Below are 72,089 nucleotides of genomic sequence, written 5' to 3'. Positions count from 1 at the left end.
TTTCATTGTGTGATGACATTGTTTAATAGGTTTAATGTATCATATATGTTAAATGTTGAGTGGGTGGGGAGGGGGTGAAGGAGGGAGGGAAGGGGGGGGAGGGGAGAAAATGATACTGTGTATATTCAAGAGGGAAATGTTTGTGTGTATATTGGTCAGTATGGTTCATAGCGTGAAAAATAAAAACAATAAAAAGAATTATGACTGTGGCTATTAGTTAAACAGTTGCAAGACTGGCAACTCAATGTTCGGGGCTTCCATTGTTTCACACATGATAGAGTGAGAGGGATGAAGAGGGAAGAGTGGAATTTCTTGTCAGGAAAAATATCACAGCTGTGCTCAAACAGGACAGACCCATATACTGAGGCTATATAGGTGGAGCTGTGGAACGGGAAAGGTATGAACATACTAATGTGTTGTATTATAGATCACCCAATAGTCAACGAGAATTGGAGGAACAAATCTGTAGAGAGATGGAAGATAGCTGCAGGTAACATAAGATTGTGATGGTAGAAGATTTTAACTTTCCACATATTGACTGGAATTCTCATTCTGTAAAACAGCTGGATGGCTTGGAGTTCATCATATGTGTTTAGGAAAATTTTCTAATCAATATATTGACCTAACAACTAGAGAGAATGCAATATTGGATCTCCTATTAAGGAATGAGATGGAACAGATGACAGTATTATGTGTAGGGGAACATTTTGAAGTCCAGTGATCAAAATGCTATTAGTTTCAAGTTAATTATAGATAAAGATAGGTCTGGTCCTCAGGTTGAGATTCTAAATTGAAGAAAGGTCAATTTTGAGGAGATGAGAAAGGATCTAGAAAGTGTGGATTGGGCTAAGTAGTTTCCTGGCAAGGAAGTGTTTGGCAATTGATAGTCTTCCAATACAGACTTTGTATGTTCTTGTCAGGACTAAACGCAAAGTTAACAAACCAAGGATTAGTGCTGGGACCAATACCAATGAACTGTCAATGCTTCAGGCTGGGGACTCTTTTTTGAGAGTCAAGGTGTAAAGGTGACAGTAGAAACATAAAGGAAGTAGGAAGGGTTGAGGAGGGGCTATATAATAAGATATTTAAATGAATGGGAGAGACAGGTAGGGAAGAGACATCTGATGGAGGAAGGGTGTTGAATTAAAACTACTGAAACTTCCAGTTGCAAGCCATTCCTCTTTCCATTCCCATACAGATGTGTTTGTCTTCAACCCCATCCATTGCAGGATGTGACCTAACACAAAGATGAAGAATGGCATACCATATTCTACTATGGTAGCCGACACTACAGTGTGAACATTGATTTTTTTTCCCCCCAGGTAATTTCCCCCATCCTGATCTTGTTCTACTGTATCTATCATTCTTTTACCTTTCCCATTTTCTTATCTTTTTTTCAGTACAGGCTTTTTATTCAAGAAGTGGTTTCCTTCCCTCCCTGTTGGTTTATTCCACTCATTCTTTGCAGCCTTATCCATAAGTCAACTTTTCTTTGCTAACTTATTTGTTTAATATTCATTATTTTCTTTTTTTCCTTTGATTTTCTTTTGCCATCTAGAACAGTAATAAAAACCAAATTAATAACAACTTACGGACTTCAATATATTCAATATTAAAACTAATGAAATTCCCATTGACAAAGAGGCAAGTAAAAGGCTTTACCTGTTTTTTGGATTTTTACTCACCAATTACCCACTTGGTGATATTAATATCTTAAATGCACTAATGCAACACATCTGATATTTCAAATTAAATAATTATTCAAGAAAATTAATTCTGTGCACCATGGATATTAACTTCATTGTTTTGGTGTTTTGGTATTTTATTCCTTTAATACACTATTCCCCATCCCTCCACTTCCCACTAGCTCCGATGGGAATGGAGTGTATGAATTCAAGGATTTCCCAGCTGCATTGATAAATGCATAGATACAAGGTTTCAGTTTATAACAGAAAATGTATTGTGAGTGGAGAAGATATTAAACCAGAGACTCCTTTTTCTAAAGTTGTGAATATGCACATTTTAAATCAAAATTTCCCTTGGTGGTAATTCCAGGACTAACCTTCTGAGGAATGGTAAGCTCATTCAGGGATTTATCCAACCAGGATGAACAATGAAATCTGGAACCTGCTGAGAGGCACATCACAGGCATTCAAGCCTAGAGCTCCAGAACACTACACAAGGAGCAGATACAACCTACAGAAAGCCATGTCCTTGGTGAAGTGGAGATTCTGGATGAGAATGGAAACAACAAAGGATACCTGACAGCTTTGGAAGGGCCCATATGACATAATCTGCTACAAAACCAAATCTGGTGCAATAGAAAACATCAAAGCTTCGCTCCCAGATTAACTCAATGTCTTTTACGCCCAATTTGACCAACAGAACAAGAAAGAACCACGGCACACCCCCGACATCCCTTGATGATCTTCTACTATCAATATCCAAAAATGACATGCAGGCTACCTTCAGGAGAGTGAATCCAAGAAAACATCCCGTCCAGATGGAGTACCTGGCTGAGTACTAAAACCTGTGTTGACTAACTTGCCAATGTTTTCATGGATATCTTCAACATCTCATTTGAACAGGACATGGTACCACATATTTCAAAAAGGCCACAATCATACAAGTGCCCAAGAAGAATGTGGTTACCATCTTAAATGACTACCCACCAGTGGCACTTACATCCACAGTGATGTGTTTTAATAAGCTGATATTGAAGCATATCAGCTCCTGTCTGAACAGTGGCATGGATCCATTCCAATTTGTCTACCACAGCAACAGGTCTACAGCAGATGCCATCTGACAGTCTCTATACAAAATTCTGGAACAACAGGACATCAGGATGTTCTTTATCGACTACAGTTTGACATTCAGCCCCATCATACCCTCAAAACTGATCAGCAAACTTCGAGACCCGCTGGGACTCGACACCCCACTGCGTAATTGGTTCCTTGATTTCCACCAGACTTCAAACCAAGCAGGTTGGTAACAATATCTGCTTCACAATCTCCAGCAGGAGTACCGAAGGATTGTGTTCTTACACACCCTGCTCAACTTCCTTTACACTGATAATTGGGTATCTTTGTACAATAACTCCATCTACAAATTGCCGACAATAGCATGGTAGTGGGTTGTATAAAATGTGGTGAGAAATCAGCAGATAGGAGAGAGATTGAAACCTTGGCTAAATGGTGTACTAACAACAGCCTTGCACTCAATGTCACCAAAACCAAAGAGGTGATTGTGGATTTCAGGAGGGAAAGCCAGAGGTGTATGATCCAGTTATTGTTGAGGCATAAGAGGTGGAGAAGGTGAACAAATTTAAATTCCTGGTAAGTCACTAACTCAAAGGACCTTTTCTGGACCCAACATATGAGGAAAGCACCTTGACCTTGTGGAGGTTTGGTATGACACCTTGACAAACTTCCACAAATATATAGTGGAAAGTGTGCTGATTGGCTGCATCATGTCCTGCTATGGGGGAACTAATACCTGAGTGGATACAGCCCAGTACATCACAGGCAAAACTCTCCCCACTATCAAGAAAATCTAAATCAGTGATTCTCAACCTTTTTCTTTCCACTCACATACCACTTTAAGTATTCCCTATGCCACAGGGGCTCTCTGCTTAGTAAGGGATTGCTTAAGATGATATGTGGGTGGAAAGAAAAAGTTTGAAAACCACTGTTTTAATGGTTCCTAATTGACTTGTTATATGCACATCTTCATAACTCCAAAGGAACTAAGCCAATGACAAATTTTCTCAAGCAAAATATTTCAGTAAATTGGGTCTAGAGCAGTGATTCTCAACCTTTCCTTCCCACTCTTACACGACCTTAAGCAATCCCTTACTAATCACAGAGCACTGATCACATAGGATTTACTTGAAGTGGTATGTGAGTGGAAAGAAAAAGGTTGAGAACCACTGATCTACATGGAACATTGCTGTGGGACAGCAGTAATGGTCATCAAGGATCCACGCCATCCTGAACAGATTCTGTTCTCACTGCTTCCATCAGGAAAGGGGTATAGGTGCTGCAAGACTCTTATCACCAGGTTCAGGAACAGTTGCTACCCCTCCACTATCAGACTCCTAAACAGCAAAGACTCATTTAAGAATTCTTACTTTGCAGATTATTTATTACAGAATATTTATTTATTTTCTGAATTGCAGTATTTTTCCACTTTGTTTATATTTTTATTTTGTATATGCATCTTTTCTGAAGTACAGTTTTTATGCATTACTGATATGCAAAAGTTCGGCCAGGACCGCAAGAAAAGGAATTTCAGGGTTGAATATGATGTTGTGTATTTACTCTGACAATAGATCTGAATTTTGAACTTTGATTAGCTTGCTTTGAAATTTAGTGTTTTACGTATTTTCTTGGCTTTGAAAGTATTAATTACTTTAAAAAAATGATGACAATTACTTTGACTAATTAACAATAATATAATTATACAAAAGGCAAAGGAGGAAAAACCCAGCACCCAACCCCAACCAACCAATTTTCCCCTGCAACCGCTGCAATCGTGTCTGCCTGTCCCGCATCGGACTTGTCAGCCACAAACGAGCCTGCAGCTGACGTGGACTTTTTACCCCCTCCATAAATCTTCGTCCGCGAAGCCAAGCCAAAGAAAGAATTATACCAGGGTCCTATGGTCTCAATTCAATTCACTTCTAAAACTTCGCTCCTTTCTTATTACCAGAGGCACTGCTGTACATAATTCAGTAAACAAAACAAAAATAATGTTTTTATTAGATCACTATTAACTGCATTAATATAAATACTAATGGCTTCAATTTATTGATTGATTTATTTCACACTTCAGTCCCAGTCCTATATGAATGCGCCATTCATTTGGAAAATTTCCATTCATTTGTCTGTTTGGGGAATGGATAGTTATCAGTTTAATTTCATGCTTTACTGAACAACATTAATAATACTGATTAATTCAGGCATTTCCACTTCCATATTCTGACTATTAAAACTTCATGAGATGGAGACCAATTTGATTGAATTTTCACAAGTAACAAAATATATTGATGACAGCAGTGTGCTTGATTTGTCTACACAGACTTTAGTAAATAACTGAAATTACAAGTATTCCACGAATTCAAACAACAGGTTTCCAGTATCATGTGCTTCAGCTTTGATTGATATACTTATGGAAGATTCAAATTTTCCAGCATCTACAAGGCACATAGCAGGAACATTACTGAATGTTTTCTATTTGCCTGCTATGAGTACAGCATCATCAATAATTGAGAAGTGCAAAAACAACCAAAATAAGGTCAACTTGACTGGTGTCCTACCTACTATTAACCAGCATGCTGCAGTGTGAATCATTTATAAAATACACTGCATCACATGAGAGAATAACCCATATCTGCATTCTCTAGCACTTGAAAGTACAAGAACAATGTGCACAAAGAAACCCCACTAACTCCAAATTCCCTTCTCTGACACACACCATCCCAATTTGGAAATTTGTAGTTTTTTCATGACTGTTTGGAAAAATCTTATAAATACCTTTCTTCTTCAATATTTTTATTGGTTTCATCAAATAAATGTTACCTAGGTACATGACAAAATATCAAAAAATCATACAGTATATAGTAATAAAAATGCTATTAAAACTTAGCATTGAAAAGAAGTTTTAAAAAAACACTATACTAATTACCTAATTATCAATCCCCTCCCTTTGGAGCCTACTGGCTTAACACAAACAGTCCACTACTACTGTAATAATAAAAAAAAGGTAAACAATGGGGTCAAAAACTAGAAACTAATTAATCTTACAAATTTGAAAATAATTAAGAAAGGAACCTCCTAAAGAAACAAAGTTAAGATTCATTTCATTGGTGGAACATCTCATTTTTTCCAAAGTCAAACATGCCATCATATCAGACATCCATTGAGTGGGAGGGACAGCATCTTTCCTTCTCATTAATATGGCCGTTCTAGTGATAAGGGAGGCAATGGCAACTACATGGGATTGTGAGGCATTGGCCCAATTATTCAAAAGAGAGCAAGAAAAGAATTTGCAGTCAAAGTAATATTAAGAACTAAGGAATGAAATACCCCTTCCCAAAAATTGAGAAGAGGAGGACATAACCAGAACATATGCTACAATGTATCTTCTTCAGTTGTACATTTATAGTTATCACATTTAGAAGGAAAATTAGAATAGAATTTAGCCAATTGAAGTTTGGAATAGTGGGCCTAATATACTACATTAAATTGTAATGGCTGCTGGAATCTGCTGCTCAGAGATTGGCTTTCCAGCTTTAATTTACTCTCTAAAAAATTGTAGGAATAGTCAAACTATCCAGGAATTGTTGTATAGAATTTTGGGTCTTTGATCGAATCAGAGCTGTACAACTTAGAGTAAAACTGAAAGAAAGTATTAATTATTTTAACATGATCAGTAGTAATCTTACCATCATCTCTACGAATCTCAGTAATAAGCCAGTTAGCTGTATAATTTTTAATTTGGCTCGCTAAAAGTTTTCTTACCTTTCTCCATACACATAAACTTAGATTTACTCTTTAAAGTTGTGTCTGTATAGAGTAAGTAAGAAGCGAGTCTTGTTTAGTTTTAAGTTCAACCCTTCTTTTAAAAAACTCAGGTTTTGGAGTTAAGGTATATGTTGGCCAAATCATCTCTCAAAATTAGCTTTCTTTTTAACGTTAGCCATAAATGAAATTATTTGACCTCTAATATAAACTTTAAAAGTATCCCAAATAACTAAAATGGAAACCTCCAGAGAGGAGTTTTTACTAAAAAAAAGGCAATTTGATCTTGCATAAATTTCAAAAAATCAGGTTCCAATAATAAAGTGGTACACTGTCACTGTTTAGTAAATCTAGGTAAATCCAAGATATGAATAAGACAAAATCACTGGAGAGTGGTCAGAAATTGGTATGCTTTCATAAGAAGAAATTAATTGCTCGTCTATAAGAAAATAATCAATACATGAATATGTACGGCGGACCTTTATCAGCTGGATGAAGAAATCTCCATATGTCAATAACCCCAGATTGTTACATGAAAGAATGTGTGAGTACAGCTGATATATTTAAATTAGCAATTTTATAAGTTGAGCAGTCATGTACTGGGTTAAGCCTATAGTTTAAGTTGCCGCCTACTATCAAAGAATACAGTAAAATTCAGTAAAAGAGAAAAGAGGCATTCAAAAAAGTTTGTGTCATCAATATTAGGACCATAAATGTTAACAAAGATGTAAAGTTTATTATATAGATTACCAAATAATATAAAAAAATGACCATTAGTGTCGGCGATAACCTCGTGTTTAATAAACAACACCGATTGATTGATCAAGATTGAGTGGAATTGCTGTCCCTTCCCAAAGTTCAAAAATCACAAGTTATCAGATAGATGAAAATGTTTTTCTTGTAAGAGAATAATCTCAGTTTGAAACTTCCTAATTTGAGAAAAGATCTTTCGGCACTTTACCGGATGGTTCAACCCTGCAATATTCCACGACGAGATCTTAATAACTTTGATCATCTAAGAAATTAGAATTCAATAACACAAAATTTTTTAAAGTGATGGCATGCCTAATAATAAGTACCCAATATAGTCTCTCAAAAAAATCCAATACTAAACTAACAACCCCCGCCACCTCCCTGTGAATCCGCAATTCTCACGGCAGCAGTTCACGGACAAAACAATATTCCCCAAAACTTGATGCTGGCAGTTATCCCAGAATTATACATAAAAAATAAGGTAGCTCACACAGCTGTAAAACTACTGTGTCTACTTAAAGGAAAATATTCCCATGCATTCAGTAATTAATTATTAACTGAAAACATTAGTTACCACATAAGGGAAAAGAAGAATGAGAGGTATAAATAGTTAAAAAAGGAAGATAAGGAGAGTAAATTGCATTAAAATGAATATACTTCCTCGTATCCAATATCTTTTCCAATCTATTCCTTGTTCAAAACCAAATAATTTTTTTAAGGAATTAAATACGGCGATACTATTGTTCTTATGGAAAAGTAAATTATCGAGAATTTCTTTACAGAAATTGACATGGAGATATGAGTTGGGAGGACTTCAATCAATGACCAAAATTTCAGAATTATTATGAAGCAGCGCAATTAAAATTCATTAATAGGATGTTTGATATCGGCCAACCTCCAATATGGGCTAACGTTGAATTAGCTCAGATTTTTGAACATAATGTACATCAATTTATATATAAGTGGAATTCTTATCTTTTACAAAAGTATAAATTGCTAGTATTGAGACATTAATGGAGATTTGTTATAAAAGGGATCAAATTATAGGAACTAAAGGTAAAATTTCAGCTAAGACATCATTATATCAGAATAAAATAATTCCTTTTTCATTTAATAACCCCTATTTGAAAGCTTGGGAACTGAAGGATATTAAATTGGTGGAGGATTGTTTTGAAACTGGTAAGTTTCTTTCTTTAACAAGACTTAGAGAAAAATTTGGGATATTATCAAGTTCTTAATTTGCTTACCATCAAGTTCAGGCATTATTGATGGAAATTTTTGGATAGGATTTGATATTACCTGGACAATCTAAATTCGAGATTTTAATTGTTGATAGTGGGAAGAAAGGGTTTATTTCTAAAATGTACACTTTGTTACACGAGAAGCCGGTTAAGGTTGATTTATATAAAATGAAGGATAAGTGGAAGAAGGATTTATCTATTATGTTATCTCAGGAGGAATGGATGACTATGTGTGGATTTAATGTTATGAAATTAATTAATATGAGATATAGTTTAGTTAATTATAACTTTTTACATCAGTTGTATTTAACTCCTGTGAAGTTGAAAAAATAGGGTTTTAGTTCTTCAGATTTGTGTTTTCGTTGTGGAATACAGACAGGTACTTTCTTACATTGACTTGTGAAAAAGTTAAACTCTTTTGGGAAAAAAATTATCAAGTTTTTGGAAGATTTGTTCAAGATTGAATTACAACTTGATCCGTTATTGTGTTTATTGGGTTATACTACAACATTAACAACCGGTTTACGATTGGATAAATTTCAAATTGCATTTATATGTCTGGTGTTAGCTGTAGCTAGAAAATGTATTGCTGTTACATGGAAGAATAATGTTGAATTGAATATAAAAAGATGGCATAATGAACTAAAACACATAACTAAAATTATGTCTTTATTTAGAAAGCATAAGTTATGGAATAATTGTTCTTTTTTTGTTCAAATGTGGACTCCATATTTGAAATGTATGGGTTTGGATATATTGTAATTTTTTTAAGATGTAAAGGGTTGGCACACTACACAGCAACCAATAATTACCTGAAATATGTATTTTGCTCCAATGTGGGGTAGGAGTGGGAGGGGGGGTTAGTAAGGGTATAGTTTTTAATAAGTTTTTTTTGTATGTATTTTAAAAATTTATAACGTTTTTAAAAAAAGGAAGAATTTAAAGGACATATATACTTTATAAAAAAAATAAAGAAATTTACCTGTGAAATTAAAGAAAAACACTCGTCTTATAAAACATTGGTTTAAATTCAACTCAAAGAAAGCAACAAAAAGTAAACCCCAGTACTCACATCAAAAATAGAAAAAAATGGATAGAAAAAGAGTCAGTAAGTACATATTTTACTCCTCCACTGAAACTGGAAGATTGTCTTTCAGAAAATCAGCTGTAGCCTTAAGAGAAAGTAACCACTTCTTGGTATTGTCCTGTAAAGTGATTTTCCATCTCGCTGGGAAGCGCAACAATGGTTTTAAGCTGGTAATGATAGAGCTGGGACATGACTTCTTCATATGTAGATCGTTCTTCATGACTCTAGGCAGGGAGTCGTCCATGATCCTAATGCTCTGAGTACTATATTTTAAAGCCATCTGTGTTGGAACTCTCTTAGAAGCTGATCTTTGATCTGGAAATGGTGTAGGCAGAGAATGATCAATCGAGGCATTATACCAGGAGCAGGTTTAGAAATGAACAATCAGTTGTGCTCTGTCGACTTCAGGGAGTGTTGGCAACAGATCTTATCCAAAAGAGACCGACAAAACTGTTGATAACTTCCTCACTAGACTAAAAATTGTTGCTGTAAAATGCAGATTTAAGGATACAGAGGAAAGATTAGTTGATTTACTAATATGGGGAGTACCCATCCCAGTGCAAAAGTCTCTTATAGGGAAGGATAGCTTGAAGCTGGCTGAAGCTATAGACACAGCCAAAGCCTTCATAGCCACGAGGATGCAAATGAAATCCCTATCCATGCAGACCCACCCACAACAAAGAGAAGGAAGGGTTGATGCCATAAAGAACACAATCAGGAAAGTGCAAACCCCCCCCCAAGACCTGAAGGAGGTTCAGCAGAAAACACCCTTTCGATGACCAAAACAAAAGCAAAGCACTGGACGAAGTTGTACATGACTGGTAAGAAAAAACAGTAATACCAGTGAAGAAAAAAAGACAAGAAGATCTACCATATAAAAGGAAACAACAATGAGGACTTCAACACCCAGATACTAGACATAGAATCTATACACCTTCATGAGATGTCTGGTGAGATGAAAGAAGGAAGCGAGTTGCACACAAGGATCCAAATACAGAGAACAATCCAGAACAAGCCTACGATATTAACCTAAAGGTGAAGCTGGATACTGGATCTCAAAGCAGCATCCTTCCTCTCAGACTCTATCGCCAGATGTTCCCAGAGAACATAATAAAAGGGTATCCAAAAGGTGCATTGGAAACAGCAAATGTCACATTAACAGCCTATGGTGGACCCATGATCAAGCAGCTAGGGAGAGCTAAGATCAATGGCTACCACAGGGGATAGAATATCCTCTGTACGTTCTATGTGAGTGATGCAGATGGACCAGCAATTCTAGGTCTGGATAGTTACCAGGAGTTGCAATTGATCTCAGTCAGTTATGAGATCCAGATGAAGAAGATATCCAAAAGGATCAACAGAGACACTCCATTGGAGAACAGATCTCCAGTCACAAACAAGGTTGAGCTTATGAGAATGTACCCGGAATGCTTTGATGATTCAGTTGGATGCTTTGGTGACTTTGAATATCACATCGCCATAGATCCAAACTGCATGCTCCTAGGAAAGTACAAAAGCTTAAGAAGGAGCTGGAGCAAGAACTAAAGAACATGGAAAGGATGCAGTCATAGCCAAAGTGACTGAGCCGATTAAAAACACCGACATTAGAAGACATCACAGCGGAGTTAATAGGATCCAAAATATTTAGCATGCTAGATGCTAAGAATGGATGCAGGAATGTGAAATTGGAGGAGGAATCAAAACTACTAACAATATTCAATACTGAATTTGGTCGTTACAAATTCCTACGACTACCTTTAGGCCTAAAGGTGAGTCAGTACATGTTCCAACAGAAGATCGATGAGACCTACAGAGGGTGTAAAAGTGCTGTTGGCATTGCAGACAACATCCAGGTTTTTGGCAGAGATGAAAAAGCTCATGATCTTCATCTACACGAGGCCATGGAGAGAACAAGAGGAGCTGGAATTAAACTTAATGCAGACAAATGCATTTAAAAAGAGAAGGAATGTCAATTCTTCAGAATGGTGTACACTCCTGATGGGGTAAAGCCAAGTCCAGAGCAGGTTAAAGCCATTGCCAAAATGGTGCACCCAAAGGATAAAAAGGAACTCAGAAGTTTCCTTGGGTTGGTCCAATACATGAGTTCCTTCATACCACATATGTCAGACTACACAGCAAACATTAGAGAGTTGCTGAAGAAAGGCATGGAATTTCAGTGGTCACATCACATCAGAGAAATTTTAACCAGCTCAAAGATATAACATGCAGAGAAGTGGAGTTGAGATACTATGATAGAGAAAAAGCCCTCACTCTGCAAGTAGGTACATCTAACAGAGGCCATGGTGTAGCATTAGTACAAGAAGGAAAACCAATAGCTTTTGCCTCAAAAGCCCTAGCAACAGCAGAGACCAGATAAACCAATATTGAGAGAGAGCTGTTGGCGGTCGAATATGGATGTGAAAAGTTTCACAAGTTCCTGTATGGAAGAACGTTTATAGTGGAAAGTGATTATCGCTCACTGGAACATATCCAGAGAAAGAACATAAACAAGGCACCAGCTAGACTGCAGCGATTACTTCTACGATTACAATGCTACAACTTCAACTTAAAATACATATCAGGCAAAGAGATGGTGTTTGCTGATACCTTGTCACTACTTTCCCTGAATAAAAAAATATGAAGTGGAAGACATGGGAATCAAGATACATCATCTCATCAGTGTGACCAATAATAACATAAGCCAGATCAGAGAAGAAACCAATAAAGATGATGTGTTGCAAATGCTTTCTCAACAAGTAATACAAGGATGGCCAGAGAGGATAAAGCAGATACAGCTTTCAATACATCAATATTGGTCTATCAGAGATGACATATCGTTGGAGAATGGTGTTCTGGGGGGCGTGGCAAGATGGCGTAGGGAGCGGACGTGCATTCCCGGTCTCCCCCAGGCAGTTATATAAATACCCGTTTTAAGAATATTTCTTTTCTGTTAAAAGTCTTTGTTTTGTTTATCAATTGTTTTTAGTTTAAAATGGCAACAAAGATTAAGGAAAATAGAGTTCAAATACAGAACAAAACTACACTCTCCGACTTTGGAAGAAACTCGGCCTACTTGCCCAGACAGAACCACGGAGTCAAGGCTGGAATTTTCTTAAGACGGAGCTCATTAATTGGACTGTCGGATAAGCTGGCCTTGAACACCCCTCTGAAAGATGTTTAAAATGGCAACAAAGATTAAGGAAAATAGAGTTCAAATACAGAACAAAACTACACTCTCCGACTTTGGAAGAAACTCGGCCTACTTGCCCAGACAGAACCATGGAGTCAAGGCTGGAATTTTCTTAAGAACGGAGCTCATTAATTGGACTGTCGGATAAGCTGGTCTTGGACACCCCTCTGAAAGATGGTGATGAATATTGATTTGAAATGTTTTTTGAAGATAAATTGCAGTAATTGGCATTGGTTGCCCGTGAGTTTTAAAAATCCAGATAACATTAAAGTTTATTAGTGATTTTTTTTGGAATGGAATATCGGAAGGATGAATTTATTATCTATAAATACAGAAAAAAATTACATTCTTTGACTTTGGAAGAAATTTGACCTATTTGCCCAGACAGAGCCGGAGTTGGTACTGGAATTTTCTCAAGAACAGAACTTATTAAAGTTGATTTTGGACTCCTTTCTGAAAGATGGCGACGAATGTTGATTTGAAATATTTGAAATATTTTCTGAAGATAAACATATATATGGAACTCCTTGACCTGCAATAAGGTTTATCAGTGATTTTTTTTTGGATGGAATATTGGAAGAGTGAATTTATTATCTGTGAGTATGCATACATTGCAAACAGATTTTAATAGTTTTGAAAAGGTTTTTTTTAAACTAAACAACAAGATCAGTTTAATATTGAGAAAATTGGAAAAAACGGAAACTTTATTATTAAATTTGGAAATTCAGTAGAAAGAAACTATGAACAAGATTGATGATTTATAAAATTAAAGTCGAAGGAGCAATGTCCAAGAAGAGTTAAAAATTTTGAATAAGTTTTTCTTGAAAATAAACAATAATTTCAACTTAACATTGAGAAGATTGACAAAGTGGAAAATTTGGTATTAAATTGGGAAACACAGAAGAAAGAACATGAATAACATTGATGCTTTAGAAGATCAAGACCGAAGGAATTATGTTCAAGAAAATTTTAAAAGATTTGAAAAAAACTTTTTTTGAAAGTAAGCTACAAATTCAACTTGAGACTGAGAAGAATGGAAGATTCGGTGTTGAACTGGGATGTTCAGAGGTGTTTTAATTCAGTGGATGAAATTCAGGAAGACTTGAAAAAAAAATTTTTTTTAAAAACTTTTATTGATTGTAAACAATGTTTAACTCAGTGTTGGGAGGGTGGAAAGGGTGCAAAATTTAATATCAAGTTTGGATTTTCAAAAAAAAAGAGTTTATGAATAAGATTGGTTAAATTGATGGACCGGGGTTTTATGGATATAAGAAATGATGATTTTTCGGTTTATACGTGTATTTTGTCTGCCTGGGGGGGGGGAGGGAGTGGTACTTCTGCTCCCGAAAGTCATATGCCACTTGTGGTTTATACCACACCCATTTGGGTTTTTGGGAATTAACCACCACAAGGTGGTTTCCTAAGGGGTTAGGGGAGGTGGGGGGGGGGGTGAAAATTTGAAAATTATTTAGTATCTATTATGTAATATTATACTAAGTCAATTTGAAATGAATGTATGGAGATACTATAAATAAATTTCGAAAAAGAGAATGGTGTTCTGCTGGCTGGATCAAGACTGATTATACCTGAAACAATGAAGAAAGAGATTCTCCAGAAAATACATGAAGGTCACATGGGAATGGAGAAACATAAACTCAGAGTGAAGTCAGCTGGAGTGGTATATACAAAGATATCGAAAATATGGTGGCTACATATCAAATATGGCAAAAGTACAAAAACATACAACAAAAAGAGGAAATGATTTCCACAGAAGTACCTGCCAGGCCATGACACACAGTGGAAACAGACCTGTTCACCGAGAATCAAGAGTGGTATTTAATAGTAGCCTGATACTACTCTAAGTTTCCATTCTTCAAAAGGGTGAAAGACCTGAGAGCTTCAACTATCACCTCAGAAATGTATTTCAAGTATTTCTTTACTGAACAAGGAATACCCGAACAAGTAATATGTGACAATGGAACACAGTTCATATCACAAGAATTCAGAAACCTGGCTGCAGAGTATGGTTTTGTTATCACTACACCATCCCCATACTACCTCAAAGGTCATGGGTTCATTGAAAGACAAGTGCAAATTGTGAAACGCATACTAATTAAGTGTTGCAAAACAAAAGAAGACCCAGACCTAGCTCTTCTATCATGACAAGCAACATCTTTAAGGGCTGACATGAAGTCCCTGGCAGAACTTGTAAATGGCAGGATATATAAAACAACTCTGTCAAGCAAAATACACCCTCTAGATGACCAGGATAAAACCTGAAGAAGACTGGCTGACACGCAAGAAGAAAGATGCCAGCATTATAACAAATATGCACAAACATTGCCAGAACTCTTCAGAGGGCAGCATGTGCATATTCAAGAACCAATGTTGAAAACAAAGACCCCAGCAAAGGTCATCAGAGAAGCTGAGACACCAAGATCATACATTGTTGAGACAGACTCTGGCAATCAGCTGAGGAGGAACAGAATTCACATCCGGCCGACACAAAATGTGATGAAGCAGAAAGCTTTAATAGCAGCACAGCCTGTAACACCAATATCAAGTGAGGTATCAAGTGAAGAGACCACAACCACTAATATCGAATTATTAACACGGCAGTTATCAGGTGGAGCACAAGCAACATTATCTACACGTGTACCAGCAACACAGAGCCCAATGATCGCAGTCAAATCCACAAGATGGTGAAGGAACATACTGCTGCCAGTGCGATATCGATAAAAACTATTTAAAAATAGCTGTGTAAATAAACTACTTTACAAGTTCAGTTACTTTAATTGCACTGGAAAGAAAGAGATAAAGAACGCTAATTTTTTCTTTGAGAAGGAGGGACGTTATATAGTCAGGATAATGTGAATTATTTTGTAACTGCGCAAGAATAAACCCTTCTCACTGTATTAACGGTAGTGCACCACTGTGGGGCGTATGTATATGTGAGTGTGTGAACTGTTTCCCAAGATGGTGGAAGGCATCAGTAAGTAAAGTCTCTTTTGTTATTTGAATTTTCATCTCTAAGTTATTTAAGATACCACCCAAGTAACACAGAGACATAACACCGTTTATCTAAATAGTTGTATATCCGATCTCTTGGTACACCTTCCAATAACTTACCCACTGCTGACATCAGGCTCATCTGAATTATTTTTCATGTCTTTTTTAAATGACGTAACATGAGCTACTCTCCAATCCTCCACCACCCTTGCTTAAGAACATGTTAAATACTGTATATCAGCTAGGGCCCCTGCAATTATTCTGAGACTTGGCATAGATGCAAATAGACTAACATATTGAGAAAATTAAATTCCATTCCTAATCTTTTGGCACCCATTTGAACTTAATTCTGGTTGGTTGCGTTTTCCAGACCTCTGGTATCTGGAACTGAAGAGAGGCCAGTGCAATCAGACCCAACAAGTGGTTCCAGTAAATGCTGTTTTCCCCTCTTTGGCCCTCCCACCATTTTGTTAGGGCACCTTCCTTCATTTTACTCATACCTTGATGAAGGGCTCAAGCCCGGTATTAGTTGTGTATCTTATATAAAGCACACTGTTTGATCTGCTAAGTTTCTCTAGCATTGTATTTTCACTTCACCCATAGGTCTGCAGTCCTTTGCATTTTTCTACTGTTTTTCACAGTATTGACTATCTGGAAGAGTGAAACTACTCCCACCAAACCCTCAATAACATTTTCAGCTATAATCAGTTGACTTCTCCTGTCACTAAACTGCGTTGTCTCCAAGTCTCACCTTCATCCTGCAAATTCCAGGATAACCATTCTTACTCATGAATCCACCATGTTTTTTTGTTCCCCGTTACAGTGGTAACCACGTGCAGCCTTCATTGCAGTTGGCTTTGCCACAAGGCAATCAAGCATCCTGTTCATCTGGTGAGGTATGAGGCAGGAAATGTAAAATAATAATGTTTCCATTATCATAAAATTTGGCAAGATTATGATGAGGTGACTGAAAGACATTGATTTACTGCCACCAGTTGTTGGCTAAATGTAACTACTTCATAGGGTTCACTGCAATGATAGTGGGACCTTTAAATTAGTAAAACCATCTTATGATGATTGTCAGGACCATAAAAAGTACATTTCAACTTAGCCACAAAAGAACATATTTGAGTATGTGACCTGCAGCTTGGTCAAAGAGTGAAGTGTTATTATTGATTGTAGAGTAATCTGAGGTATCTGAGGAGTGAATTTCTGATCTTTATGCCTTAGCAGTTAAAAGCACAACCATCAGTGATGGAGTAAATGAAATAAAAGATGTTCTGGAAGTCTAAAAATCCATGTATCATGGTCATGCTGAAGGCATTTACAGCAATATTAAAGTGTGAAAATGTAGATGGATTTGAAAACATGGGTGAAAATATCCTCCAGTGATGTCATCTTGCTCCAATTTCAAACATAAAACAGTGCAGCTCAAGAATAGAGCTATCAACCAATGATGTTTGTGGCAAGTTAAACTAACCCAATCTGTCTGCACATGACCTGCCAATTCATGTATTTGTCTAATATTCTCTTAAACATAGAACCATACAACATTACAGCACAGAAATGGACTCTTTGGCCCTTCTAGTCTGTAGTAAACTATTATTCTGCCGAGTTCCACTGACCTGCACACAGCCCATAGCCATCCATTCCCCTCCCATCCACGTACCTGTCCAAATTCTTCATAAATGTTAAAATTGAGCCCTCATTCACCATTTCAGCTGGCAGCATGTTCCACACTTCCACTAATATCTGTGTGAAGAAGTTCCCCCTAAACTTTTCCCCTTTCACCCTTAATCCATGTCCTCTGGTTTATATCTCACCTACCCTTCGTGGAAAAAGGCCTCATAATTTTAAATACCTCTATCAAATCTCCCCTCATCCTTCTATGCTCCAGGGAATAACATTCTAACCTGTTTAATCTTTCCTTGTAACTCAGTTCCTGAAGTCCAGGCAACATCCTAGCAAATCTTCTCTGCCCTCTTATTGATATCTTTCCTGTAGTGAGGTGACCAAAATTGCACACAAGATTTCAAATCTGAACTCACCTATGTCTTATACAACTTTACCATAACATCCCAACTCCTATACTCAATACTTTGATTAATGAAGGTCAATATGCCAAAAGCTACCATCAATGACCCTATCTAGATGTAGTAACGTGGAGATTCTAATTTGACAGGGGAATGCGTGTAAATTCATCTCTAAGATGTATTTATCTCTAAGATGTATTACATATTCCAAAGTGATGGTCCAAAGCCAGGCTTATACAGGACGAGGGAGGGATTGGAGTTAGACTTGGGCACAACAATCAATGAAGAGTGGTGGCAAGACCTGTGTCTGGACAGTGTGACCAGAGTCATCAATGCCAGACACAGAATGGTGCAATTCAATTTCTTGAACCAGTTGTATCTTACACCACAAAAATTACATAAATCAAACTGTGGTGTGGAGTTTGGAACCTCTGTCAACTCCACCTGGTTGTGTACAAGGATGAGAGCCTTCTGGGGGACATTCTGAAAAAAATTACAAAAGTGGATTTTCCTCAGGATCGGGAGCTGTACCTTCTAGGAGATATTGGAGATGTATTAGACTGTCCAAATACCAAATTCAGTTTGTGAAGGTCGCCTTGTCGATAGCCAGGAAGTATATAGCGGTTACGTAGAAGTCTGACTCCCAATCAAATACCACACGATGGAATATGGAAATGCAGAGTTGCATTCTGTTGGAGAAAATCACATACAATCTAAGGAGGAAACATGACACATTCATTAGTGTGGCAACCTTACTTGAAATACATTGGCACACAGATTTGACTAGCTCCCCCCCACCACAAAATATAGGTACTGTAACAATCCATCCCAGCAAGGAAATGAGTGGATTAAGGAAGTAGGATATGAAGCAGATGATGTGCTTCTTTAGTTTTATTTTTTTGTTCTTTCTTTTTATTCTTTACCCTTTGTTATTTAGTCAACCTTGTTGTATTTTTTCTTTTTTCCCTTGATTTCTGCAGGGGTTGCGGACCCCACTAATATTTGTATCATATAATATTTGTATCACTAATATTTGACCAAGCTCCAGGTCACATACTCAAATATTTGTATCTGTATAATTTACATGACTGCATATAAAGGAGTGGGGAGGGTGAATAAATACAGACTCTGTATGAATGTTGAAGGGATTGTATTGGTTGATTGAATTTTTGTGAGTCTATGAAAATCAAAAATAAAATATTTTTTAAAAATGCCAAAAGCTCTCTTTACAACTCTAGCTAAGTAATGACATCACTTTCAGGGAATTATGTATCTGTATTTCCAGATCCCTCTGTCCTACTGCACTACTCAGTGCAGAATATATACTGTATATATAATTTCTTGGTTTATCCTTCCAAAATGCAACATTTCACACGTGACTGCAATAAATTCCATCTGCCATTTTTCAGCCCATTTTTCCAGCTGGTCCAGATCCCTCTGCAAGCTTTGAAAACCTTCTTCACTGTCCACAACACCTCCAATCATTGTGTCATCTGCAAACTGGCTGATCCACATTATCATCCAGATCAATGATATAGATGACAAACAACACTGGTCCCAGTACCCGATCTCTGAGGCTGAACACTAGTCACAGGCCTACATTCTGAGAAGCAATCATCCACTACCATTCTCTGGCCTCACCTGCATAGCCTTTAGGCATCTTCAGGTGCATTCTCCACCAAGAATGTGCTGCAGAAGCGGATTCAGACCTGTGGAATGGAGTTTAAGGTGGCAGTGTTGAAAGTGCACCGCTGGCTATCTGAAAGGGACAGCTAAATGGGAGGTGCCTCAGACCGCACTGCAGCTCCTGTCCCTTTGGGCTGTCAGGGTTGGGGCAGCAGGATGTCAGAGTAGGGGCGGCCAGTGCATGCTGTCCCCGCACTGATCCCACTGCCCCATTCTCTCCCCACAGCCCTGTGTCGATCCCCACATTGATCCCACTGCCCCATGTTCTCCCCACAGCCCTGAATCAGTCCCCACACTGATCCCACTGGCCCACTCTCTTCCCACAGCCCTGTGTTGGTCCCCACACTGATCCCACTGCTCTGCTCTCTCCCCCTAGCCCCGTGTCGATCCCCACACCGATCCCACTGCTCTGCCCGCGCCGGCCACCCCAGCATCTCGCGCCTGCCACCCCACTGCTGACAGTCCGCTCTAGCCACCCCACTGTGTGGAGACTGATACAGGGTTGTAGGGAGAGCATGGGGCAGTGAGATCAGAGTGGGAACCGAGAAGAGCAGTGGGATAAGTAAATTGGTTTAGGGCTGGGCAGTGGGACCAGTGTGGGAATTGACACAGAGCTGTGGGGAGAGCGGGGAAGTGGGATCATTATGGGGACAGCCTGCGGAGGCCACCCCAACCCCAAGATCCCTTGCTGGCCGCCCCAACCCCTACAGCCTGCTGACCATCCACGCTGGCTGCCCCTGCCCTGACGTCCAGCGCCAGGGGGCAGGGGCAGCGGGGAGGGGGGGGGGCTGTCAGGCACTCGCCAGCTGATTGTCATCCCCTTAGCAGCCGCTTTCAGGCAGCTGCATTCAGGTGCCGGGGGGGGGAGGGGGGAAACCACTGTGCTGTGGTGATTATCCCTCCCAGAGGAGGGTTACAAAGTTCGCCTCGCATGCGTCTCCTGCGCTTTCAAGTGGCCTCCCGACAGTCACGTATAGGCATAATATGTGGCTTTACATCAGGGGATTTTGGCCACCTGAAATCCAGTTTACTACCTCACCATGAATACCGAGCATCTTAACCTTCCTGACTAACCTCCCATGTGGGACCCTTTCAAAGGCTTTACTAAAGTCCATGTAGACAACACCCACAGCCTTTCCTTCATCAACTTTCCTGGTAACCTCGAAAAATTCACCTCTATCAGCATCTCAAGAAAAAGTCTTAACTTTTACTACATTGATAGCCAGACGAGCTATTTAATTGAAAGGGAAAGGAGATTCATCCTCTACTCATATGCAGTGGTTATATGATGTAATATCTTTCTTAATGTTTAGAGAAAATAAGATATAATATTAAAGATAGAAAGTTTCAATTTATGAATTTATGGGGCCCATTCTTAGAATTCTTTTTATGAATGAAAGAGTCAATAAGTTCTGGTAATTCTTTGTCTGTTCTTCGGGGGTCACCAGTGATTCCACATCATTAATGATTTATTTTTTTCTTTTCAAAAAAAAGTAACCTTGATTAGAGGGAGGTGATGAGATTAGTTTAGTTTTAGTCCTTTAGGTTTTTTTCTCTTTTTTTAATAATTATTTTAATATAACAGTCTAATAATAAGTCTGACATGGTTGCATTCATTATGTTTATTACTAGATTGAGTTATTACAACTAATTAATTTTGATATGCACATTTTATTACTCATTTTTTCCTCTCCCTTTGGTATGTATTTGCTTGTATACAATTGATTTATTATGTAATCATCATTTATTAAATATGCATATTATATTAAAGTCATTAAAAATATATTAGAAAGAAAAGAAAAATTCTATAAGATTAGTTAAACATGACCTACCTTGCGCAAAGCAATGTTAACTATCCCTCATCAGTCCCTGGCTATTCAAATACTTGTATATCCAATCTCTTCCAATAATTTACCTCCGACTGACGCCAGGTTCACTGGCCCATATTTTCCATGATTACTTTTGGAGCCTTTTTTAAATAACAGAACAACATGAATTACTCTCCAATCCTCTGCCACCACATCTGTGGCCAAGGACATTTTAAATATTTCCACCAGAGCCCCTGCAATTTCTACTCTAGCATCCCTCAAGGTCCAAGAGAAAATCTTGTCAGGCCCCGAGGATTTATCCACTCTTATTTGCTTTAAGACAGCAAGCACTTCCTCCTCTTTAATCTGTTTAGATTCCATGACCTCACTCCTTGCTTCCCTTGACTCTTGTGCCAGTTTCCTGAGTAAAAACTGATGCAAAATCCCATTTAAGATCTCCCTATCTCTTCAGGCTCCATACAAAGCCAACCACTCTGATCTACAAGGGGTCCAATTTTGTCCCTTGCAATCCTTTTGCTCTTAATAAACCTGTAGAAAGCATGAGGATTTTAGTTCACATTGTCCGCCAAAGCAACCTTGTGACTTCTTTTAAATTTTAAATTTAAATGTAGACATACATCAAGGTAACAGGCCTTTTTGCCTCCAAGTCCATGCTGCCCCATTACATCCAAATGACCTACAACCCCTGATACATTTTTGAATGGTGGAAGGAAACCAGTGACCCCGGGGAAAACCCACGCAGACACAGGGAGAATATACAAAATCATTCCAAACAGAATTGGATTCAAACTCCAGTCCCGATCGCTGCCGCTGTAACGGCATTACATTAATGGCTACACTAACGGTGCTACCCTGATCTCTTTCTTGCACTTTTTCTTTCATTATTTATACTCCTCAAGAACCTCATTTGCTCTGTGTTGCCTATACATCTCTCTTCTTTCAAACTAGATCCCTAATCAAGGTTTCCCCTGCAGTTAATTTACCCTGATAGGAACATACAAACTCTGTGCTCTTGAAATTTCACCTTTGAAGGTCTTCCACTTACCTCGCACATCTTTGCCTGAAAACAACTTATCCCAATCCATGCTTTGTAGATCCTTTCTCAGTTCCTCAAAATTGGCCTTTAAAATCTCAACCCAAGAACCAGATCTATCCTTATCCATAATTAACTTGAAACTAATGGTATTATGATTACTTGACCCAAAATGTTCCCCTGCACATACTTCTGTCACCTGTCCTGTCTCATTCTCTAATAGGAGATCCAGTATTGCACTCTCTAGTTGGTACCTCTATATATTGATTAGAAAACTTTCCTGAATACACATGAAAAACTCCAAGCCATCCAGCCCTTTTACAGTAGTCTCAGTCAACATTTGGAAAGTTAAAATGTCCTATTATCACAACCTTAGGTTTCCTAAAGCTGTCTGCTATCTCTCTACAGATTTGCTCCTCCAATTTTCGCTCATTATTCCAGTCCCCCAAACCCAGCAGTGCATTCCAGGCACCTATCATTCCCCTTTAAACTTTCCACTCTCACCTTAAAGCTACAGCAACTAGTATTTGACATTACCACCATGGGAAAAAGACTATTGACTATATATCTACACCTCTTATAATTTTATAGGTTTCTTTCAGGTCTCTTCTCCAGCTGTAATTCTCCAGAGAAAACAATTCAAGTTCGTCCAATCTCTCCTTATTAATTCAGTCAAATCCAGGCAACATACCAGTGAAATTAATTTTCACTCTCCAAAGTCTCCAAATACTTCCTGCAATATGTGGACTGGAATTGTGCAGAACAGCAGGTCTGCTTGCAATACTAGAACTGCCCACCCTCTAGTTTATGTAACTGCAGATGCAGCCATATGATTAGTTCTAAAATGTCCTGTGAACGTCAAATGCCCTTTTAAAATGGACCAGCAAGCCACTAAGTACTAGCTATTAGATTTGGTGAATAAAGCCATTTTGAAATTCTATTGATAAAATGCTAAACTGTAAATAATTTGTAAATAATCAATTGCTTCAAAACTGGAATATAATTGCACCGAATACAGGAAGAAGATTGAAATATAGTGGCATGGTGCCATGATAACAATATGGATGATGATCATTGACTTTAGGAGAGGAGGCAAAGTCCACATCCTTGTCTATATTAATGGTGCTGAAATTGAAAAATAGATAGCTTCAAGATCTTGTGGATAAATACCTCTCTAACCCGACAAAGGGCAAACACTTTGATGCGACAGTCAAGAAAGCACACCAATGACTAAGGATGTTCGTCTCATTCCCCTTGTCCCTCAGTAACTTTTTCAGGTACACCATTGAAAGTATACTTGCTGGGTGGTAATGGGAGCTGCTTGGCTCAGGATCGGAAGAAGCGACAGGAGGTAATGAATGCAGCTCAGAACATAATGCAAATTTCTCTCATCTCCCATTTACTAGAAAGGGCATCATATCGAACACATTGCACACACAGACAGGTTTGTTGAGCTTGCGATTTAAGTAATTTTATGTGATGTTTGAGTCTAAAGGGTAAATTGTGTTTAGTCTAAAGTGTCTTGTGTTTTATTCTATTGATGCACCAGTCTCCAATAGTGTATTCTCATTTTTTTTTACTGTTGTTCATAATAAATTGCTGCATCTTTAAGAAACGATGGTAAGCTTTGAATTTGTATCGATTCCCTTCAGCTCAGATAAAAGTCTTGGCCTCATTTTTATCATGGTTGTCTAGGGAGCTCAAACACCCGCCCAGATAGTTTGGGTTTGTAGGGCACAGTGTTGAGTCGGCCACACCAGTGTGTTTAGGCAGCTTGTCCCACCCCCCCCCCCCACCCACCCCCCCCCCCCACCCCCACCCCCACCCCCCCCCCCCCACCCCACCCCCCCCCCCCCCACCCCACCCCCCCCCACCCCACCCCCCCCCACCCCCCACACGTGTTTTTCCAATCCATTACTATTCTGCGAGATGTCTCTCTTGCAGTCTTTTGTGCATTTTTGATTAATTGATGTAAAGTTCTTTGGAGAAACATTCCGTAGTGTTTAAAACATTCAATTCGATTCTTTCAAATATGTAATGTTTGAGTCTAAAATCTAAATTGTGTTTAGTCTAAAGTGTCTTGTGTTTTATTCTAATGATGCACCAGTTTCCAAGAGTGTATTCAATTTTTCTTTTTCAAGCTCCCAAACATTATATTTTGCTGTACTAAACGCGAACTGTCTGCCAACATGCTCAGAGACTTGATGAAGGGCTAACGCCTGAAATGTTGGTTATGTATCTACAACACACACCGTTTGACCTGCTGAGTTTCTCCAGCATTGTGTTTTTAACTTCAATCACGGCGTCTACAGACTTTGAAATATCGGGAAAAATTAACATAATTACTGCCCGTGTGGTCGTTCACACTAGGCGCCTTTTTCAGACTGCGAGTACCTGTGCGCAACAGTCCCGGTGGTTGGACGTGCAGTCGAGTCAACGAATTCTTCTGGTACGACATTCCCTGCAGCTTCCTCCCACAAATTCAGGGGTCCCGCAGGATAAATCGCGGTGCAGGAATTGACTCAAAATTCCTGCACGTTCCTTTTTGGGGCAAAACTCCTTGGTTGTGCCGTTTACGTGCCTGCAGTCTAACAAAAAATGAGAAACGGGAAGGACAACAGACAACATGGAGAGATTTCGCTTTTTAAAACAAACTTTATTCACAATAAAACTATACATAAAGGAAAACAGTGCAAAGTCTTTTCGTATCCTTAGTGCTGTGCATTAACTGTCACTTTCATCCTCTAATTGCTATGTGGCGCCATTACCACTAACCTCCTGCCCCAGCCTGTCACCCTTTCGGATCGGAACTTTTTATCTGCTGGGTCCCCGAGTTCCCCGTCGTTGCTCACCGACGCCCGTCTCGACCGTTGCCGTGTGCCTGCCGCACTATTTTCAACGGTCCCCCTTCAGTTTTGGGGCTGGCCTTCATGGGGCCAGTGAGCACCCGGAGGAAATCAGCAGGCGGAAGAGATCGTTTCACCCGGCGGAAGTGATTGTTTCACCCGGCGGAAGTGATTGTTTCACCCCGGGCAACCGGCTTCACCCCAGGCAGCGTGCTGAGGGATGGCGACCGTGGTGGAGGATGTGCTGGCGGACGCGGAGCGGGCCGAGGCCGAGCGCCTCAAGAGCATCAGCGTGGAGAAGGAGCTGGAGCTCGAGTTCGATCTGGGGAACCTGGCCGCGTTCGACGGCAACGCGCCGAACGCCCGCGACTTCCGACGGAGCCCCGAGCAGTTCCTGCGCTCCCTGGCGCGCGACAACACGCAGCTGCTGGTCAACGCCGTGTGGAAGGTGCCCTCCGAGCGGGTGCAGGAGGTGATCGTGGCCAAGTTGCCCGAGGGCGTCACCCGCATCCCGCGGGAGAAAGCGGTGCCCAAGCGCCGTCCGCCAACCCGCTGGGAGGAATTCGCCAAGCTCAAGGGCATCCGGAAGAAAAAGAAAACCAACCTGGTGTGGGACAGGGAGAAGAGAGAGTGGCGGCGGCGCTGGGGCTACAAGCGAGCCAACGATGAAACCAAAGAGTGGGTTCTTGAGGTGCCCGAGACGGCAGATCCCAACGAGGACCAGTTTGCAAAGCGAGTCGCCGCGAAGAGAGAGAGGGTGGCCAAGAACGAACTGAATCGGCTGCGCAATATCGCCAGAGCCCAGAAGATGAAGGTTCCAGCCTTGGGAATAACCCCGAGCCCTCGGCCCAGTCGGCGTGAACTGAGCAAAGCCATTCACGTGGCGAAGGCCTCGACAGCTTCAGTCGGGAAATTCCAAGGTAAGCTCCCCAAGGAAAAGGAGTTGAGGAATACGGCCAAGAAGAGGAAATTCCAGCCCGTCATTGGAGATTTTTCTGCCGAGAGGAAGAATCAGCTGGAACTTTTAAAAATTATGGCCAGCAAGAAACCAAAACTAAACCTCACAAAAGCTGTTAACAGGCAGCTTCGTGAAGATGAACAGGATCAGGCAGCCGAGCGAAAGAAAATTGGGGCAAAGGGCAGAAAAGGACATAAAAAGCTTAATAGAAAGGATAAAAAAGGCCAGTATCGAAAATCTGCCAATAAAAGAGGAAAGGGTAAATGAATGTACTTTGATTTTTTTAAAATAATTTTGTTGGTAAATACTTAGGCCCAAGATCGTGTTATATGGCGAGCTCTCCACTGGCCACCGTGACAGAGGTGCACCAAAGAAAAGGTACAAGGACTGCCTAAAGAAATCTCTTGGTGCCTGCCACATTGACCACCGCCAGTGGGTTGATATCGCCTCAAACCGTGCATCTTGGCGCCTCACAGTTTGGCAGGCAGCAACCTCCTTTGAAGAAGAACGCAGAGCCCACCTCACTGACAAAAGGCAAAGGAGGAAAAACCCAACCCCAACCAACCAATTTTCCGCTGCAACCGTGTCTGCCTGTCCCGCATCGGACTTGTCAGCCACAAACGAGCCTGCAGCTGACGTGGACATTTACCCCCTCCATAAATCTTCGTCCGCCAAGCCAAAGAAAAGAAAATTAGCATTGTCAACTTTTTTTGGTATTTAAAATAAATTGAACTACATTGTATTTAATGTGGTACGTGTGCATCTGTATTAATGTGGAGAGGTCGAATTCAGTCACAAGTCGGCCACAATCTTAACTGTATAGTGAGCCATTCAGCAACGATGTTCATTTTAGGCATTACCATTATCACCCTAATTTCAACTGCACATTTAAGACATGGGGGATATTTTTTTAGCCTTTTTTGGGTGGAAAATTAGGTCTTGTATGCCATCAAATATGGCGGGGTGGGGGGGGGGTAATTAGAAATATAAGCATACCTTTTCAATTTCTTTATAGATAATTATCAATTTTACTAGTTCCACTAATGTGGATTTCCAGGGAACATGCATAAAACAATTGACCAAGGTTAGCAGATAGCAATTATATGATGAAAAAAAAATCTGATTTTTTTTTTGGTTAATCTGCGTTATTCATCAAGATATTTCTGCAATTAATGATTAGCATGCTTTTATACTTAAAGTTGTTACTCTCTCCCTTGTGGGAAATTCAAACACTATTCCTGTGAACTACAGTAGAGTTGAATTTACAAAAAAAGATTTTACTATTCATTGCCAGATAAAAGTAATACTGGAATGTAAAGATAACCACTGGCTTCTGTACATCAAATTGTCACCTGAAATCCCTCACCTCCTATGGGTATAAAGAGCTGCTTTCCTCCCCAACCCACAAACAGCAAAATGGCAGATGAAACTTAATGTTGTAAATTGGATTAGCAAGTTTGCAGATGACACAAAGATTATAGAGGTGTAGACAGTGAGGAAGGCTTGCAGATATGTCTGGATCAGCTGGAAAAATGTGCTCCAAAGTGGCAGATGGATTTTAATGCAGACGAGTGTTAGCTGTTGCACTTTAGGAGGAAAAACCAATGTTGTACTTGCTCAGTAAATGGAAGGGCACTGCGGCGCACTGTATAGATAGGGTAAGCAATTTTCCACTGAGTATGGGTGAGACAAGAACTAGAGGATGTGTGTTTGAGTGAAAAGTGAAATTCTGGAAGTAAGGATTTGCCTAGTTTAGATTAATCAATTGTAATTAATCTCCTTTGTGAAAGATTGCAGACATAATTGTAAACACTTAAGAAATGTGTATTAAGCAAACCCCTTTAGCCTCGAGTTCCTCAGATTAGGTGACTTGCAGGAATAAAACTCAATGAAATGTACAAACTAAATCAGATTTATTGTCAAGAGTATATACATGACATCACATACAACGCTGAGATTCTTTTTACTGTGGGCAAGGCAGAATTACCGGTTATTGGTAGAGGGGGGAAAAAAATTACACAATGTACACATGGAAACAAATAAAGAAATGTAAGCAAATTGTGCAATACCGAGAAGAAAAATAATAATAAAGTGCAAAAGTAAGAGTCCTTAAATGAGTCCATGATTAAGTTAAGTTATCTCTTGGGTAGTATGAATGGAAAAAATGTGAGACCATTCTATCGGGTTGCAATGTCAGTTCTATGTATCTCTTGAGAATTGATTGAAAGAGTTGTAAAAGTGCACAATTAAAGCTGATAGCCTCAGTATGCTAGTGCCAGAGTCAGAAAAAAAGAGATAAGAAAAGAAACCACTCGACCACTGACTGAGATCAGAGAAGATATTTTAAAAAAAGGATATAAGCAGAAAGAGTCTGACCAATTAGCAGACTCGCTTCTTGAGGGACCAGCACCCTATATTAACTGAGTCAGAACTAATAAAGTTGTGATAATGCTGTGAAATTTGTTTTAAGGTTGAAAGGTACAAAACTTTAACAAAATTATTTGGGGAAAGTTTATTCAGAGTGACAGTGTGGAATGACCTGCCAGTTGAAGAGTTGGATGCCATTTATGAAAATTTGTAGAGGTACATGGATGGGAGGGATTTGAAGGGCGATGGTTTGGGAAAAAAGTTTTGTATAGTTTGGCACATTAGATGACCTTCAGGTAAGACAGGTCCCCAATTTCAGCCTGGATTTTATGGTTTTATCATAATATTGGGTGTATAAGACAACCCCCGAAAAATATGTGCATTTGACTGAGCTGGTGTGTTGACTGAGCTGTTGGGCGTGGCAAGAAGTTGGGTGCTACGGAGCCTCCAGCAGAATGAAGTAAGTTAAAAGTAAGTGAAGAGTCCAAGGAATCTACTAACTGCTGCAAGGACATTTAACATAACTGATGAGAGTGGAGAAAAAAATAAAGATGTTTTAAGAAAATTACCAGACAGACAGTAGATGCAAGGATCGGAGTTTGTTGGTTTGGGATATGTTTCGCAGCCATTTAACTGATGATATTAAAAATAGATTAACACTAAATAATCCTATGATTGCTATTATAACAGGTGGTTTGACTTCACTATTGCAACTACTAGATGCCTTTCTTTCTAATACCTGTATACTAGTATCATAAAAGTTTGTTGTAGAGAGGTGCATGAATGGATTATGGAAACAATCAAGTGGTATTTTGAGTAGAATGGGATGGGCTGAAGTGGGGGGCCTCTGACCGGAGTGTATTAGCATATAATAATATAGCATAAAAATATCCCCCATGTCTTAAATGTGCAGTTGAAATTAGGGTGATAATGGTAATGCCTATATATTGTACCTACAGGGCTATTTCTATTTTTTTTAAATGATAAATTTCTGCTGAAACACTGCACAAAAATTTTATCGACAGTCATTTTGGTGTCAGCCCTCATGATAGTGTCACCCGGTGTGGTAGTGATGCCAGTGGACACAGCCCAGAACTCAAGGATCCACGCCACCCAGGAAATGCTCCGTTCTTGCTGTTGCCATCGGGAAAGACTTACAGATGCCACGTCTCATACCACCGGGAACAGCTTCCACTATCAGACCCATTTTGCTAATTAAATAATACAGAATATTGCAGTCAGTTTGCTTATATTCCTTTATTGTTTACATTTCTCTCTTTTGCATTGGCATTTTCCTGGTTTACAGTTACTGATGAGTAGAATTCTGCCTGGCCTTTGTGATGCCCTGTCTGGACTCTGACAATAAATCTGAACTTTGTGATTTTCTCTCTGATAAAAAGACAAAATTTAGACATAAATGGGTAACAAGACCTTTCGTCGCCACGATTCCGTGCGACCCAGTTAACCTACACGGGGAAAACGTACCAACTCCTGACGGACAGGTGCGGGATTCGAACCCATAGCCTTATCGCTCGCTGGCACTGCAGTCTGCTTGGGGGTTAATGGACACTTCATAAACTTGCCTGGGACGGTTACAAGGGGTTAAATAGACGTGTCCACAACCCGTGATCGCTTCGCCATGGCCACTCAGGGGAGAGTTGTTCACTTGTTGCAGCAGCTGCAAAGGGCGTCGTAAGTAACGAGCAGCGGAGCTGCAGCCGCCGGGGTGACTCAGCTGCCTGGCCGGCGCCGGCAGAACACAATTTGGCCGCCGAGAAAGGGGCATCGATCTGGCTGGGTCCGGGTCCGGGCCCGAGCACAGCCGCAGCTTCTGGATTGTGCGCGGTTTCGCCAGCAATCGCGGGCCGACGGTCTTGTCAATTTTCCGGAACACCTGCAGTCGAAAGTGAAGTGCAGACATTCCGGGCCCAACTCGGGTCAAAGTGGATGTTGACCTTCATTTCCTGAGTACAGGAGATGCGTATTTTTTTATTGCTGCCTTTTCTGTCCCGGCGATCCGCTGCCTGCTCTCCCCCCGCAGCCCGCTGTCCCGGCAGTCCGAAACACCCCACACTCTCATCCCAACTAATACCCAACCCAGACTAACAGGTCCACCACTCAGATACTAACCCACTGAATGGCACGCAGACGAAACAAAGTGCGCTCTGGGGCGAGAGGCACTTGAACGGCCTTGTGTTTCACAAAGGCCAATAAAGACTGAGCACTGCCGACAAAGAAACAACACTATCTGAGTCATTCGTTAGCCCCAATCCAACCCGCAGCCCTCGAATAACAACATGAATTCCCCCAACAAAACCTAATTTCGACCCGAAAACCTTACCACGAAACCTTACCCAAAGCCCCCCCAACTAACCCCAACCTCTAAGCCCCCCAACTAACCCTAAGCCCCACCAACTAACCCTAACCCCACCCAACCCCTAAGCCCCCCCAACTAACCCTAACCCCACCCAACCCCTAAGCCCCCCCCAACTAACACTAACCCCACCTAAGCCCCCCAACTAACCCTAACCCCACCCAAGCCCCCCAACTAACCCCAACCTCTAAGCCCCCCAACAAACCCTAACCCCACCTAAGCCACCCCAACTAACCCTAAGCCCCACCAACTAACCCTAACCCCACCCAACCCCTAAGCCCCCCCAACTAACCCTAACCCCACCCAACCCCTAAGCCCCCCCAACTAACCCTAACCCCACCTAAGCCCCCCAACTAACCCTAACCCCACCCAAGCCCCCCAACTAACCCCAACCTCTAAGCCCCCCAACAAACCCTAACCCCACCTAAGCCACCCCAACTAACCCTAACCCCACCCAACCCCTAAGCCCCCCCAACAAACTTAAATCCAAACTCCCCAACCAACCTCCACCTCATCCTAACCCTAACACCCCCCTAACTAACCCAAATCTGAACTCCCCAACTAATTAGAACCCTAACCCAACCTGAACCGGAACCCCACACCCAACCCTACCCCCTAAAACCTCACAATAGACCCTGACCTGAATAGAGAGTCCCCCACTAGGTAGAGAGGAAAACTCACCCCAGGACATACGAAAGGGCACAATAAGTACCAAAGGATGAGAAGGAACAAGGCACCAATTCCACCAGGAGCTAGAAATAGAAACAATGTAATGAAAGCATAGGCCACCCTAAAGTGGCCATTTATAGAGACACAAAATCCCTGAGAGGGGAAACCAGTGAACACATCATACTAACCCTAATCCCTGATTTAGCACTAAATTTTCCAGATTGTGAGGGCAATCACAAAGCATTATTCCCACGCTCCTTTATGCATTGTGTACGGATGTCTCATTAAATTGTGCGCGTATGCTATTAATTGTTGTGTTTTAATAAAAGTAACATTTGATAGCAACCCTTGTGTCCAGACTCGTGTGTCACGGACCTGACACTTTCTCAACACAACGATGACCAGTGCGGGGACTGACAGCATTACTTTCAGCGTTACTCACATTTATCACCCTAATTTCAACCTGACATATAAAACCGGGGACTATTTTTGAACCATTTTTTTGGGAAAAGCAAATGATTCTAATATGCCATCAGATACGCAGATGGCAACTCTGTTGAGTTTCACATCCTGCTCCTTTTGATCGCAGAATGCTGGTATGCAGTCTAAAATCGCAGATAAAAACAGAGATTTGCAGTTTTGGTTGTTCCTGTGTGAACGACCAATGCCAAGATGTCGGACACTCTTCAGAACAGTAAAATGACACAAAATTTATGTTAAAAAAAATAACAGACAGGGGCACACTGGAATTATTATAATGAAATTGCCCACAAATATATTTCTAAAAATCTTAAACACACAATGCAACCAGGCATTCATCTTCATAATGGTAAAAATCATAATCTGTTTAGTATTTCTTACTTTACTGAATTATGTTAAGAAGTCCTTCGCTCAATGGTCCCCTCTTTCAATGTTCCTAATTGGGCAAATTAATGCTGTCAGGATGAACATTTTATCTAACTTTTTATACATTTTCCAAGCTGCTCCCGTTTTGTTCCTAAAACTTTTTTTGATTCACTTGACTCAATTATTTCCTCATATATTTGGGAAAATAAGCATCCTTGTCTTGGTATTCAAAATCTTAAAAAGAAAGGTAGTTTGGCACCTCCTAATTTTAGATTTTTCTATTGGGCAGCTAATATTAGATGCATCTATTTTTTATTCATTCAAATCTAGGGTTTGGAATTCTCTAACCAGGGAAGTGGTTGAGGCTGCTTCATTAAACATATTTAAAATTCAGTTAGATAAATTTTTGCATGATAGAGGAATTAGGGGATATGGGGAGAAGGCAGGTAGGTGGAGTTAGGTCATAAATTAGATTAGCCATGATCGTATTGAATGGCAGAGGAGGCTCGATGGGCCATTTTTGGCCTACTCCTGTTCCTACTTCCTATGTTCCTATGTTTGGGTTCAGGTAAGTTTGTCAATATGTGGGCAGCAGGATAATCATTCATCTTGTGTTCACTGGTCTCCTCCCTCAGGTTTTGTGTCACTATAAACTGCTTCTTTTGGTTGGCCCATGGTTTCATTACCCTGTGCCTGTTTCTAGCTCTTAGTGGGATCAGTTGTGCATTTTGATATGTCCTGGGTTAAGTTTATTGTATGCATAGTGGGTGACTTTGTATTCACACCTTAGGGTTAAGGGTGGTATTTGGGATAGGGTTAGGGCTATGGTTGTGGTTCTGGTTAGGCTGCGACCAACAGCCACTGAGAACAGGCAGTGAACAGCTGGGACAGAGTGGGATAGCAGGCTGCGGGAGAGACCACTGACAGCGCTGCCACTAGCTCAGGTGCAATTCAGGGGTCTCTTGCAATCTGGCAGGTTTAACAAATAAATATCGGAGAAATCCTTGGAAAACTCAGCAGTAAAACATGAAAGTCTACAAACAGTGTGGTTGTAGTAAAAACACAATGCTGGCACATACCTCTCCACCCAGACATTTGTTTATTGACATAGTCCTTTTAAAATAATGTATAATGAAATTGCTAGAAACTGGCCAATTGATCCAGCTGACCCATACAATATATCATTGACCTTCTCCAGAATTCTCTTATTAATTTATCAGTTATTATTTTATATTTATAATTCTGGTAATGGCCACTCTCAACTCACCCCATTAGCTTCCTCGTTTTTAACGTTCCTTGTAAATATTTTTGTACATTCTTTGGTGCTTTTTTTTGCAATATGGAAAATAGAACATAAAATAGAAATTTTAGTGATTTAATCACTATAACCTTGAACCCCTTGGACCTCTATTGTCTTTAGATTCCTATTATCAAGGGAATATATATTTATTTCTAATAAACCAGTTTATTCTTGAAATTAATCTGGCAACTACAGTCTCATTCTAAAAGTTTGCTAATGAGTTTTGATATAATTTTCCAAAGCATTAACTACAATCTCTAAATTAGCATGTAGAAATTTTTTAATTGAACTTCCATTTTCTAAATGATGACAAAGAATAGTACTCGCAATAGCCACTGTAGAAAACCCTTCCTGGCTTTTATGGTCTGACAAATTATCCTTAACTTCTGCTGTGTATTTTGTTTTTTAGCCCATTTTCTATCTATTTAGTGGCGTGTATTTTTGTTCTATACATTCTGACCTCAGTGTGAGCCAAATTAGCAACAAATTAATAAAGGGCTTAACCTGCTTTGTATTTTCCACTGTTTACTCTTTCATTTCACATTTCTAAAGAAATTGCTCAGCTGGTTACTCAATTTTAATTGTTTACTTATGTATTGTGAACAATAGCCATGTTGTGGATGGACTAATGAAACTCAGTTGGCTGACCATTTTGAAGTTTTTGTGTGATAGGAACATTTATTGAATTATTAGTATCGTGGAATTAATAATAAGTGCTCTATTTGAAATTTGTGGTGTAATTTCTATTTCAAAATTAAAATTTTTGGTTTTCTTATTTTTGTCTGACAAGCTCCTTTCCATAAATATCAACCGAAAAAAAAATGTTGCATGCATCGAAATGGAGGCATTCTAAAGCTAACCAGAAACTGCAATAAGCATCCTTGGGGAAACAAATTGTGCTCTACATTTACAAATTTAATGTTGATGCAAACTTGAAAATGCCTTGAAATAACACCAAAGCTGATGAAATACAATCTGATCTGTGTACCATTATCTAATAAATTTAATTTTAAAACAGAATTGAATTTTGAACATTTTAATTTTAAAATAATTAACTGCAGGGGTAAATTTGAATACTTTGAAAAGTATGTAATTTGAATATGTGTCTTTTGTTATTTAACTAGATGTCGGTGTCCTGCTCACTCTCAAACCTACTCACAAGGTAAAACTACTTTTTATGGCCCTGAAAGAAAAGTAGGTTAATATTTAACTTCATTAAAAGTTAATAAATGTAGACCTTTTTTTAATATCTTGTAGCTTTCTATGATAACACTGAACAATGAAGATTTTGTTTTCTGAACATTTTTGGGTCTACTTTATGGATTTTGGGCTGCTGATCATTAAGGTCACCTTAAAATGTTCCTATTATGGACCTTTTTTTAGATATAATCTATTTTTGTGATTTCCTGTCATATTTTAAGTTTACTTCAAGCCTACAAAACCATGAAGTGCAAATTGACATTGAAAATTGATTTTCTGCATTCGCACTTGGACTTCTTCCCTGCTGATCTTGGTGCAGTCAATGACAAACATGATGAAAAGTTTCACCAGGACATTACGGTATCTGAGCAATTAGAATCTATCAATGCTGGCCAAATATTGTTGGACACTCACATGAGAGGCATCATATGGTGAGTGCATCAGTGGCAAAACATTTTTAGGACAGTTGAAGTAACACAGCGATTTTCAAATTACCTCCCAAAACTCACGTTCTACCTTAAGCAATACATGTTCTGCGATTAGTAAGGGACTGCTTAAGATTTGCATTAATTCAGTGGTTTTCAAACTGCCTCCCTAAACTCACATTCCATCTTAAGCCATCCTATGCCATGTGCTCTGTGAATGGTATGTGAATGGGAAGGGAAGGTTGAGGACTACTGCTCTAAACCCAATTGTTACCAAAATATTTTGAGTGGAAAGAAAAAAGGTTTGAAAACCACTGTTTTAATCATACCTAATTGTCTCGTTATGTGCATGGTTTCCTAAAAGCAAATGGGCCATTGACAATTTTTCTCAAGCAAAATATTTTGGTAACAATTGGGTTTAGAGCAGTAGTCCTCAACCTTCCCTTCCCATTCACATACCATTCACAGAGCACATGGCTTAGGGATGGCTTAAGGTGGAATGTGAGTTTAGGGAGGCAGTTTGAAAACCACTGAATTAATACAATGTGTCAGCATTATTATGCAATTAAACATGCTAAATTCAATTAAAGTTAATTTAATGTTTCTCCACCTTCCTACATGATACAGCAAATCTGAAATTATCATTATGTTCAGATTGAAGTTGTCATTGTCTATCATAATCCCCAAGTTTTTTCAGGAAGAAAAAGCTTTTGCAAACAATTGATGTCCAGTGTGACAGAACATAAAATCGATCTCTTGAAAGGATAGATGTCACCACTTCCAGATTATTAAAGATAAGCTTGGGCACCAAATTGTACAATTCTAATAGATATGAGATAATATAAACATACTGTATTTTGTGAAATAATACACATTGTTTTATGCTTCTAAAATTTTAGGATTTTTTGAACTGAAAAATAATTGTTTAAAAGCCAATTCCTATTTCTGTGAAATAAGATGTGTGCAATTTTAGGTCAGAAATTGAAGTTTCTTCATTGATTTAGCAGGAAGAGTGAGGCATAAGATATTAAAGTTAGTCAAGCCCTACACACATGCTCTGTGTATGTGGGAAACTTTAACTTTTATTCTTGTGACTTTATTAACACCTAACCAGTGAGTGTTTACATCACTGTCATGGAAGAATTCCATGCAACCGTCTCAAATTAGTTAAAACCGAGAAGTTTCTGCTTTTTTATGGTATAGTGATTAGAAGATGTGAGCTCAATGCTGCTGTTGTGTTCCAGCTCCAGGACATGTTACAACCAGAGCCACAGACTATGCATTTGAGGTACAAATAATTTACCTATGATTTTTCACAACTTTTCATCATTTGATCAACAATGAGGCAGAAGAATTTTTGTTAAAAATGACAGTCTCTATACATCTTGGTTCTGTTTCAGATGGCTTGTTCAAACATCCGATATGGAGAAGGGGTGACAAATGAAATTGGCATGGTAGGGGATTGCTGCATTTATTTAAAAGCCTTAGCTAAAACTTGTTTAATTGAGTAATTTTGTATAATAATTGAACACTCAACTGGGACGATTCTGGTTATTCATTGCATCAATAGACAAGATTTCCATGGGGGAATGTCAGTGCCGTTGCTTTTTTTTGTCAAATGAATCACTATTGTGGACAACACTATTAAAGGCAGGTATCAATCAGTGTCACAGGCATATTGTGCAAAGTAGACTAGAACGTCAGAGAATCCGTCTTTGTATGTAAAAATGGAAAATGCTGGAAGCACATCAGGTGAGGTAACAGTACGAAGAAAAAACAATTAGCAGTTCAGGTCTTTTTTTTTGAAACTTTATTTAAAGATTTTATTACATGAATAAAACAAAGAAATTACATTTAAAGAAAAAGAAAAATAAAGTAATTATTGCAACACAACATTAATAACCTAACTTAAGTCAATCTAAGCAGTTCAGGTCTGAAGCCCTTCATCAGACCTCTGTGACTCTATGTAATAATTGCCATCAGTAGTGCTATCCAAATTATTGATTCATTCGACAAAAATATCAGTAATGGAAACATATTCCCTCCCTTCTTGATCTTCCAAAATAATTGATACATTACTGAATATGGGTATTGTCCTTGATCCAGGACTATCACTTACACTCAACACCTCCAAATTCTGCCTGTGTCAAATTAACTAGTGCAGCAGAGTTGGCCTGGTGACCCAATGGGTTTGCATCCAGGGCTTTATCCATGCAAGCCTACTCCACCCCACAAGGAAACCCCACTGGTTTTAAGAAAGGAAAACAAATAAAACTCCAATTGCTGGAATCTAAAACAGAAACAAATGCTGGAAAAGCTCAGCCGGTCAAGCAGCATCTGTGGTCCCAATATCTTAATTATAGAGAGAGTTTTTATGCATTCAACAACATTTGGATAGATCTTTCAGATATGTGTTCTCTAAATGCATTAGCGTGGTCCACACGTGGACCATAAAATAAACTGAATATCTGAGTATCACAGAAGCTTAACCAAATGGTCTTTTCTGACTTGCAATTCTTAAGGAGGATAAAATAAAAATATGAGTTGTTTACCTTTAATTAGGTGAATGTGTGTAGGTTTTTCATGTCAAAAATTTGAAGATTCTGCTATTCCAATAGGATCTTCAGAATATTGGAGCCAGGAAAGTTTGCGTGATGACTGATAAAAATTTGGCCAAGCTTCCTCCTGTCAATGCTGTCCTGGATTCATTAGTTAAGAATGGAGTAAACTTTCAAGTGTTTGACAAGGTCAGAGTGGAGCCAACCGATTTAAGGTTAGCAGCTCTTAATTTGAGTGAAAGTTTAAGGAGAAACATCTTAATGGTTTTATTATTGGTGGTATCAACAACATTGCTATTCCAATATAAGAAATCTAGCAATTAAAATGTTTCAGGTGGGACTTGAATCACATAGCACCACAATATTTTGCCTTGCATGCTTCAAGTTTAATGAAAAATGAATTGCAGTGGAAAATTGTGTCATTTCAAGTTGCTTTGAAAAATTTGGACTTGTGGGAAGTGGAATTGGATGGAGATTGGGAGAAGCTGTGGATTTAGAGTTGGTGTATAACGATCATGAAAATATGAGGGTTAAATGATGGGGACAATTGGGACATTGGAGGGTCTAGTGATAATGACTATTGCAGGCTTGAGTATTTGGGGAGTCAGACCAATCAGAGGGTCGGGGGTGAAATGGATAATGGGGCATTTATCCCATGGCTGAGTATGTGGTAGGGTGTGGAAGCACAGGACTCTATTCAGGGTGATAAAAAGTGTAATGTTGCATTCCACAAGTATGTTCATAATTTATATATCAGAATCAAATCAAAATGTTTGAATTTACAATTAATGAATTGAATGGAATATTCATTCAAGAGGACTGCAACAACTTATATTTGTACACTCGTAGAATCGGTACCAAAATACAAAATAAATGTTAACACAGATAAACAGGAGGGATTGTGTTTTAGGAAGAAAAATAAGGAGGCCATATAACATATGTAAAATCAAACTGGGTGGGGGAGAGAAATTAATCTTGAAGTACAAATACGATTATCATTAAAATCAATGATGCATGTTAATGTGGGTGAATAAAAATAAACAGACCACGTACCAGGTTCTGGAATTTATTAGTAGATGGTTAATACTGAAATGTAGACAAATTATGCTTACCTTATAACAAACCTTGGTTCAACTGAACTTCAGTTTTGTTTTTGTCATATATATGAAAAGTATCTAGAAATATTGGAAAAGGTTAGAAGTTCACAAGATGCCCAACGATGAAATGGAAATATGAGGGAAAGACAAACAACCTGGTACTCTTTCTTTTTTGAAAGAGAAAATTAAGGCTCTTAAAATTATTAAATAGTTTAATAAAGCAAATTTTTAAAAAATAGATGTTCCAGAGTGTGGAGGAGATAAATCAAAGGCCATATGAAAGTACAAAGTAATTTCAGGAGTAGATCACTTTGCCTCTCTAGGCTGTTCTGGCTTTAATCTCAACTCTGCATTTCCATCTACCTGCAATCATCTTCCATCTCTATCTTAAAACATTCAAAGATTTTGCTTTCAATGTTCTTTGAGGAAGATCGTTCCAAAAACGAGAGAGAAAAAAAAAATATCTGTTCATTTAGGATGATCGCCAATGAATCCCATAATGGGTTCAGCAGTAACGTCTTAATTCAGAGAATTTAGAACGTGCTTCTTCGTGGAATTGAGAGGTTAAGGCAATAGATCAGTGAGAAATTAGAGGTAGAGGCGAAAGCAGAGAGGAAAATTTGAGTGGAGCATAAAGGCCAACTAGAACCCGACATATCCCTGGACCTAAGGACTGGACCAGTTCACCCTGGGCAGTGAGAATCCTACAGAGGTAATAATCCTAAGAAAATTGTTGCAGAGGAAAATCAAAAGGATATAAAAAGATCTAATCTTACTACAATGTTGCCACAATAGGGTAATCAGCTGGTCTATGGCTAATAATTGAGTGGGTAGCAGGAAATGAAGACAACAAGAAAGATTGTTTTTCTTTGTTCTTCTGAAGAAAGTGATAGCAGATTTCAATAACAGTGAAAAGACAGTCAAATAGCGTTGTCTTTAGTATGCCTTTTCTTTCATCAGGGCCTGGGATAACATGCTTCCACTCCAGTACTTTGGGTTCTGAGGTGCCTGATAAAGCCAATATGGGACGCTCACATCAGCAGGCCCATCCGCCACCTCCTGTTGTGATAGAGTCTGCAAGTCCTATATTGGCCTCATCAGAATCCAGAGAGCAGAGGTGAAATCTGTCATACTTGATCCTAGCATCTTAGGAGAAGATTTTCAAAATATTATTCTGTTTTTGGCAATTCAGTCATTTTATGATCTTGTTATTAGTTTCATAGAAGCAATAACATTTGCTAAACAAGAACAATTTGATGCATTTGTTGCTGTTGGAGGTGGATCTGTGATGGACACATGTAAAGTGGCTAACCTGTACAGCTGCAGCCCTGATGCTGAATTTTTTGACTACGTCAATGCTCCAATAGGAAAAGGAAAGCCTGTCACTGTTGGCCTCTGTCCTTTGATAGCAGGTGGGTTCATGTTGAAGGTTTTTTAATAATGGAGTGGGGTGGAATTACTAACTTTCTGAATGATGTAGAAATGGCAATCACAAAATACATATAGATTTTTTCAGTTGTACAACTCATTGAGTGTTGAACGGTGTTATTTTTTAAAAAATATTTTATTTTTGATTTTCCATCTTAAACAGGAGAGAACATCATTGGTTGTTACAGACCATGTCATTTTTATCCGTGATTTACTTATATATGACGCCTCTCCCTCCCCCATTCCCACCCCCAAGAAAAAGAAAAGATAGACATGATACAAACTAAAAAAAAAGTCAGGAAAGGAAAAGAACAAAGAGAAGAAATGAAGGCTGAATGTGGCGTCAGCATTTCCCATATGTGTCCATGGAGACCATTGGGGCCATCCCCTTGTATAGGCACTTTTCTCAATCTATTTGTCAGCAATTCTTTGTAAACCGTTTTGCTGGGAGTGGCTACAGCCATGCTCCCATATATTCCAGATAATGATTGCCATATTCCAACGAAGGTGCTGTGTCAGTTTCTAAGGTAATATGTAATTTTTTTCCATGGGAATACAGCTGTGCATCTCGGTAGCCCATTTGCTGATGAGAAGGGGGGAGTCGGATTTCCAGGTTATCACTATGCATTTTTTGCTATGGCCAGGGATATAAATGTGAATTGAATTTGGAATTTAGTTAATTTGTAGCCTATATCCATAAGATTCCATAGTAGATCTAGTGTTGGGTCTGGCGGGAAGGTTACCTTCGTTATTTTGGTTAGTACGTTAGCCAAGTCTTGCCAGAATGGGGCTACCTTTATGCAGGACCAGGCTGCAAGAAGAAATTTTCCTTGCTCCACTCCACATCTGAAGCATGTTTCTGGCACCTCTGGTTTTGTTTTGTGGAATTTCTGGGGTGTGAGATAGAGCTGGTGCAAAAAATTGTACTGAACCATTCTCTATCTAGAATTAATGATTGTTGTGATGCTGTCCTTGCACCAGTCTGATCAGCGTCTTTCACCAATTGTGATTCCCAGATCTGACTCCCATCTTTCCTTCGATCTATGTAGCTCTTGTTTTGGGCTTTCAGCTTAGAGTACCGAGTATATTCTTGATATAAATTTAGGTGCATTTCCCTGTTGAAAAAACTTCTCAAGCTTACTAGGTGCAGGTGGGGTCATTGCAGGGCCCCACCTGTCCCTCAGGAATGATCTTAATTAGAGGAAACAGTGAAAGGTCTCATAAGACAAATCATATTTTCCCCTTAGCTGTTCGAAGGACATGAGCTGTCTCCCTTCATAACAGTCCTTAATATATTGGATCCCCTGTTGGTGCCAAATTTCCAAAATTTTGTGGCCCTTGTTCATGGGCATCACGCATTTTGAGTCAATGGTGCATTAGGTGAAATTTCCAATTTTTTCCCCATGCTTTCAATAAATTCGTACCAAATTTTGATTAGGTGTTACAGTACGGGATTGTTCTTTTTTTGTTATTGATTTGGGGTCCCATTTGTATATGAAATCTTTCACGGTCTCCTCCCCCATTGCATGTAATCCCATTTGCACCCTGGTGGATGTCTCCCTCTCTTCAAAGAAGGATGTGAGGAACCTCAACTGGGCTGCTAGATAATATTTATTTAAATCAGGCAATTTTAACCCTCCCAGGTTGTAGTCCCATATCAATTTCTTTAAGGCTATTCTGGGTACTTTCCCATTCCAAATAAATTTCCTTATGTTGCCATTCAACATTTTAAAAAAAGATTGTGGGAGTGAAATTGGCAACGATTGGAAGAGATATTGAAGACCTTCATCTTTATGCATTAGAGTAATGGGAAGGTCCCTCCAACTTGTCAGATTTTCCTTGATCTTCTCAAGAACAGGGAGGTAGTTAAGTTTATATAAGTTTTCCTGATTGTTGTCAGTCTTTATTCCTAGGTACTTTATGGCTCCTGTCTGCCAACTGAAGTTGCTATTTTTTTGGTATTCATAATTAAATGTATTCATTGGCATAATATTACTTTTCTATATATTGGCCTTGTAGCCCAATATTGTGCCATAGTCCTCTAGTGTGGCGAGGACCTGGCTGGGTCTGTCAGATACAACAATACATCATCTGCCATTAAATTTATTTTATGCTCATATTAACCCACTTTGAATCCCTTTATCAATGGATTTTTTCTAATAGTCACTGCCGATGGTTCAATTGCCAGGACAAACAGTCCTGGCAACAGGGGGCATCCCTGCCTACTGGATCTACTAAGGGGAAATATTGGTGATGTTTGCCCGTTTGTACTAACTTTTGCCCGTGGGTTATCATAGTGACAAGTGCTTGTCCCATTCTGAACTTTTCCAGAACTTTGAAAAGAAAGGGCCATCCTAGCCGATCAAAGACCTTTTCTGCATTCAGTGAGACTACTATACTTGGGTCTTGTATTGTTTGTGCCAAATGAATAATGTTGAGCAATCTGGTTGAGCAATTGGTGGAGTGCCTTTTCCAAATAAAGCCCACTTGGTCCAGGTTTATCAGTTTAGGGAGATATTGACCAGTGGCCAATATCTGTTGGCCAGTGCCTTGGCTATTATTTTGTAGTCTGTATTTAGTAGTGATATGGGTCTATATAAGGATGGCTTTGTTGGGTCCCTGGGTTTTTTGGGTATCACCACAACAATGGCTGTTGAGAAAGACTCCAGGAGAGTTTGTGACCCTGCTGCCTGGTCTACTACCCCCATTAATAGTGGTATTAGTAAGTCTTGAAATTCTTATAGAACCAAGGGTGAGGGGGAAACTTATTTGTTTGTAAGATTCCCAGGGCCTGTTCAATTTCCTCCTTAGAGAGTGGGGCATCTAATTCCATCTGGTCTTCTTGGACTAGTCTCGACAGCTCAATCCTTGACAGAAACTCCTCAATTTTATCCATATCTCTTGGCACCTTGGATTTGTATAATTTTTCATAATAGGTTTTAGAGGTATCATTAATTTCGTTCAGGTTGTGTGTTATCGGGTCTGGCCCGAAATGAATTGCATTAATTGTCCATTGAGTTTCCTCTGTTCTCAGTTGCCATGTCAATATTTTGTGTGCCTTTTCACCTAGTTCATAATATCTTTGTTGGGATTTCGTGCGTTTTTCCACTCTGAATGTTTGTAGAGTATTATATTTGAGTTTCTTGTTTTCTAATTCCTAATATTTTTCATTTGATCCTGAATTTTGGTATTTTTTTCTAATTTTGTGATCTTCTGTTCCAGTGTCTCTAACTCACTTAGGTGTTTTTTTTAATACTATTGGTGTATGAAATTTTCTGCCCTCTTAGGTAGACCTTTAGTGTATTCCATACTAAAAATTTGTTATCCATTGAGGGCAGTTCGTTTCACAGAACAGGGCAATGTGGCCCCTTATAAAGGAGCAGAAGTCTGGAGTTCTCAACAATGTAGCATTAAAACGCCATCTATATGCATTTGCATGCTTTTCAGTCATTGTTATCTGTAAAGTTAATGGTGAGTGATCTGATACTAGTCTTGCTAAGTATTCTGATTCAAGGACTGTTCTCCAACCGGGCAGACATCAAAAAATAGTCAATTCTAATGTGGGAATTGTGAGATTTTGAATAAAAGGAATAGTCCCTGGCCTGTAGGTTCCTCTGTCTCCATATGTTTTATCAAATTTAATTCTTTCATGAAGGCCAGAGTTATTTTTGCCGCTTTAAACCTTACCAGTGTTTTTTGTTGTCTTCTCAAGAATGGGGTCCAGGCAGAAGTTCAGGTCTCCACACTCAGGAAGTCATTTTGCATAAACTGCTCATTATCAAAGTTTGGCGCATAAAGGTTCTGAATATAGCTGGCCAAGTCTTGCACCATTACAAATCTCCTGGCCGAGTCTGTAACCTCACTGCTCACCATCATCGGGACCCTTTTGTGTATTAAAATGGAAACCCCTCAAGCTTTGGAACCAAAGGAGGAGGAGAACACCCGCCCTACCCATTCGCTTTTAAGTTTGTCATGTTCCTTTTTTGTCAAATGCGTTTCCTGTAAAAATATTATATCTGCTTTCCGCTTCCTTTTTATGGGCCTTAACGTTAATACTGATAAATTTGATAGCTTTATTCACTTGTGTTTCTATATCTTATCATTTCCCCTTCACTGCACCCTTGTTTGATCGCTCTCCTTGTGCCTTTATGTCGCTCGTGACCTTTCCATGCCGATGTCCACAACAGCCAGAAACAAAGAAAAAAATTAAAGATAAACAAATGCATAGTATATGCCCCTCCCCACAAACTAAACTAGATAGAATGAAATAAACCTTAAAAATCCTCTGTATATCAAAGTTAGAAAAGAAAACACTCAGAGTAATCCCATCTTCTGCTTTGCTGCTGCTCCTCTCTACTTTTGCGCCATTTCCCCTCTTACTGCGAGTCTTCTCATGTGCCATCTTCTTTACTCAATCTACATCGCAGCCTTTCACCTCAAGCTCCCATTATTTTTCCTCCTTAGAAATTTTTGAAAGGAGGAAAAATAAAAACATATATTTTCCCATTCCCCCCAGCCAGTTACAGATCTTTGTACATTCTGCTCCCCACCTCACTTAAAAACAGGGCCTGTTTCCTCTTGCAGGTTTCTGTATCCCTCACATCATGGGCAATGTAATACATATCAAACCTATCCACATAATCAGACCAGTTTTTCATTTCTTGATCTTCTCCAAATCATCCTTCCATCATTTTAACTACTTATTATTCGGTAACAAAGTAAATCCAGAATTTATTCTCATTTTTTTTTCTTGATTTCCTCTCGAGTTTCTTCCCTTTAATTTTCGTTCTGCTGCCGAGCATGTGCTTCCGTCCCACTGTACCCTCTTATTGTTCCTCTTTCTTCCACTCAATTTTCACCTCTGCTGTCCTTTTACCGCAAAATCCGGTAGATTCCATCGTCTGGAATTTGTCCTTGTTACTACTTTGTCTTGTATTTTCCCTTTGAAAGTAACATCAGTCGAAAGAAGTGATAAGCATATCTTTATTCAGGGCTTCTTTGACCCCAAATAGAGGGCTAATTAAGTGGCAGAAAGGGCACTCACCTTTGAATTTCGGCTTGTGCAGCCATGTTTCTTCTCGTGCACATGCGCCATGAGGGGAAAGTGTGACAGAGGCCCACAAAGTGCTGGCTGGCGCATGCGCAGTGAGGGGGAAGGGTGACGGCAGAGAATGAAGGCTCATGGCAGGTAAGCCACCATTCCTTCCCCCACCCCACTGAAAGAGCTTCTGATGCTGACCCTGCATGTCCTCCATTTTGGCAAGTTTGAAATGGCCACCCTAGACTTGTACCTGCACCAATTAAGTAAGTAAACATACCTGAGCACTCACAAACACCCGTGAAGCCGAATGTCCCAAACATTATGGTGCCCTGATATGAAGAAACTATGTATAAAAAGTGCTGTAATTGCTCCATGGTAACCAAAATGTATACAAATAACCTTGAATGAAATCTGAAAGGTGCATCTTAATCATGTGAATTGTTTGATTACAAATTTAAAACTGTGGAGCACAGGGGGAAATAAAGCATGGGAAAAAAACGTGTCTGACCCAAACATTATGGAGGGCACTGTATCTGTTAAATTACATTGACCAAGGGGTGTTCATATCTAAATCACCTGTTGCTTCTCCTAGTTCCCACTACAGCTGGCACAGGAAGTGAGACCACAGGTGTGGCTGTTTTTGACTATGAAGCAATGAAAGTTAAAACAGGTACAAAGTGAATAACTGTCACGATGCAAATTGAGATGAAACTTTCCTATGTTAATGTGGTAAGATTACTTCCGAATGATCTCTTGTTTTAAAACCACAAGTCGGAATGAGTCATGTTTCACCATTTACTGAAGACATGGCTGAACCAATGCATCTACACCTTTTTGGTTCCCCATTCCTGAGTCCTTCAGTGGCATATTTTGTTAATGTTAGTTTTGAATGTATTAATCAACTGAATACCAATAGTTTGAAGACAAAAGAAACAGCAGATGCTGGAATCTAGAAAAATAGCATAACACTAAAGAACACAAGTATCATCTGTGGAGGAAAAAGGTTATATATTTTTAAGATCTTCCAGTGTTCTATTTTTGATAGGTAGACGATTACAAAGATTCAAATTAAATTGCTTGCCAGATTGACAAAGACCCCTTATTCTGATACACTAGACTTGAAGTATTCTGCTCTTCAGAATCTCCATATCAAATCTCAGAATTATATATATTTCCGTGAGATCGCCTTTTATTTTTCTTGGCTTCAGGGAATTTTGCCCCTTTCCATTCAATTCCTCCTCACAAAAGCATCCCTTTACATAATATTCCGGATTGAACGAGAAGATGGTGGCAAATGTGCAATGTATAATTTAGTAGAAAAGTATCACTGTGAAATTATGCGCTTTGAAATGAAAAGTATATCTATTTTTTATAAGGTGAAAGATTAGTAACTGTTGGTGTTTTGTAGGTTCTGGGAGTTCCATTCATTTGCATAGTGATCAGGCATTTTCATCATGACTAACTCGATAGAGGTATCCACAATGGTACAGAAGTGAGATTACCTTTCTATTTAGACCAACTATTTAGACTCATTAAAATCAGCAGGGACTCCGAGAGGACACAGTCCAAACCAAAATTTAGAGTTAATGGTATTTATTATTCTAATCATACTACAAAATTTAACTAAATATGTCATAGAATTAAGGAGCTTTATTAACAATAAGACTATATAATATTACTCTGCTTTATAGTCTCACTGTCTGCTGTATGTAAAACCTTAGGCATTGCCAGCAGGGCTCTGAAGCCATTTCTTGGGATTGTAGATCCTTTGCATGCATTGCACATGCCGAACCGTGTGGCAGCTTACAGTGGATTTGATGTACTTTGGTAAGTAGTATTTTAATCTTGTTAAACAATTATGAAGTAAACCTGTACAGTGGCCTAGAATTAGATAAGAACTGCAACTCAATGGCAGTAACTTGAAACATAATCTCTTTCAGTTTTTTGTCTGGCAAGTCCCATAATGGGAGTAACACTGAGGAGATTCCCATCAAATGTGGTACAAATTTAAATAATAGAAGGAATAATAAGTAGTTCTTTTTTAAACTTTAATCTTTATTTCCCTTATTTTTTGGCAGAGCAGTTTGAAAAATGCACATCTATGTTATGTACATTTTAATTTTTTGCTTATTCATCTGTGGCATAAGTTCCCTTTCAGCTTGATACATGTCTCTTTCATTGGGCAGATGGTCTGAGAGCCGTCTGTTGGTTTCTGTTTTATCGCAGGATATTCAGGAAACTCAGACTGAATGACAGTTACATTTACCCTATTCTTTTTGCTTATTTTAAAGTTTCCTCACTCACTTAGTCTGCAAAAAGCTGTACAAGTATTTTGTTCATTTTTTTCTGCGACAACATTTGTCATTAAAACTATCTAATTAGTGAGCTGATAGCTAAATGTTATGCCTGGAACATGTCATGATACATTATGATTGGTTTCTAACTTATATTTACTAGTTCCTGGAACACCGTGTACTGAATTATACGTAAACTGGGCTTTACACAATTTCAGTACTTTCCAATACTGTATTGTAAACTGAAGATTAATGTAGAAATATAACATTGTGCTGAGTAATAAATGCCGAAGAAAACTGCAAGATATGGTTATTTCTGAGTCTGCCTAATCTGTTCAGCATTTCCTGTATCTCACTTTTTGTACGTATTCCTTTGATATTTTTCTCTCACTCTCATGACTATTAACCAAATGGCTTCCAGAAATATCCAGCCCTCCTCCACTCGCAGCAATTTAAAACTAACTGACCTTCTACCTTCTCGATAAAGGATTCTTGGATGCTGGGTGATCTGCTGATTCCCTCCACCAGCTTGCTTGCACACGATCCTGCATCTGTGCTTTGTGTGTTTCTCCAGCTTTCTACTTTACCCAGCTCTGATAAGGGCCTTCAACTGTCAATATGGACTCATTCCATTGATGCTCCCTGACCTGCTGATTGTTTCCACTATTTTTCTGTTTTTGTGTCGTATTTCAAACCTTTGCCTTCTAGTTTTGATTTTCAGAGCTGGAACTTCCAAATATAGTTAAGGAACATGGGTGGCTGCTTCAGGAACTGTGAGGCAATAAGCTGCAAGTGTGTCTTGCTACATGTATCACCAATTAGCTACATTCCTCACTCTTTTCAAGCTTGCAGTGGTTCGCTATTGCAGAGAAAGTGAAGTAGTGACTTTAAAGGCCATGATCACCAAAAAATTTAAACTTGGAGCAGCAGTGAAGCAAGATCTATGAGCATATGTCTAAAAACTGGTGATTCTTCACAAATGGTTCAAATAATTCATAGCAACCAGATATATCACTATGAGGTACAAGGGCCACTAATTGCTGCAAGAATAATAGAGGATTGAACGGAGAATTCAAGAGTGCAATCAGATAGCTACAACTGAATCTAATTTCATTGTTTTTAACAATATAAAATTGTATAAGTTTAAATATAGCTTAATTTTTGTACACCAAAGATGCTTAAATTCCTGACAGTGTTTCTTTATATCAACAGCCACGCATTGGAATCCTACACAGCTCTTCCATACAGTTTACGATCGCCTTGCCCTCCGAATCCAATCAATCGTCCAGCTTATCAAGGGAGCAATCCTATCAGCGATATATGGTCCAAACAAGCTCTGAGGATTGTAGCCAAATATATGAAACGGTAAAGTCTAGAACTTCCATTGCTGAAGTCCACTGTAATTCCATGCTGTTTTGTCTACAGGGAGGATTGCTGCTTAGGAAGAAATTGTTTAAGATAATAATTTCAGTTTTTTGAAAAGAACATTTTTTCTCATAAAAGAATTGGGATATATAATGACACTGGTTCTTAATATTAATTTTCCCAGGGCAGGAGCAGTGGGACTTCTGTACAAAGTGAAGGGAGGAAAGTTTAGGGAAGATATCAGGGGTATGTTTTTTTTTACACAGAAAGTTCACAAGATTTAAGAGCTGAATTAGGCCAATTGACCCATTGGGTTTGCTTTGTCATTTAATTATGAGCTGATCCTTATCACTCAGCCCTACTTCCTGGCCTTCTTCCCATTACCTTTGATCCCCTGACTAATCAAATATCTGTCAATTTCGGTCTTAAATACACCCACAGACTCATGACCCTCTAGCTAAAGAAATTTCTCTGCATTTCTGTTTTAAATTGATGCCCTTTTATCCTGAAGTTATGCCCTTTTGTACCATGGAAAACAAGTGTGTCACATCTACGCTAACCAGACCTTTCAACGTTCAAAATGTCTCTGAGGTCACCCCTCATCCTTCTGTACTCCAATGAGTACAGTCCAAGACCTGATACACCTCATATGCTAACCTTTTCATTCACGGTATCAACCTTGTAAATCTTGTCTGAACCTTCTCCAATGCTGGCATATCCTTTCTCAAATAAGGTGCCCAAAACTGTACACAGAACTCCAAGTGAAGTCTCATCAGAGTTCTATACAGTCTTATCATCACACCCCTGCTCTTGTTTGGTATTCCTCTAAGGTATGCCAACATTGCATTTGCTTTCTTCACAGCAGACTCAACCTGGAGGTTAGCCTTTAGGGTATTCTGCATGAGGGTTCCCAAGACCCATTGTACCTCCGAATTTTGAATTTCTCCCCATCTAAGTAATAGTGTGCCTATCTTGTATGACTGTATACTTCCCAACATTGTATTTCATCTGGCCACCTCTTTGCCCATTCTCCTCATCTATCCAAGTCTCTCTGCGTCTTTCTGTGTCCTCAGCACAACCAGCTCTTCTACCTATTTTGGTGTCATCCACAAATTTAGCCACAAAGCCATCTATTCCATTATCCAAATCATTTTTATACAATGTAAAAAGAAGCGGCCCCAACACTGATCCCTGCGGCACACCACTAGTAACAGGCAACCAACCTGAATAGGATCCCCATGTTCCCACTCTCTGTTTCCTGCCTATAAACCAATGCTCTATCCATACTAACATTTTACCTGTAATTCCTTGAGCTCTCATTTTGTTAAGCAGCTTCATATGTGGCACCTTGTCGAAGGCCTTTTGAATGCTCAAGTACACTACATCTACTACTTCTCCCTTGTCTATCCTATTTGTTATCTCCTCAAAAAAATTGTAGTAGGTTTGTCAAGCATGTTTTTCATTTAAAGAAACCATGCTGACTTGGACCGATCTTGCGATGCTCCTCGAGGTACTCCGTAATCTCATCTTTGACAATTGATTCCAACGTCTTCCCAACTGCTGATGTCAGATTGATAGGTCTATAGTTTCCTTTCTGGCTGTGAATGCCTTGCAAGAGGTGGCGGTGGAGGGTGAAACATTAGGGACATTTAGGAGACTCTTTCATGAATGAAAGAAAAATAGAGGTATGAGGTAAGGAGGGTTGCGTTTTAAAAAATTTTGTTAGGAATATATAGGTCGGCTCAACACTGAGGGCCGAAGGGCTTGTACTGTGCTGTAGTGTTCTAGGTTTGCTACCTGCTGCCAATCACAAAGAGGATCCATACATCAGCATGTTAATGCCAAAAACTATCAATTATCAACCTGACACCCTGTAGGAAAAAAAAACTTAAAGAATCGTAAGTAGTCTTCATTCATTATTCAGCATGCTATTAATAATAATGTTGAATAAACAAGAATTTCATAAACATACAAAATCATGTTGCTCAAAATGTAATGTTCATGCATTTGCTGGATCTTTTTGACACCAAAAAAACTATTTGGAAATGAACGGCTAGAACCTCCTGGGAAACCCTGTTGTTTGTCCCTCATATCAGGGCCTTTGTGATTCTCATGCAAGTGCAGAGGTCCTATACTTGCACAATAGCAGAGCTGTACCACACTTTCCAGCTACATTCCAACATTGGATTTCATTCCACCTGCAGAGCACTAAATTGGTGCAATTCTGTAACAGTTCACTGGGGAAACCTGTTCAGGGAAGCTGCACCTGGTTAGAGCAACCATCAGAACAGCAATCCCTGTCAAGTGTTCCAAGACAAAGTATAAAGAACAAGTATAAGTTAATTTTGTTGAATTAATTGTTTACAATATTACTTTTTAAAAATATGTTCAATAATTTTAACGTCATGTTTGTTTAATTGTAAAAATTGTAATCAACTATTTCATGGGCAGGGCCGACCAAATTGATGGAATTACATAGTACAATATTATTTGGTAGTGAATCAACAGTTAGGATCACAAATCAGTAGCAGGAAATTCTCAATAGGCAAGCTCTTGGTTTATGTATGTGTTGGTGGCAAGCACCAGCACCCTGTAGAGTTTACAATGGCAACTAGCTCTGTGGTAAGACCAATAATTTGAAGAAATAATTATTATACTGTAAATTACACAATCCCTGTTAAATACTAATTCATTTTTTAATTGCTAGTGCTGTCCAAAATCCTGATGACCACGAGGCAAGGTTCAACATGCACCTTGCAAGTGCTTTTGCTGGAATTGGATTTGGAAATGCTGGTGTTCATCTTTGGTAAGCAATCCTGTGCACTCCAAATGTTCAAAACACTCATGGAAGTCGTGCTTTAAAATGAAAAGGTCTAATACTTTAAAGCACACATGTCAAACTCAGGCCCGCGGGCCAAATTTGGCCCGTGATATAATTATATTTGGCCCGCAAGATCATATCAAATATGTATTAGAGCTGGCCCGCTGGCCGCCGCGCCAGTATAGCGCATGCACAGCTAATACTACAAATCCCAGAATGCTTTGCAAATGTGTTGGCACCAGCCCGTCAGCCCGCTAATTGCCCCCACCTCCTCTCTTTACTTTCATTAGCATCTGCGACCTGTCGCCCAACTCACATGTAATAAACCCCTTACGAAAAATGGCCAAACGAAAGACAGAAAACAGGACCTTTCAAGACAGGTGGGAGGCGGACTATATGTTCATCATTTTAAAAGACAAACCTGTTTGTCATTGAAGCAAGTTGTTATTTCTTTTGACTTGTTGGCTTGTGAAAAAAAATACATTTAAAAGGAGCTTAAAGGCTATAGAGAAATATTATTTATTGAATATTTAATTTCTCATTTGTTAATGCTGTTTAACCAAAACTATTATTAAACATTTATTTTGATAAGAAAAAGTTTAACATTACGTATGTTGAAAGAAGAAAAAACATGCAGATGTTGTTGAAAATTTTCAATAAATATTTAGTTTGGCCCACGACTTAGTCCAAGTTTTTAATTTTGGCCCTCTGTGAATTCGAGTTTGACACCCCTGCTTTAAAGTCTTGTAAACTGATTTCACTGTAAATTGCCCTAAGAGCCCTGATGCCAAACTATTGAAACCATGGGCTGCTCAGCAACAGTGTTAAAGTATTCTCACCTTCAAATGTGACTGCAGGACCATTGCACCCAAAAATCTGTCTGAATGGTGCACCACAAAGGGCTATCATAAAAAAAGTTCATATAAGAAATATAATGCAGCTTCTTGCAGAGAGATCCCCTCCTTTAATATTTAAGTTCACATAGGTGCAGATTGTACTCTCAAACCTTGTTCCAGTCTTCTGTTTACCAGTTGTGAGCCTGGATCACATAATAAAAACATGCCAGTCAACTGTGAAAATATCTAGGTCAAGCCCAACTCAATGCTTACCCAACATTCATTCATGCAGACTTTCCAATATGAGTTGCAGGAAAGCAATCAGATAAAGTAATCCTAGTTGTTTTTACTCTTTCAGAAATACTGAGACCATCTATGGTACAGCACCTCCATAATGTTTGGGATTAAGACTTTTTCCTTTAATTTACTCCCGTGCTCCACAGTTTTAAATTTCTAATCAAACAGTTCACATGTGATTAAAGTGCACGGTTCAGATTTTATTCAAGATTATTTGTATACATTTTGGTTTGACTATTTAGCAGTTTTTATGCATAGACCCCTCATTTCAGGGCACCATAATATTTGGGTGAAATTAATGTTATGTCTATTAAAGTCGTCATGTTTAGTACTTCGCTGCATATCTCTTGCATGCAATGAATGCTTGAATTTTGTGATTCATAAACATCACCAGGTGCTGAGCATCTTCTCTGGTTATGCTCTACCAGGCCTCCACTGCAGCCATCTTCAGCTCCTGCTTGTTTTGGGGGCTTATTCCCTTACATTTTCTCTTCAGAAGGCATTGGTTTTCGATCAGATGATTGACTTGGCCATTCAAGAATTTTCCAGTTTTCAGCTTTGAAAAACTCCTTTGTTGCTTTAGCAGTTTGGGATCATAGTCCTGCTGTATGATGAAGTACTGCCCAATGGGTTTGGAGGCAATCACTTGAACCCGAACAGATAAAATGATTTTATACACCTCAGAATTCATTTTTCTCCTGCCGTCACCAGTTACTCATCACTGCGCCGGTACTGGTACCTGTGGCAGCCATACATGTCCAGGCCATAACACCCACACCACCATGTTTCATAGATGAGGTGGTATGCTTTGGATTTTGGGCAGTTTCTTTCTGCCTCCACACTTTGCTCTTGCCACCACTCTGATACGGGTTAATCTTGGTCTCAACTGTCCACAAGACCTTTTTCTAGAATTCTGCAGGCTCTTTTCAATACTTCTTGGCAAACTGTAATCTGGTCATCCTGTTTTTGTGGATAACTAGTGGTTGGCATCTTGCGTGTAGCCTCTGTATTTCTGTTCATGAAGTCTTCGGTGGATAGTAGTCAATTAACACATCCACACCTGCCTCCTGAAGAGTTTCTGATCTGTCAGATCAGCATTTGAGGATTTTTCTTCAATATGATGAGAATTCTTCTGTAATCAGCAGTGGAGGTCTTCCTTGGCCTGCCAGTCCCTTTGCAATTACTGAATTCATCAGTACAAACTTTATTCCTAATGATGTTCCAAACTGTTGATTTTGGTAATTCTAAGGTTTGGGCAATGACTCTTTCTGCTTTAATCTTGCTTTTTGCCTCATAATGACTTATTTAACTTTCATTAGCACATTCCTGGTCCTCATGTTGAAAAATGGCAACTACAGACTCCAAAGGTGATCAAAAGCTTAGAAGCAAGCCAAAACCTCATACCTGCAGTAATGAAGCAATTATACATACCTGAGTACTCACAAACACCTGTGAAGCCAAAAGGTCCCAACATTTTTGTGCCCTAAAATGTATGTATAAATCTCTGTATAAAAGTGCTGGAATTGCTCCATGGTCAAACAGAAATGTATACAATAATCATGAATAAATTCTGAAATCTCTACTTACATCACATCAAATGTTTGATTACAAATTTAAAACTATTGATCATGGGCCATTAAAGGAAAAAAGTGCCTATGTCCCAAACATTATGGAGGGCACTATATGTGCAGATTATACTCTCAAACCTCATCCAATTCACCAGTTGTGAGACTGGGTCATGTAATAATAACATATTTGAAAAAATCTGGTCAAGCCCAGCTCAATGCTTACCCAACTTTCATTCACACACACACTTTTCAACAAGAGCTGTAGAGGAGCAATCAGATAAAGTAATCCTAGTTGCTTTTACTCTTCCAGGGATACTGAAACCATTCATGGTAATTCAACTGCTTGTTTGGCTGTGATCAGAAAATACAAAATTTTAAAACGTAGTTTGAGGCAGAACCATGACATCCCTACAAACCCAATTTCAAGGAAATGCCATTTGAACTCTGGCAAGTCTGGATTTGACCACAATCTATTCACCATTGGATCTGTATTATCAACTTATATTTCTCCTCCCATTACAAGAATCTACATTTCTTGTCATAATTTCAGAAATTCACATCGTATATGTCATTAGATTTAGGATAATGCTCCCTCTGTTTATTCAGTTTCTAAGTGCAGTCAGAAGAAACTTTACTCCACTGCCAATCCTTCTCTCATCCAATTTTCTTTCACATTCAGTAACCAATTTAGATAACTACTTTCCGCCTTAAATGCTTGAAATTTTCAAACAAGTATCTTAAGGGAAATCTTGTCTCTTCTGAAAATCCACACATACTTTTATCCACTTTGTCTTTTTTGTTAAGGTAACCAGTCACTACTTAAAATAAAAATTGTTTTGCACAAACTCATAATAGCAAATATTCTCAATAATGCTTTCTTCATCGGCATAAAACCTAATGAATGATTCTTTTGGTTTTGATATGAGACTTTACAAATTGTGCTGAATGTTCACAATTCAAATTACAAGTTGACAACAGAACTAACCTGGATCGTGTGTTTTCATTTCTTAGCCATGGAATGTCCTATCCAGTGTCTGGAATGGTGAAAACATTTAAAGCTAAGGATTACAACGTAGATTATCCTTTGGTGGTATGTTCATGTTTTAATTTTTACACACCGTATAATAGGCCATGATGAGAAAATGGGTCACATGGCATGTCAATTAGGAGCTGTGGAATTCTGCTCCAGAGTTTGTGCTAGATATCATTTCGAGGTGAAACTAATCAGCTGTGAAATTGGACCAGGCATTGTCCTGTGTTATTCCTATTAACATTCCTGATGTTTTCCTGGTACTAGGCACAAACCAAATGATGCATTTATTCATATTCAATACATTTATGGCTGCTCTAACATCAAGTGAACCAGAAAGCACCAGACACCGACCATCATGGAAGTCTCTCATTTGAATTAGGACCACTTAGTGCCAGCCTGTTGCTTTATTTTCCACAACAAAGGGAGCTACATAACAGCAGGAGACCTGACTAAGTACCTCCAGAAGTGATCAGGCTGCTCCAACACCGTCTATCGAAAGCTGTGCAACAAAACAGTGAGTGTTTCTCCCAACATTTAGATGCCATGGCATTTCAGTGGATGCCTCAGTGGTGATACTACTTCCCATCAATGGTGGCCACTTAGAGAACGTCTGAGACCTTTGGATAGTGAAAATAGAGGCACTTGAATGAAAAATCAGCTCGCAAATAGAATCTTCAGAAGCATAGTATCCTATGTGTCCATGGAACAATGCATTCCAAAGCTCAGGTTTTCTAAGACTATCATCAGTGAGCTATGTGATAGCCTGTTCTCAATACTTAACTGCTTTTGCATGGCAGTCATGGTCACATTGACTCACAAGTTTCTTGGCGCAACAGGTTTTTGCAATATTTTCCAAGGTACTCACTCTTGCATAAGGGAGTTCACCCATGCATTGCATTCACAAATAAATTATTGTATATTTGTATTGTCTGTAGACTTCTCAATGTTGCTGCTAAATAAAGCAAATAGCAAATACAAAGATCCCAATAAAACATACTCCTTCAAAGGAAGTCAACCCAACTAACAACACTGGCCAATGTGAATATATATCTGAAGTCATACCACATGAAACATCCACTTCATAAAGCTATGCTAACTTTTTTAACATTAATATAGAATATTGTAACACAATACAAGCCCTTCCGCCCATGATGTTGTGCTGTTTATAAACCTTTTCAACAAACAAAACCTTCCCTCCTTCACACCAGTGGCAGTGGCAGATTAACCATTAGGCTGAGTAGGGGCCTGGCAGGAGCCTTGGCTCTACAATTCTTAAATTCAACCCCAAATGTTCAATTGACCTCCCCCCCCCCCCCCCCACACCCCCGGTATTTTTTGACCATTTTGGAGACCCCTCATACATTATTTAACATAATGTCACTTTATTCTATTCAACGAAGGGTGGAGCAGGGGGAAAAAAAATCAGGGGGAGCCTTACAAAGGCTCAGCCTAGGGGCCTGGGTGGCAGTTAATCTACCACTGTCTCATAACCAATGCCCTTACTGTAACAGCCTCCAGCACCACTCATGGCAATGCATTCCAGGCACCCACTACTCTCAATGTAAAAAAAAAATTAACCCTGACAATTCCCCCTAATCTTCATCTTATACAGATGTCCTCTGGTGTTTGTTACTTTCACCCCCCCAGAAAAGGGTGCTGGCTCTCCACCTTATTATGCCTCACATAATCTTTTCTCCAAAGAAAAAATTCCTAGCTCTGGTAAGCTTGCCTCATAAAACACATTCTTTAATCCAGGAAATATCCTGGTAAATCTCCTCTGTACCCTCTCCATAGCTTTTACATCCTTTTTGACCAGAACTGAACACAATATAAAAGCGTGGTCTAAAAAAGAGTTTTATAGAACTACAGCAGACCTCACAATTCTTGAACTCAATCCCCCCAACTAATGAAGGCCTGCATACCATAAGCCTTCTTAACTACCCTATCGACCTGTGCAACAATCTTTGAGAGATCTATGGATTTGGACCCCAAGAGTCCTGTTCTTCCATACTGTTACGAATCCTGCCATTAACCATGTACTCTGTTTTCAATTTTGACCTTCTAAAATGCATCACTTCACACATATCTTGATTGAACTCCATCTGCCACTTTTCTGCCCAACTCTGCATCCTGTTTTAACCTACGACAACCTTTTACATTATCGGCAGCACTTCCAACCTTCATGTCTTCTGCAAATTTAATGATCCATCCCTATACATTTGTCTAGGATATTTATAAATATCACAAAGAGAGAAGTGCCAGATCAGATTCTGCAGAACTCAACTAGTCACTGACCTCCAGGAAGAATGCATTCCATCTACTACTACTCTCTGCTTTTGGCAGGCGGGCCAATTCTAAATCTACACAGCCAAGGTCTCAATGATCCCATGCCTCATGACTTTCTGAATGAGTCTAATGTTCATATATCTAACAATCTACTGTGATTTCAATGAAGAATTGGTGCATGTCAGACAGCAGGACTTGCTGGCATTGCTATGTCTCCATAGTGCAGACAGCCATTGACTGTGTGGTAAAACCACTGTATGTATATATTCATCTGTCTGGGCACACACATTGGCTGACTGTACCTGTGGCTCCGCCCACAGGCTCCTGAATAAAAGTGACTGTCCCCCAGTCCCCTCCTCATTTCGGGACAGTCAACTAGCAGAGATGTGCCTTCATTGTATTGCGAATAAAAGCCTATCAGTTTTGCTCAACTTCAGTCTTTTGAGTCCTTGATGGTGCATCAATTTTATTTGCAATAGTCTTGACAATGGAGCAGATCTTGAAGCCAGAGAAACTGGAAATTGGCCCTCAATCACCCAAGGCATCTACCAAATTTGAACTCTGGGTGCACTGTTTCAAAGCATTTCTACAGGCATCATCAGCCATCGTTCGGTCGGAGAACAACAAATTACAGGTACTGCTCTCCCAAGTCAGGCCTCTATTGTACTCGATGATCAGGGATGCCACATCCTATCCATAGGCAATGGGCATAATGAAAGGTCAACGAGGTCTAAGCCAGACCCCTCCTAGTGAACCGAAAGCAGCGACCATGGGAATCAACCACCAAGTATCTCCGGGCCCTGTGAACCCTTAGACGGGCCTTTGAATCCAATGTCATGAAAGCTGCGGAGTACACGGAGGACCTGATTAGGGATATCTATGTTGCAGACATCAGGTCCAATTACATCTGCCAGAGACTACTACAGCAAGGTGAGCTCAGTCTGTGGAGGGTGGTCGAATTGGCAGGCACCCTGGAGGTGGCCCTTCAGAACAGGGAGACCTACTCAACCAACAGCGTGGCTGCCTTGCGGTTTGTGCCGCCACCATCACATTCTGCCAGTGATCCAACCATGGCAGCCGTACAACGCAAGCACCTAACACCACTCTTTAAAAACAAGAGGTGAATGTCATAAACCACTGTACATATGAATTTATCTATCTGGGCACATCCATTGGCCGACTGTACCTATGGCTTCTCTCACAGGATCCTGAATAAAGGTGGCTGTTCCTCAGACACCTCCTCAGTTCGGGACAGTTGACCAGCAGGGATGTGCCTTCATTCTTTTGCAAATAAAAGCCTCAGTTTTGCTCATCTTCAGTCTTTTGAGTCATTGTTGGTGCATCAGACTGCATGGGCTAAGTGTGGACCTTCAACAGTGGATGTTGAAGTAGAACTTTCAGTAGAGTAATTTGATGTTGGGAAGTAAGTTATAAGTTGTTATTCCTACACAAGCATTCTCTTTTTGCAGCCACATGGCCTTTCTGTTGTCCTGACTTCTCCTGCAGTCTTCACTTTCACAGGCTCCATGTGTCCTGAACGTCACTTGGAAGCAGCAGAGATACTAGGTAATGACTGAATCCTCAACTTCCTTACAAATCAAAGTTAATCTGTTGATAAGTCCTTTCATTTTCTTTCAAAACTGTCTTTTGACTCTGCAATTACAAAGACAATTTTATGAATAAAGCAGAATTGCAAACTGAACGCATCAAATTAGCCCACCACTTGATTCTTTTGTAATTAAGTTTGTCCACAAATTGTGACTAAAGGAATAAATTAAATGGCCTAAAAGTTAACCCTTTCGTAAAAGTATACGTTGAAAAGGCGCTGTACATACTTCTCATGCCAGGGAGTGCATTTCTCTGCAAATATAGTGCAAGGTATTGTACAGATAAAGTTTTTGGTTCTATGATGTTACATCATTGGACACAACTGCAGTGTTATTGAATTTGTTCATTTTTAATGCAGTTGTTTTTGGAAAAAAAATTATTACAATCACATATAGGTAATAGTAAAATGGAAAAAAAAGTTTTGTGTAGTGAATGCAAAGTGTGGCATCTTTCTGATACTACAAACATTGACTCTCTTTCAGGAACTGATACGAAAACTGTGAAACGTGAAGATGCAGGGCTCGTTCTGGCTGATACGCTTCGGAATTTCCTATTTGAGCTGAATGTTGAAGATGGACTAAGTGCCGTTGGTTACACTAAAGAAGATATTCCAGCTTTAGTCAAAGGAACACTGCCTCAGGTCTGTAGTAATGGTGGTGAAGAGAGGTTTCAAAATGAGTTAAATTGAAAGAAAGATAAATAAATCAGTAAAATAAAGAGGGGGATTTTTCTGCAGCAAGTTGACGATCGTGCTGGTCACGCAAGGAAAATTGAGTGCTTGTAACTGTGCTACAGTCTCAAGTTACAGGCAGTTGGTCAGAAAATGTAGATATTAACAGGAAAGGTTTTACTATGGTATCATGAACAGGGTGCTTTACAAGAAATAATGGTACTACTGGGAGAACCAACACCAGAGAAATAGATGTAAACAAGAAGTCTGCAGATGGCAGAGAACTAGATCAATGCACAAAAGTGCTGGATGAACAGCAGCTCACACAGCATCCATGGAAAGCAAACTGAAAAGTCACTGATTTTCAGGCTCCACCCACCATTGTGTTTTATATATCAGCCACTTCCAGTGCATTTGTGTATAAAGATAAAAGCTACAGGCTACTGGCCTTGACAATGTTGGTTTAAAATCGAGACATCCCATTATAAAATATAGGATGTAATAGGAAGATTTGCAGGCACCCTGATGCTGTCCAGTCACCCCTATAATGATCAATTGTAATGCAAGTTCTACTTGACCTCACAGAAATTTACTTTTGGAAGACTCTGTTCTCTTTGGCCTTTGAATTAGTTCTGTCTGGGATCAATAAATTGTTTTCAGGTTAGTCCAAAGAGGGCTGCAAAAGACTTAATGTCCTAAAGATAGCAAGTGAGATTTATCATGGCTTCGATTGATCCCAACACCCGAAATGTTTCAATTATTCATACTGTTGGCCACATGAACCTTAATTATGTAATGCTCTTGAAAAAGCTGTCTTGAGGAAACAACAGAGAGTCCAGGAATAGATGAAGGAAGGGGTCATATTGGTAACTAACCTTAATAATGAAACAACAAATACATTTTCAACTTGAGCAGAGTCATTTTTAATTTTCCTGCACAGCAAACTATTGCATATGCATAAATTATTGCATATGCATAAATTCCCCATTTGTAGTTTGCCCTTCATGGACTATCACTGCTTTCCTGATATCATTAACCACTGAGAAGAAAGTCTGTTCCTTGTGATTTTTTTAAAAATTATAAATATTGTCTGCTGTTACCTTATTCCACTGTTAAATGAATATGTACTGAAAAGATTGTGAATACATTTTTAAAAATTAAGCAGCTTTTCAATTGATCTGTTTTAGGAAAGGGTAACAAAACTGTCCCCAAGGCCTCAGACAGAGGAAGATCTGGCAGCTTTGTTCGAGTCTTCCATGAAACTGTATTAACCAAATTACACCATGAAGAAAACTCACTGAACATAAAATAAGGAGGTTACTGTTTGGTGTGCCAATGTGTCAAAGTATGTTTTAAACGTGTTCCTTTATATGTTAATATAAAACATTATAAGTTTCTGAGATCTATTTTTCTGAGTGTTACCAGTTGTTATACCATAGCAATGGGTAGTGGAAGAGAAAATGGATATTCTGTATGTCTGCCAGACTTCCTCAGCTAAACCTGTCTGAGGAACTAATTGCAGCTGTTATTCCTTCACGTTTTAAAACATGATTTGTTAGCAAAGTTTGTTTATAACATCTAATCAATTTTAATCCCTTGTGAATGTTCTAATGTTTATTTCTCTGTAATAATTTTCAAAATTAGAGTTTTTAATTTCCGAGTTCCCCAACTGTGAAAAATCTTCTGCATAAAGGAGGCTTTAAAAATATAAAATATCTGTGGAAAGTTCACAGGAGCAAGACCACAAAATGGACATTAAATCACATCACAGACATAAGGGCAGGTGTCCAAAACCCTAGTCAAACAAGCAGGTTAATGAGCATCTTAAAGGACCAACAAAAGGTTATTATGTGATTAGGAAAAGGCTTTCCAAGATCGCAATGCCCAGGTAAAGCAAAGCAAAAAAAGGAATGTTGTGATAGAGATTGCTTAATAAGGAGCTAAGATAGGTGACCACAGGGTTTATGCATTGGAGCACACAAAAACCCAGCATAAAGAGCAGAAGGGCTGCACCACCTCAAAAATTAAAAGCCTATACCTTTTCATTGGGGTCTTTTTGCTCCACCTGTGAAGAGTCTCATGTTCCTTCATTGGCCTTATCAATCACCTCAGGAGTAGTAGCAAATCGGCCTTGTTTATAAGAGCCTCCATCAAGTGAAATAGGACTTGATTAGGACACAACCAATTGCAGTCAGCCTTGTGCTTACACTGAGTATAAGGAGGAAGCCAAATCAAAGCTGCATTTGTATAGTCAACATTACAAAGACATGAAGTAACACATAATTGCTGAAGCGACATTATGAAGGAAATAGGGCTGAAAATGTGTTGAATTTTTGTTTTCAGCTATGAGGAAACCATATTCTAACATATAAAATATGTATCTTTACCTTTGCTACATAAAGGCACTGTTTGACCTGCTGAGTTTCTTCAGCATTTGTGTGTTTTAAAACTTAGCCACAATCCTGTTTTACCGATAAAATATGTAAATCATTGTGCACATTAGAATATGACATAGATATAGAAAATGTAATTACAAACCATGAAGTGGATCTAAACTTGCACGTTACTAGTAGAGTTGCTTAGGGGCATATTTTTCCCTCGAATGAGAAATGGAGGTATAGGCAAAGTCGCCATTTTCTTCTGATGGCCGATAGAGTTTGGCATCTGTGATGATGATGGGAGTTTGTTGTCATACACACAAATGGTTCTTGCACTGATATTCTTACTTGCTTCATAAGTCACCAGTTACAATTATTTAACTATAGAAGTTGGTGATTAGGATCTCCCAAGAAACGTGAAGAATTAAACAGTGTCAATATTTGACCTTCCAGTGAGAATCTTTTGCCATATTTAACCCTTTTTATAATGTCAAGGTGGTGGCATGGGGTTAAATTACCAAATTTAAAATCCTGAGGCCTTAGCTAATCCAGAGACACATTGAAATTCCATAATGGCATCTATGCAATTTAAATTCAGTTAATTATCTGGGTCTTAAAAATAAGATTCAGATTTCAGATTTGATTTATTGTCAGAGTACAGAAATGACATCACACAACCCTGAGATTATTTTTCCTGTAGGCAAGGCAGAATTACCACTTATTTGTAGTACCAAAAAAACTGTCAATAAATGTAAACATATGTAAACAAACTGACTGCAATATAGAGGAAAAAAAATCAATAAAATGCAAAAGTAAGTGTCTTTAAATGAGTCCCTGACTGAGTTTGTTGTTGAGGAATCAGATGGTGGAGGGGTAGCAGCTGTCCTAAACCTCTTACCTGTTGATAGCAGTGAGAACAGAGCATGTGGTGGTTGATGTGAATCCTTAATGATTGCTGCTGCTCTCCGATGGCAGCGTTCCCTGTAGATATTCTCGATGGTGGAGAGGGTTTGCCTGTGATATCCTGAGCAAGGTCCACTACCTTTAGCAGGGCTTTATACTCAAAGGTGTCCCCTGAGTAATAACCACCATAAAATGGTTAACTCAAGACCCATAACAAAGAACATTACAGTATAGACCATTTGGCTCTCGATGTTGTGCCAACCTATATACCAAAAAAACACTGAACCCTTCCAACCTGATAACCATCTATTTTTCTTTCATTCATGTGCCTGAATCTCTTAAATCCCCTTAATGTTTCAGCCTCCGTCATTACCCACAAGTAAGGCATTCCAGGCAACTCTTTGTATAAAAAAAAATCTTACCCTTGATGTCTCCCCTAAACTTTACTCCCTTCACTTTGTAGTAGAGATGTCCCCTGGTGTTTGCTATTCCTGCCCTGGGTCGAAGGTGCAGGATCTCATAATCTTAGAACCATAGAATGCTACAGCACAGATAACAGGCCATTCATCCCTTCTAGTCTGTGCTGACCATTTTTCAGCTAGTCCCAATGACCTGCTCCCATTCCATAACCCTCATTCATGTATCTATCCAATTTAATCTTAAAACTCAAGATCGAGTCTGCACCCACCAAATCAGATGGCAACTCCTTTCACACTTCCACCACTCTCTGAGTGAAAAAGTTTCCCCGAATATTTCCCCTTTCACCTGAAAGTCATGTCCTAGAGTATTTATCTCTCCTAATCTCAATGGAAAGAGCCTACTCGCATTTACTCTGTCTATACCTCTCATAATTTTGAAAACCTCTATCAAATCTCCCCTTCTTCTTTGTTCCAAGAAATAAAGTCCAAACCTGTTTAAACTTTCCCTGTAACTCAATTCCTGAAGACCTGGCAAAATCCTAGTAACTCTTCTCTGCACTCTTTCAATCTTATTGATATCCTTCCTGTAGCTGGGTGACCAGAACAGGCCAAGATGCCAAAATCTTTCTCTACAACCCTGTCTACATGTGACTCCACTTTCAGGGAACAACGTACCGATATCCTGAGGTCTCTTTGCTCCTCCACACTCCTCAGTGCCCTACCATTTATAGTGTACGTCCTTCCTTGATTTGCAATACCTCACACTTGTCTGCATTAAACTCCATCATCCATTTACTGGCCCATTCTCCCAGATGGTCTAGATCGCTCTACAAGCTTTGAAAATCTTTCTCACAGTCCACTATGCCTCCTATCTTTGTGCCATCAGCAAACTTGCTGATCCAATTCACCACGTTATCATCCAGATCATTGATATAGACAACAAACAACAATGGTCCCAACACAAATCCTGAGCCACACCACTCGTCACAGGCCTCCAGTCTGAGAAATAACCATCCACTACCACTCTTTGTTTTCTCCCACACAGCCAAATTTGAATCCAGTTTACAACCCCTCTATGTATACCTAGTGTATTAACCTTCTGAACTAACCTCCCATGTGGGACCTTGTCGAAGGCCTTACTAAAATCCAGGTAGACAACATCCACAGCCTTTTCTTCATCTACCTTCTTGGTAACTTACTCAAAAAACTCTACAAGATTTGTTAAACATGACCTACCACACACAAAGACATGCCGAATGTCCTTAATCAGCCCATGGCTGTCCAAAAACCTATATATCCTATCTCTCAGAACTCTTTCCAATAATTTACCTACTACTGATGTCAGGCTCACTGGCCTATAGTTGCCTGGTTTATTCTCGGAGCCTTTCTTAAACAGCAGAACAACATGAGTTACTCTCCAATCCTCCAGCACCTCTCCTGTGGCCAAGGATATTTTAAATATATTCGTCAGGGCCCTTGCAATTTTAACACTTGTCTCCCTCAAGGTCTGAGAGAATATCATATCCGGGCTAGGGGATCTGTCTACCTTTATTTGCTGTAAGGCAGCAATCACCTACTCCTCCTTAATCTCTACATGTTTCATGACAGTTCTATTTGTTTCCCTTCCATCCTTATTCACTATGCCAGTTTCCTGAGTAAATACTGATGCAAAAAAATTGTTTAAGATCTCCCCATTTCATGAGGCTCCACATATAGTTGACCATTCTGATCCTCTATGGAACCAATTTTGTCCCTTGTTATCCTCTTACTCTTAATATACTTGTATAAACCCTTCAGGTTTACCTTCACATTATCTACCAAAGCACCCTCATGCCTTCTTTTTGCCTTCCTGATTTCCTTCTTTAGTATTCTCTTACATTTTCCATTCTCTGCAAGTACCTCATTTACTCCTTGTTGCCTATACTGGTTATACACCTCTCTCATCTTCTTAATCATATCATCAATATCCCTTGAAAACCTGTTAATTTTGCCTTTAATCCTAGTAGGAACATACAAACTCTGCACCCTTAAAATCTCGCCCTTGAATGCCTTCCTCTTGTCAGATATATCCTTGCCAGAAAACAGCTTCCACAAAATTGGCCTTTTTCCAATTTAAAACCTCAACTCTAGGACCAGACCTATCCTTATCCATAAGTAACTTGAACCTAATGACATTGTGGTCACCGGACCCAAAATGCTCACCAACACAGTCTTCTGCCACCTGACCTAATAGGAGATCAAGTATTGCATCTTCTCTTGCTGGCACCTCTACATATTGATTTAGAAACCTTTCCTGTACTTATCTGACAAACTCCAAGCCATCCAGTCCTTTTATAGTATGGGAGTCCCATTCAATATGTGGAAAGTTAAAATCACCTACTCTGACAACTTTCAGTTTCTTACAATGGTCTGCTATCTCCCAACAGATTTATGCTTCCAATTCTCAGACTATTGGACAGTCTATAATACAAGCCTATTAGTGTGCTCACACCTTTTCCATTCCTTAGCTCCATCCATATGGCTTCTGTAGGTGAGTCTACAGTGTTGTCTAAGCAAAGTTGTGTTATTTTCCCTGCCTAGCAATGTCACTCCTCCCCCTCTATCACGTCTGAAACAACTGAACGCCAAAATATTGAGCTGCCAGTCCTGCCCCTCCAGCAACTGTCTCACTAAGCAATAGTGTAGACCTCTGTTAAGTCTCCTCTCATCCTTCTGTGCTCCAAAGAGAAAAGTCCTAGCTCTGCTAACCTTGCCTCATAAAAAAAACTTATTTTCTAACCCAGGCAACATACAGGTAAATCTGCTCTGCATCCTCTCTATAGCTTTCACATCCTGCATATAATGAGGTGATCAGAAGTGAACGTAATACTCAAAGTGTGGTCTTACCAGAGATTTGTAGAGTTGCAACATGATCTCTCCAATCTTGAAGTCAATCCCCCTATTAATGAAGTCCAGCATCACATAGGCCTTCTTAACTATCCCATCAACCTATGAGGCAACCTTGAGAGATGTATGGATTTGGATCTCAAGGTCCCTCTGTTCCTCCACTGTTGTATCTGACCACTAACCCTGTATTCAGCCTTCTGATTTGACCTTCCAAAATGCATTACCTCAAACTTATCCAGATTAAACTTCATTTGCCATTTTTCCACCCAACTCTGCATCCTGTCTGTATCATTTTGTAACCCACAACAACCTTCAGCACCATCCACAACTTCTCCAACCTTTGTGTCATCCACAAACTTACTGACCCAACCTTCTGCTTCTTCATCTAGGGCATTAATAAAAATCACAAAGAGCAGGGGTCTCAGAGCAGATACCTGTAGAACACCACTCGTCATTGACCTCCAAGCAGAATACTTTCTGTCCACTAGTACTCTCTGCTTTCTACATGCAAGCCTAATTTTAATCCGCACAGCCAAGATTCGTGGATGGCATGCCTCATGACTTTCTGAATGAGTCTCTCATTGAGGACCTTGCCAAATGCCTTACTAAAATCCATATAGACCACATCTACTGCCATATCTTCATCAATTTCTTGTTTTACCTCCTTAAAAAAAACTCAATTAGGCTTGTGAGGCACAACCTTCCCTTCACAATTCCACGTTAACTATACTTGAGCAGATTGTACTTCTCCAAATGCTCATAGATCCTTTCCTTAAGAAAGGATCCTCTCTAGATGGCATAATGAGATGAAATATTGTTTAATAATGGAAAAAATTACATATGTTTTGTGTGATAATTATAATTTTTTTAATTAATAAGTGGTTGTTATATTCAGAATATTTACATTTCAATTTAAATTGATTAGATCTTAATATGTATGCTTAATTTTTTTTTAATATTTTTTTCTTTTTTTTCTTTCTTTATGGCTCTCCTTAGGAGAGTTGGCTGAACGGGAGGGGGGGGGGTGTTCTTTTCTTTTTTTTCTCTATATATGTCTAGGGTTAATTGTTGTATATGTTATGTACTAATTGTTTTTTGAATGACATAAATAAAGTTTAAAAAAAAGAATCTTCTCCATTAGTTTGCACACCATTGATGTATAATTCCCAGGATTCTCCCTATTACCTTTTTTAAACAAAGGGACCCCATTTGCCATTCTCCAATCATCTGGCACCTCCCCTGTGGCCAAGGAGGACTCAAGGATCATAGCCAACACTCCAGCTAGTTCTTCCCTCCCTTTCCACAGCAGCCTGGGGTATATCACATCTGGCCCCAGGGACATCAATCTAAATATTCTTAAGAAGATGCAGCACTAGGGAGAGTCACGTCATGGAGTAGTGGCCAGACGGTGAACTCCAGCCCTCTCAAGAAAAGTCGGAAAAAACAAAGGAAAACACAAAGGCACAGAAATAAAAGTTAAAGAAAAGTGAGTATAAAGGTACAAAGAAGATAGCGACGAAAAAACAAAAGTCGAAACCAATGGTAAGAAGAGAGGAAGAGAAGACAACGGAAGATGAAGGAAAAGGCCTTACCTGCTCGAAGAGGCCCGCGGTGGAGAGAGAAACCCGCTCCCTCAGGTCGGTAGAAATCGGACTACAAAAATGGCTCGCTGAGCCGAGTAAAAGTGCGCAACCGCGCATGAAAAAAAACACACCGACGGGAGGGGTGACCAGCTGGGGAGTCGATCTCCACAGCCGGCAACGACAGCTGCAGAGCACCTGCAGCAAGAGGAGAACACAGAAGACAATGGAAACAAGAAAGAAGAGAAGAGAAGGGCAACAAAGAAGCAGCAGGTGGCCAACCCAGAGGAAGAAGAAGAGGAAGAGGAAGAGTACAGTGAGATAGAAGAAGAAGGGAAAGGCAAGATAAAGGATTTACTTTCTCTTATTAAAGAATACATGGAGTCATTTAAAGAATGGCAAGCGCAGGAATTTGATGATTTAAGAAGAAGAATAAACAATACAGAAGAGAAAATGAATAAAATAGATATGACCTTATCAGAAATGGGAAAAAGAATGGACAAGGTGCAGGAACGAGAAGCAGCAATAGAAATGGAGGTAGAGGACTTAAAAAAGAAATTAGAGGAATCTAATAAAAAAGTTAAAGAGACACAAGAACTGTTAGCTCAGAAAATAGATATAATGGAAAATTATAACAGAAGAAATAACATAAAGATAGTGGGCCTTAAGGAAGATGAAGAAGGCAAGAATATGAGAGAGTTTATAAAAGACTGGATCCCTAGGATCCTAGGATGTCCAGAACTACAGCAAGAAATGGAAATAGAAAGGGCACAAAGAGCATTGACCTTTAAACCACAACCACAACAAAAACCAAGATCTATTTTAGTAAAATTCCTAAGATATACTACAAGAGAAAAGGTACTGGAGAAGACAATGGAAAAAGTAAGAGAGGGCAACAAGCCACTGGAGTACAAAGGACAAAAAATCTTCATTTATCCAGATATAAGTTTTGAACTCCTGAAGAAGAGAAAGGAGTTCAATACAGCAAAGGCGATTTTATGGAAGAAAGGGTATAAATTTATACTAAAGCATCCAGCTGTATTGAAAATATTTATTCCAGGACAACAAAACAGACTATTCTCGGATCCAGAAGAAGCACGAAGACGTGTAATAAGAGTAAAAATGACCACGATTTATATGTATGTGGGTAAAGAAGTATAAGTGTGTATATGTATAATGTGCATACGTGAATGTATCTGTATTGAGAGGAAAATATAGATAGTATAGACAAGAATTAATAAGGGAAGGAAATGGAATAGAGGGAATAAGGAGGGAACTAAAAGAGTGACCTTTGTTACATATGAAAAGTGAAATCTTTTCTGGGGGGGCTGGGTGGGGGGGAGTTGCGGTCACTGCAAAATCAGCTGACGCTTGCGAGTGAATTCACAAACCCAAATGGAGAGGGGAGATGTTGTTGTCCGACAAGGGATAAAGGACAACACAGGAGGGGAAGGGGAGATTGGGGCTAAAGAAGTTTTAAATAGGAGAATAAGGAAAATGTTTGATGTTTTAGGAATGTTGTCTTATAAAGGGTTTAAAATAAGAAAACAGAAATGGAAAAGGAGGAAAGGTAATGATGGAAAAACGGAAAGGGAAGATAAACAAAGTATAAAATGGCTACGTTGAACTATATGACTTTGAATATTAATGGAATACATAACCAAATTAAAAGGAAGAAACTGCTAAATTTACTGAAAAAAGAAAAAATTGATATAGCATTTGTGCAAGAAACACACTTAACTGAATTGGAGCACAAGAAATTAAAGAGAGATTGGGTAGGACATGTAACAGCAGCATCGTATAATTCAAAAGCAAGAGGAGTGGCTATATTAATTAGTAAAAATGTGCCATTTAAAATAGAAGAGGAAATAATAGATCCAGCAGGGAGATATGTAATGATAAAATGTCAGATATATTCGGAGTTTTGGAATCTACTCAATGTATATTCACCTAACGAAGAAGATCAAAAGTTTATGCAAGATATCTTTATGAAGGTAGCAAATACGCAAGGGAACATATTAATAGGAGGGGATTTCAACCTGAATTTGGATTTAAATATGGATAAAACTGGGAAAAAAATTAACAGAAAGAACAAAGTAACCAAATTTATAATTAAATCAATGGAAGAAATGCAACTTTTGGATATATGGAGGAAACAACACCCAAAAGAAAAGGAATATTCATATTACTCGGCCAGACATAAAAGATACTCAAGAATAGACCTATTTTTGTTATCAGCTAGTATGCAAGATAGAGTAAGAAAAACAGAATATAAAGCTAGAATACTATCGGACCATTCACCCTTAATATTGACAGTAAAGTTAGAGGACATCCCTCCAAGAATGTATAGATGGAGATTAAACCCCATGTTACTTAAAAGGCAGGATTTTAGAGAATTTATTGAAAAACAAATTAAAATGTATTTTGAAATAAATACGGAATCAGTGGAAGATAAGTTTATACTATGGGATGCAATGAAAGCATTCATTAGAGGGCAAATAATAAGTTATGTAACCAAGATGAACAAGGTCTATAATCAGGAAACAGAGCAGTTGGAAAGGGAAATAGTAAATATAGAAAAAGAATTAGCAATGAAGGAAGATACAACTAAAAGAAGAGAATTGGCAGATAAAAAAATAAAATATGAAACACTACAAACGTATAAGGTGGAGAAGAATATAATGAAGACAAAACAGAAATATTATGAACTGGATGAAAAAATGCACAAAATCCTAGCATGGCAGCTTAAGACAGAACAAGCTAAGAAAATGGTATTGGCATCAAGGAAAAAAGACAAACAAATTACATATAATCCAAAAGAAATTAAGGAAAACTTTAGAGAATTCTATGAACAATTATACCGAACTGAAAACGAAGGGAAAGAAGGGAAAATTTCTGACTAAAACTGAACTACCAAAACTACAAATAGAGGAACAAAATAAATTAACAGAACCATTTGGAATAGTAGAAATACAAGAGATAATAAAAAAATTACCAAATAATAAGTCACCAGGAGAGGATGGACTCCCAATAGAATTCTACAAAACATTTAAAGACTTATTAATTCCGCCCCTCCTGGATGTAATCAACCAGATTGATGAAACACAAAGCTTACCAGATTCATGTAAAACAGCAATAATTACAGCATCGAGTCCACGCTGCTGAAGATCCAGCTGCGCTGGATGGGTCACATCTCCAGAATGGAGGACCATCGCCTTCCCAAGATCGTATTATATGGCGAGCTCTCCACTGGCCACCGTGACAGAGGTGCACCAAAGAAAAGTTACAAGGACTGCCTAAAGAAATCTCTTGGTGCCTGCCACATTGACCACCGCCAGTGGGCTGATAACGCCTCAAACCGTGCATCTTGGCGCCTCACAGTTTGGCGGGCAGCAACCTCCTTTGAAGAAGACCGCAGAGCCCACCTCACTGACAAAAGGCAAAGGAGGAAAAACCCAACACCCAACCCCAACCAACCAATTTTCCCCTGCAACCGTGTCTGCCTGTCCCGCATCGGACTTGTCAGCCACAAACGAGCCTGCAGCTGACGTGGACTTTTTACCCCCTCCATAAATCTTCGTCCGCGAAGCCAAGCCAAAGAAGACAGTAATACTAAAACAAGGGAAAGATCCACTCTCACCAGCGTCATATAGA

General features: G+C 39.1%; 2 protein-coding genes across 3 annotated transcripts; both read left to right on the top strand.

Moving 5' to 3' along the window:
• Positions 1-25,392: 25,392 nt before the first annotated feature.
• On the top strand, positions 25,393-26,928 carry rrs1 (ribosome biogenesis regulator 1 homolog). Its single transcript, XM_069921359.1, has one exon. The coding sequence runs from the start codon at positions 25,449-25,451 to the stop codon at positions 26,451-26,453; it is 1,005 nt and encodes a 334-aa protein (XP_069777460.1). The 5' UTR covers positions 25,393-25,448; the 3' UTR covers positions 26,454-26,928.
• Positions 26,929-27,327: 399 nt separating this feature from the next.
• On the top strand, positions 27,328-63,474 carry adhfe1 (alcohol dehydrogenase iron containing 1). Of its 2 annotated transcripts, none has more exons than XM_069921358.1 (14): positions 27,328-30,245; positions 34,867-34,904; positions 36,612-36,655; positions 36,768-36,821; positions 37,986-38,140; positions 40,238-40,434; positions 46,084-46,161; positions 47,255-47,318; positions 48,998-49,150; positions 51,858-51,956; positions 55,684-55,762; positions 59,461-59,557; positions 60,082-60,239; positions 61,457-63,474. In XM_069921358.1, exons 1-14 carry the CDS (start codon positions 30,193-30,195, stop codon positions 61,538-61,540), a joined length of 1,353 nt encoding a protein of 450 aa, XP_069777459.1. In that variant the 5' UTR covers positions 27,328-30,192; the 3' UTR covers positions 61,541-63,474. The 2 variants fall into 2 exon arrangements, with proteins under 2 accessions (XP_069777459.1, XP_069777458.1); XM_069921357.1 differs by having other exon boundaries at positions 29,931-30,245; positions 47,213-47,318.
• The last annotated feature ends 8,615 nt before the right edge of the window (positions 63,475-72,089 follow it).

Source organism: Narcine bancroftii, chromosome 2 (assembly GCF_036971445.1).
Source record: "Narcine bancroftii isolate sNarBan1 chromosome 2, sNarBan1.hap1, whole genome shotgun sequence".
NCBI lineage: Eukaryota > Metazoa > Chordata > Chondrichthyes > Torpediniformes > Narcinidae > Narcine > Narcine bancroftii.
Note: the sequence above shows the minus strand (reverse complement) of the source record. Positions and strands in the feature narration are given on the sequence as shown.

Coding starts and splice junctions, on each gene's coding strand:
- adhfe1 (XM_069921357.1), top strand. CDS start 30,193: ATGGCCACTCAGGGGAGAGTTGTTCACTTGTTGCAGCAGCTGCAAAGG. Junction 36,656..36,767: donor CCACAGACTATGCATTTGAG/GTACAAATAATT, acceptor GTTCTGTTTCAG/ATGGCTTGTTCAAACATCCG. Junction 51,957..55,683: donor AATGCTGGTGTTCATCTTTG/GTAAGCAATCCT, acceptor TTCATTTCTTAG/CCATGGAATGTCCTATCCAG.
- rrs1 (XM_069921359.1), top strand. CDS start 25,449: ATGGCGACCGTGGTGGAGGATGTGCTGGCGGACGCGGAGCGGGCCGAG.